General features: G+C 47.2%; 3 protein-coding genes and 1 pseudogene across 6 annotated transcripts; 2 read left to right on the top strand and 2 right to left on the bottom strand.

Annotated features, from left to right (window-relative positions):
• Positions 1 to 17844: 17844 nt before the first annotated feature.
• On the top strand, positions 17845 to 23444 carry LOC311529527 (uncharacterized protein). Of its 3 annotated transcripts, none has more exons than XM_084645499.1 (4): positions 17845 to 18310; positions 20218 to 20444; positions 21187 to 21303; positions 22063 to 23444. In XM_084645499.1, exons 1-4 carry the CDS (start codon positions 18100 to 18102, stop codon positions 22597 to 22599), a joined length of 1092 nt encoding a protein of 363 aa, XP_084501625.1. In that variant the 5' UTR covers positions 17845 to 18099; the 3' UTR covers positions 22600 to 23444. The 3 variants fall into 3 exon arrangements, with proteins under 3 accessions (XP_084501625.1, XP_084501626.1, XP_084501624.1); XM_084645500.1 differs by having other exon boundaries at positions 17849 to 18310; positions 20392 to 20444; XM_084645498.1 differs by lacking the exon at positions 17845 to 18310 and having other exon boundaries at positions 19073 to 20444.
• Positions 23445 to 41898: 18454 nt separating this feature from the next.
• On the bottom strand, positions 41899 to 42860 carry LOC311529982 (olfactory receptor 10C1-like; the record flags this gene model as incomplete). Its single annotated transcript, XM_084646256.1, is given in 4 exon segments — positions 41899 to 41913; positions 41915 to 41937; positions 41940 to 42143; positions 42146 to 42860. Coding segments are annotated over 4 exon segments (957 nt in total).
• A 9290-nt stretch (positions 42861 to 52150) lies between these two features.
• On the bottom strand, positions 52151 to 58996 carry LOC311529343 (olfactory receptor 5AP2-like). The gene is made up of 3 exons (XM_084645291.1): positions 58927 to 58996; positions 58586 to 58711; positions 52151 to 53215 (listed from the first exon to the last, which is right to left on the bottom strand). Exon 3 carries the CDS (start codon positions 53204 to 53206, stop codon positions 52244 to 52246), a length of 963 nt encoding a protein of 320 aa, XP_084501417.1. The 5' UTR covers positions 53207 to 53215; positions 58586 to 58711; positions 58927 to 58996; the 3' UTR covers positions 52151 to 52243.
• Positions 58997 to 64621: 5625 nt separating this feature from the next.
• On the top strand, positions 64622 to 66196 carry LOC311529942 (Ig heavy chain V region 914 pseudogene; annotated as a pseudogene). Its single transcript has 2 exons — positions 64622 to 64652; positions 65874 to 66196. The product of its transcript is annotated as an Ig heavy chain V region 914 pseudogene (transcript).
• Positions 66197 to 71193: the final 4997 nt, after the last annotated feature.

Below are 71193 nucleotides of genomic sequence, written 5' to 3'. Positions count from 1 at the left end.
GCCGAGCCTGGCCCCTTGCGTCTCCTCCGCGGGGGGGCTCCCGGCCTGTGTCCTCCAGGCGGCCGTGGTGGCAGTGGCCAGGGAGCCTGAGAGGAGGGGTGGCCCCTGGGGAAGCGGAGGAGACTCCGAGGTGAAGAGGCTGCTGGCCCTGGCGCGGCCCGAGCGCTGGAGACTGACAGGTACCTGCCCCTCAGCAATAGTGTAAAAAAAAATTGGGCACCGCTTTTTGGCGCCCCCAAATCTTGGCACCCTAGGTGGCCGCCTAGTTCACCTAGTGGTTACACCGGCCCTGGAGGCCCCTCACCGTGGCATCTCCGCCCTTCGCACGCGGTTATTGCCTTTATCCCCCCAACGCTGCCGGGAGGCCGGGGAACGATCACAGCCCCTGGGTCAGAGCAGGGGACTGAGGCAGAGAGAGATGGAGGCCGGGTGTGGAAATGGGCCATTCAGGGTCCGGGCGGGGCTGGGGGGCAGAGATCCCCCGGCGCCGGAATAAACCCCGCTCCGCTGCGCCGGGGGATGTGGCGCCGCCGGGACTTTCCGAAGCGGCTCCTGGGTTGTTTTCACCAACTGCCCTGTGGAAATCCCGGCCCGGACCCTCCGCTGGTGTCAGTGGGTGGAGCTGAGACATCCCAACCCCCAGTAAAGTGCCCCCATGTCACAGAGTCACCATGGAGATAAAAGACCCTGCCCCTCAGCCCCCGATGGCATCACTCAGCCCAGCGCTGGCCCGCAGGGCATTGGGGACAGTCACGTGGCTCAGGGCTGTGGACAGGGACACGGTGGGATTTCATGGGGTCGCTCAGGGGGAGGCGGCTGCCGAGGCAGAAGCAGAGGCCCGTGGGTGGGAGATCAGGGGGGCGCTAGGGTCACAGAGCGCAGCTCCCACTGAATGAGATTTGGCTCCGGACTCTTTGACTGTCAGGCCTCCCATGGCTACAAAACTCTGAACCTGCTTCCCCTTGTCCTCAGAGAGTTTCTCAGATTCTGATCCTGCTGCCAAATACTCTTGTCCCCCACAGTCTAACCCAAAGGCAACGAGGAATAAGGGAAGCTTTCCCCTGACCCAAGAACACACTGTGTCTGGCCAGGGAAGGATGTCTCGGGATTTGACATCATTTTACTTCTTCCTTAGGTAAAAGCGCAAACATGATCCCCCAGCCCAGCCGCCTCACAACACAGGATAAGGGGCCCGCTGAGTCCTCTTCTTCAAGACTGAGGGTAAAGCAAAGGGCAGGAGCTTGTGTCTTATAAGGAAAGGGAAATTCAGATAGGTCAAGAAATTTCCTGTTTAAATCTGTCCCTCTCTCTGCCCAGGGGGCACCCGGAGACGCAGTCCGCAGCCCCCTGGGTCTGTGCAGTGACCGGCCAATCCCCTGAGAACTTTCCCCTCCAGCAGCGGGGAAAATGAGTCTTTGGCTCCATTTGGTTTTCATTCTAGCAGCTTTGGAAGGTATTCACCACTCTTAAATGCATTGCAGAGAAAGGGGAGATATTGTATTCTTGTTCTGAGTACCATTTCTAAACATGTCCTTATTCCAAGGTGCCCGGTCCCATGTCCAGCTGGTGGAGTCCAGAGGGGATGTGAAAAAGCCTGAAGACCCTCTCCGCCTCTTCTGCAAAGCCTCTGGGTTCACCTTCAGTGATTACGACATGAATTGGATCCGTCAGGCTCCTAGAAAGGGCCTGGAGTGAGTTGCCCACATTCAAGTCACCTCCACGTATTACGTTGATTCCGTCAAAGGTTGATTCACCATCTCCAGAGACAATCCCAACAACATGGTTTATTTGCAAATGAGCAACTTGAATACCGAGGACACCTCCCCCTATTACTGTGCAAAGCCCACAGTGAACCAAAACTGACAAATGATACTACAGAAACACCTGCTGTGGATTCCCCCTTATCCCATGGGCTGCAAAGGGCTGCAGATGATAAACAATACCCCACTGGGCACAGGAATAGGAAGGGTCACCAGGCCCTGAGTAAAGTCAGGTTTTATCTATATAATTCCCAGACAATATTCCATCTTCTTGCCCATCGCTCCATAGTGGGTGTGATCTCTGATCAAGTATCAGACAATGTATTAAACTAAAGAAAGACCCTCCCAGCCTTTGCTCGATTTTTCTGGCCACCCACCCGAACCCAGCGCTCCATACACCTACCCAGGCCCCACACACTCCCTGCTTCCTGGCTTAAACCCCTTCAGGTCAATCTAGTATATGCAAAGTTGACAGCTTCCACTTCCTGGTTAAATACTGATAGGAACACCTTAGACAAAAGATCTGACTCATTGGGGACTCCCTTTCCACCCAACCACGATGCTCCTTGGATTATGAAACTTCATTTGACTGACTGGACTCTCACGTCGAGTTTTTAAACAGACAGTTGAACTACACTTTAGAGGTCAGAGTCATCCCTGCTCTAACTCAAGGGACTGGCCCGGGAAGTTGATTTGACACAAATGAAACCCACCTAACACCAAAGGAATGTAAGAGCAAAATGGGTGCAAATCATTCCTCCCTCCACTTTGCACAGCTGGGAATGGCCTCATAAGGTTCACATCAAGGCAGAGTCAGGCCCCAGACCTTTTTAATTTAATTATTCACGATTCATATCACTTTTCATCTATTGCTTTCCTCTCCATGGCGTCTTTTCTGAGATTGTCCTGACCCAATCGGATTCAGCAGTGAAAAAGTCGGACATGCGCTGTAGATGGATGTAAGGTGAACCTTTACATCATGCCTTGGATCCAAAAGGCTTCCACAAAGACGTGGGAGTGGACACTTTACTGCCATACTTCCTATACCAACAGCTACTGGCCTACAACCCTGGGGGAGGGGCTCACAACCTCCAAAGACTGTTCCATCTCCATTTATACATCAGCAGTCTAAAGGACAAGCACACAGAACAGTTAGCTCTCTCTCACACACACACACACACATACAATATTCTTCCTGAAAGGCAGCAACTTTATAGCACTTTATTATTGTTCAGAATCCAGACCCCCTAACACACAAGAACCAAAGACAGAGAGAGAGAAAGCAGGCTGCTCCCGAAGGGAGAGAGGCACAACCCATCCCCATCCTGATCTACCATGGCTCTTCGCAAAGTGACTGTTAAAAATCCAGATCACAAGCTTTCCTATGGAATCCAACAGCCTGCATGGAGGAGAAGGAAACTCCTTTCAGACTCAAAGTGATGGCTTCAAACGTTACAGCAGTTTTCAATAAACCGCAATGGACTATTGACACTTCTGCCTCCAAGGCTACTAAACATTATGTGATTCTATTTATTGTGCTCCATCTCCATTAACATTAACATGTAACTCCTGTCCCCCCCTGCATTAAGGCTACAGTTTAGGGTATAAACTTTAGGGTTGCAGCAAGACTTCAGGCCTCCAGCTAGGATTAAAATTTAGGATTAAGATTAGCTCTAGGTTTTGGGTTAGAGCTCAGGTTTATGGTTACAAATAGGGTTAGGATTTAGAGACAGAGTATAAATTTGAGGATCAGGTTACAGTTAAAGGTTAATGTGACACGTCATGATTAATATTAGGGCCAATTTTAGCATTATGGTCAGTTTATACATTTAAGGTTAGGGTTAGGGTAAATGTTAAATATTAAGGTTATTTGTTACCCTTAGAAATAGGGATAGAGTACAAATTTAGGTTTGTGTTCAGTTAAGTGTTAAATTTTGGGTATGGTTTTATCTTTATCGTTAGGTTTTAGGTCAGGCTTTAGTGTTAGTTTCAAGGCTGTGATGGAGAATGAGGGTGGCTATTAAAAGTCAGGGTAGGAATTTATACTGAGGGTTAGAATTCCCTTCAGGGAAGAAGTCACTGTTTAGGGATAGGTTTCAGAGTAACAGCCGTGTTAGTCTGTATTCGCAAAAAGAAAAGGAGGACTTGTGGCACCTTAGAGACTAACCAATTTATTTGAGCATGAGCTTTCGTGAGCTACAGCTCACTTCATCGGATGCATACCGTGGAAACTGCAGCAGACTTTATATATACACAGAGAATATGAAACAATACCTCCCCCCACCCCACTGTCCTGCTGGTAATAGCTTATCTAAAGTGATCATCAGGGTGGGCCATTTCCAGCACAAATCCAGGTTTTCTCACCCTCCACCCCCCCCACACAAATTCACTCTCCTGCTGGTGATAGCCCATCCAAAGTGACAACTCTTTACACAATGTGCATGATAATCAAGTTGGGCCATTTCCTGCACAAATCCAGGTTCTCTCACCCCCTCACCCCCCTCCCAAAAACCACACACACAAACTCACTATCCTGCTGGTAATAGCTCATCCAAAGTGACCATTCTCCCTACAATGTGCATGATAATTAAGGTGGGCCATTTCCAGCACAAATCCAGGTTTTCTCACATCCCCCCCACCCCCATACACACACAAACTCACTCTCCTGCTGGTAATAGCTCATCCAAACTGACCACTCTCCAAGTTTAAATCCAAGTTAAACCAGAACATCTGGGGGGGGGGGGGTAGGAAAAAACAAGAGGAAATAGGCTACCTTGCATAATGACTTAGCCACTCCCAGTCTCTATTTAATCCTAAATTAATAGTATCCAATTTGCAAATGAATTCCAATTCAGCAGTTTCTCGCTGGAGTCTGGATTTGAAGTTTTTTTGTTTTAAGATAGCGACCTTCATGTCTGTGATTGCGTGACCAGAGAGATTGAAGTGTTCTCCGACTGGTTTATGAATGTTATAATTCTTGACATTTGATTTGTGTCCATTTATTCTTTTACGTAGAGACTGTACAGTTTGACCAATGTACATGGCAGAGGGGCATTGCTGGCACATGATGGCATATATCACATTGGTGGATGTGCAGGTGAACGAGCCTCTGATAGTGTGGCTGATGTTATTAGGCCCTATGATGGTGTCCCCTGAATAGATATGTGGGCACAATTGGCAACAGGCTTTGTTGCAAGGATAGGTTCCTGGGTTAGTGGTTCTGTTGTGTGGTATGTGGTTGTTGGTGAGTATTTGCTTCAGGTTGCGGGTCTGTCTGTAGGCAAGGACTGGCCTGTCTCCCAAGATTTGTGAGAGTGTTGGGTCATAAGAATGATACATTCATACAAATGGGATGACCACACTCCGTAGATCATAAGCTTTGTAATGGTACCTTACAAGCGACCTTTGGCATAAAGAAAATTCCAGTTACATCATATTCATCCTTAAAACATATTTTTGTAAAGCATATGGAGTGCAAAGTCTCAACAGCCCACAGGGGATGCATTGCATCATTTTCTGAAGCAGATGACAATGATTGTGGTCAGAGACAAGTGACTGGGAACAGTCATCATCATCACCACTTCCCCTTTGACCTCAGAGCGCTTTACAGGGAGGTCAGCCCCATTATCCACAGGGTGCAGGTCGCTCATAGAGTCATGGATTCCAAGGCCAGAATGGACCATGCTGAACATCTAATTAGACCTCCACAGGCCAGAGAACTTCCCCAAAAATAATCCCGTGGGCAGATCTTTTAGGGAAAAAACGTACAGTCTTGGTTTAAAAATGGTCAGTGCTGGAGAACACACCACAGCCATTGGTGAGTTGGTCCAATGGCCAGTTACTCTCACTTAGATTTTTGCACAGTATTTCCAGTCTGAATGGGTCTAGCTTCAACTTCCAGCCGTTTGTTCCTGTTATACCTTTTTTCTATCAGATCAAAGAGCCCAGGATTAAATCTTTGCTCCCCGTGGAGGAGTTGATCCGAGGTCAATGGCAGTCAAGGCCACGTCCCTTCTCAGTTCAGGGAGGTTTGGGTCTGAACGTTACGCACTTTCTTCACCCATTCCTCGGAATCGGGGGGCAAGACATTTGATTGCTCAGGGAAGGAGTTTGTGTCTCTTATAAGGAGCAGGATATGCAAATAGGAGTGACACTTTCCTGTTTAAATCTGTCCCTCTCTCTGCCCAGGCTGCACCCAGAGAGACAATCCACAGCCCCCTGGGTCTGTGCACTTACCAGCCAATCCCCTGACAGTTTTTCCCTCCAACTCCAGGGAAAATGAAACTTTGGCTCCATTTAGTGTTCATTGTAGCAGCTGGGAGGTATCCTCTCCCCTGGAAAGCATTGGCAGGGCAAAGGAGCAGTCTATTATCACTATTACGATTGATATGATTGATAATATCTTTCTATCGCCAGGTGCCCAGTCTCAATCTCTGATCCCAGAGTTACAAGTTTACGTGCAAAAGCCCAGAGACTCGCTCTGTATTTCCTGCAAATCCACCGGGTTCACCCTCAGCAGCTACTCCATGAGCTGAGTCAGACAGGCTCCTGGGAAGGGACTGCAGTGGAGTGCAGAGGGGAAATACACCCAACTTCAACTACCATCAATGACGCACAGGGACGCTTCACCATCTCTAGGGACAACCCCAACAACCTGCTGTATCTGCAAATGATCGGCCTGAAATACAGTGAGCAGAAAGCTATTAAGCCCAGAAGAAGAAACAAGCTGCAATGGTACAAACTTTGCCAACACTCTGCAGAGGGCAGCAGTGAATTACCATTAAATACTGTTATAGTAAACTATTTCAAGGACAAATATTAAAGGGCATGTTTGTGCACAAAGCAGCAGGTAAATATTTAGGGATTTTTATGTATATTAATAATATGAGAAAATATTCTTTCAGGTCTTGTACAGGCAATGACACTACGGAGAATAAAATGTAAAGTTAAATCAATGGGACTAAGAATTGTGCTTCAATGTAAAAGGTGTCCTGCACAGAGATGGGGTTAAGCAAATGCCTCAGTGCTTTCCTGAAGCAAGGCCTAAGAAATTGTTCTAGGGTCTAGATGAAAAATACTTGAAAATTATCCACTGAGCTCCTATGTCCATTAAATTATTTGGAATATGCCCAGCTCGGTAGAGGGGCAGGGGGAATCTCCCTCCGCACACTGCTCCTACCTGCAAGCTCCACCCCCGCAGCTCCCATTTGTCGGGAATGGGGAGCTGTGGCCAATGGGAGCTGCAGGGGCAGTGCTTCTAGAGAGGGGCAACATGCGGAGCCATGTGCCGCCCCCCTCACCCCACCCCAGGGGCCACAGGAGTGTGTTTGCCATTTCCAGGAGTAGTGTGGGGCCCAGGTAGGAAGGGAGCCTGCCTTAGCCGCTGGAGGTAAATGCTGCAATACACAATGCTGGTGCTTACCCAGGAGACCTCATGGGGGGCAATTTAATCGTGCCTGGGACATTCCAATGAGGCTATTTTTTGTGACTCTGACACCTTGTCTCCATAAACTTCTAGGAGGAGTTCAAATACCTTTTCGACATCTTTCTTGTCTGCAATTGCCAGGAGCTTAACCATGGCCTTGGCCCTGGCCCTTGAGGTGTTCCTCTATGAAGTTCATATGATGCTCTTCAGGTACTCTTAGCACACACAGAGTTGCCTTCACAGACTTGACTCACTCCTCTACTGTAATGTCTCCTGGTCTTCTTGGGAAGCCACCAAACTCTGGAACTTTCTGCTCCCATAGGACATAAATAGTAGGAGGTTTCTTAGCTTCTGCTGCCTGATGGTCTATAACTGCCTGAGCCAGTGATAAGGCTTCTCTCTGTTCTGTTCTAGCTTGTTGTAATGCCTCAGCTTGGTCTGATCATCTGCGCACAAGTTCAGCAAAGTGGGCCCATAGTTCTTCAGTTCCAGCCATTCTGACGGACCCAGGCAATTCCAGCTCACACAGAGGATGGGACCCCCCTTGCCCAGGTTACAATCTGAGTGTAAATGGGAAGTAGAGTGGGAATGGAAATATAAACAGGAAGATAAATATCAACGGTGCATAATAATCTTCCTTCACTGTAGCCTGAATCCTCCTCGACTGTCCCCTAAAGAAAAACACCCAGACACGCCGCTCTTGGCACACGAATGTCAGGGAGGCTTCACTGCAAAACTTAACTCTGTCCTCAGACTCCCCGCCCTGCCAGCTTCTCCCACCTGCACCCACAGGCGGGCCCTCAGACCTGCTCCAAAGCATGAGCCAGGCTTGCTCAGATCACGTTCTTAGTGTCATGGATCATTTCAATGTAGCCAGTCACTGTGGGGAAGGGAAAGGGGCTTCCCTCCTAAATCCCTCCCAGCACCATGGGAAATCTTCTGCCTCCAGCGGGGGGCCCAGCCCAGTGGATCCCTGAGACTAGACCTCGTGCCTCTCCACACTGGACACTGAGCCCCCTGACTGGACGTTGCATGTCCCTTATATTTGTGGTACCGGGCTCCAGAGCTGAGTCCCCCCAGGCCCCAATATCAGGTCAAAAAAGCCAGACCCTCAGTTCCCATGAGAGGAAATACAGTCCCTGCAGGGAGCTGTTCATTCCTTCCAGGGTCCGAAAGTGTCAGGAGGACCCCAGCGCCCTGTGCCCGGCGCTGCACAGACACAGAGGACGGGACAGTCCGACTCCTGCACCCGGAGCCCTGGGGCGAGTCAATCCGATCACTGGCAGCAGGAGTGTGTGTCTCTTATAAGCAAAGGGGCATGCAAATGAGGAGACAGTTTCCTCTTTAAATCTCTGCCTCCCTCTGGCCAGTCTGCACCCGGAGACACAATCCGCAGCCCCCTGGGTCGGTGCAGTCACCAGCCAGTCCCCTGAGAACTTTCCCCTCCAGCACCCGGGAAAATGGGATTTTTGCTCCTTGTCATTGTCGCTCTAGCAGCTTTGGAAGGTATTTTCCTCCTCTGAAGACCTGGCCGAGTTAGAAGAATATTGTGTTCTCGCTGTTTTTATACCGATATTAATGGCCTGTCTTTATTCCCAGGTGTCCGGTCCCAAACGCTGGTGGAGTCCGGAGGGGGTGTGAAGAAGCCCGGAGACTCTCTCCGCCTCTCCTGCAAAGCCTCCGGGTTCACCTTCAGCAGCTACTCGATGAGCTGGGTCCGCCAGGCTCCTGGCAAGGGACTGGAATGGGTCGCTTACATAAACCCCGGTGGGGGTACTTACTACCTCGATTCAGTGAAAGGGCGATTCACCATCTCCAGGGATAACGCCAAGAGTGAGCTGTATCTGCAAATGACCGGCCTGAAGCCCGAGGACACCGCCCGCTATTACTGTGCGGGAGACACAGTGACACCAAACCGGTTTGTGATCGCACAAAAACCCAGGCTGCGGAATCGCCCTTCTCCCGGCGGCCGCGCGGGGGCAGCAGCGACACCCCCCGCTTCGGGCTCGGGCAGGAGACCCGGCCCCCGGGGGAACGGGACACAAACCTCCCGCCAGTTTAACCCTTCCGTTCCCGGGCAATGTGTCTCCCCTTCCTGCCCAGAGCCCCGCTGGGTGCACAGATCCCTCACTTCGTCTGTGAACTCCAATGCGGAGTGAGTCCTGTTCTGAGTCGCGCCTCTCCCCCGGCACCTTGGTCTCCTAGGGCCCGTCTCTGTGTCAGTGTAAAGAGGACAAGCGCATTGCGGTTTGCATCAGACACAGCAGATGGAGTGAATAGCTCCTGGGGCCAAATCCTCCGCTGTGTAAAGTCACCACAAGCGATTTCACGAGACTCAAGTTACTCCTGATTTACACCAGGGAGCCTCTGGCCCTTTCAGAAAACTGGGATGTTTATCGCATTAATGCAGGGGAAGGTGATTAGTTCATTATAACCTATGTGGAGCCCCTCACCGAGTCATCTCCGCCCTTCGCATGTGGTTATTGCCTTTATCCCCCCAACGCTGCCGGGAGGCCGGGGAACGATCACAGCCCCTGGTTCAGACGGGGGGACTGAGGCAGAGAGAGATGGAGGCCGGGTGTGGAAATGGGCCATGCAGGGTCCGGGCGGGGCTGGGGGGCAGAGATCACCCGGCGCCGGAATAAACCCCGCTCCGCTGCGCCGGGGGATGTGGCCCCGCTGGGACTTTCCGAAGCGGCTCCTGGGTTGTTATCACCAACTGCCCTGTGGAAATCCCGGCCCGGACCCTCCGCTGGTGTCAGTGGGTGGAGCGGAGACATCCCAACCCCCAGTAAAGTGCCCCCATGTCACAGAGTCACCATGGAGATAAAAGGACCCGCCCCTCAGCCCCCGATGACATCACTCAGCCCAGCGCTGGCCCGCAGGGCATTGGGGACAGTCAGGTGGCGAAGGGCTGTGGACAGGGACACGGTGGGTTTTAATGGGGTCGCTCAGGGGGAGGCGGCTGCGAGGGAGAAGCAGAGGCCCGTGGGTGGGGGGCAGGGGGGCCCTAGGGTCACCGAACTGAGCTCCCACTGAATTGGATACGGCCCCGGACTTTCCTAAATCTCCCCTTGTGTTAGTTTCAAGGTAGGGATGAAGGATGAGGCCAGTATTAAAACTCAGGGTTAGAACTGCATCCTGGGTAAAGTCTGGATTTAGGGTTCTAAGTCAGGTAGTCATGTAGTTTTCCGGTTCAGACATATATGAAGGTGGCGTTTATCCTCATGGTCACGGTTAGGTGGGGGAGCTAGAGGAGGGATAAAGAAGATGCCAATTGGTCTCTTTATGGTCGAGTAGGAAGCTCTGACTGAGACGGGGGCGGTGCCACAGAGACAAAGCGCCGCCTCTTCTCTCAGCCCCACACAAAGAAACTGAGTCCGGGCTAGGAAATGGCGGTGTCTCTTATAAGGAGTGGGATATGCAAATGAGGGTGAGAGTTTCCTGTTTAAATCTGTCCCTCTCTCTGCCCAGGCTGCACCCGGAGACAAAATCCGCAGCCCCCCGGGTCTCTGCAGTCACCAGCCAGTCCCCTGAGAACTTTGCCCTCCAGTACCAGGGAAAATGGGGCTTTGGTTGTACCTGGTTCTCATTGCAGCATCTCCGGAAGGTCCATTCTCCCTTTCCATGGGTTGGATGTACTGGGGAGATGCGGGATTATTGCCCGAGGTCCTCATGTTCCCCATAATTAATTGTTATTCCCAGGTGCCCTGTCCCAGGTGCAGCTGGTGGAGTCCGGAGGGGATGTGAAGAAGCCCGGAGACTCTCTCCGCCTCTCCTGCAAAGCCTCCGGCTTCACCTTCAGCAGCGACTGGATGAGCTGGGTCCCCCAGGCTCCCGGGAAGGGGCTGGAGTGGGTCGCCCAGATTCACGGCTGTAGCATATAGGACAGTGACTCGGTAAAAGGGCGATTCGCCATCTCCAGAGATGACCCCAACAACCTGCTGTATCTGCAGATGACCGGCCTGAAGCCCGAGGACACCGCCCGGTCTCACTGAGCGAGAGACCCAGCGAGGGGAATCCCGACCGGGCTCACACAAAAACCCGAGCGGCAGAACCGCCCTTCTCCCGTGCGCCGCGCGGGGGCAGCATTTCCACAGACAGCCCAGCCCTGGGCACAGGAACGGGACCTACAGCCAGAGTGAAAAACAAATCCGCGCTCAGGTTTCAGAGCTCAATATCCACCTATAGAGCCATAGACTCCTGGGACTGGAGGGGACCTCGGGAGCTCATCTCGTCCCGCCCCCTGCACTCATGGCAGGATTCAGTATAATCTAGACCATCCCTGACAGGTGTTTGTCCAATCTGCTCTTAAACATCTTCCCTGATGGAGATTCCACAACCTCCCTGGAAATGGATTCCAGTGCTTAACCACCCTGACAGTTCGGATTTTTTTCCTAATGTCAAACCTCCCTTGATGAAATATAAGCCCATTGCTTCTTGTCCTATCCTCAGAGGTTAAAGAGAATAATTTGTCACCCTCTTCCTTGTACTCCTCCTTTTATGTACCTGCAAACTGTTACCACGTCTCTCCCAGTCCTCTCTTCTCCAGACTAAACAACCTCAAGTTTTTCAATCTTCCCTCATAGGTCATGTTTTCTAGACTTTTAATTATTTTCATTGCTCTTCTCTGGACTTTTTCTAATTTGTCCACCTCTTTTCTGAAACGTGGCATCCAGAACTGGACACAATATTTCAGTTGAGGCCTAATCAGCGTGGAGCAGAGCGGGAGAATTAAGTGGCTTCCTTACAACACTCCTGCTAATACATCCCAGAATGATCTTCCTTTTTTTAACAGTGTTACATTGTTGACTCATATCAAGCTTGTGATCCCCTATGACCCCCAGATCCCTTTCCGCAGTTCTCTTCCTAGGCAGTCATTTCCCATTTTGTATGTGTGCTACTGATTGTTCCTTCCTAAGTGGATTACTTTGCATTTGTCCTTTTGAAATTTCATCTTAATTACTTCGACCATTTCTCCAGTTTCTCCAGATTATTTCACATTTTAATCCTATCCGCCAAAGCACTTGCAACCCCTCCCAGTTTGGTATCATCCGCAAACTTTATATGTGTACTCTCTATGCCATTTTCTAAATCAGTGTTTCCCAAACTTGGGACACCGCTTGTTTAGGGAAAGCCCCTGGCGGGCAGGGCCTGTTTGTTTACCTGCTGCGTCCCCAGGTGTGGCCAATCGCAGCTCCTGCTTGCTGCAGTTCACCGCTGCAGGCCAATGGGGGCTGTGGGAAGCGGTGTGGGCCAAGGGACATATCAGCTTCCACTTCCCGCAGCCCCCATTGGCCTGCAGCGGTGAATCACGGCCAGTGGGAGGCGCAATCAGCTGAACCTGCGGGTGTGGTAGGTAAACAAACCAGCCTGGCCCACCAGGGGCTTTCCCTGCACAAGCATCGCCTCAAGTTTGGGAAACACTGCTCCAAATCATTGATGAAGATATTGAACAGAACCGGACCCAGAACGGATCCCTGCGGGGCCCTTCTCCTTATGCCCTTCCAGCACTACTGTGGACTACTGATAGCTATTCTCTGGGAACGGCTTTACAACCAGTTATGCACCCACCTTATAGTAGTGCCGTCTGGTTGTATATAGGTCTGTTTGTTAGCCTGGGATAGCATTTTGGCTTTTTGATACTCTTCTACTAACACGTGAAAACAAGGGACAAAGACACTGTGATGTTGCTTCTGCCTAGTCAGTTGGATTTGTTAGTACAATGGGAACAGATAAGAGCAGTTAAAGTGAAAGGTTTCAGAGTAGCAGCCATGTTAGTCTGTATTTGCAAAAAGAAAAGGAGGACTTGTGGCACCTTAGAGACTAACCAATTTATTTGAGCATAAGCTTTCGTGAGCTACAGCTCACTTCATCGGATGCATTCAGTAGCTCACGAAAGTTTATGCTCAATAAATTGGTTAGTCTCTAAGGTGCCACAAGTCCTCCTTTTCTTTTAGCAGTTAAAGTGTTACTCAGAGCACAATTTAAGATTGCCTCAACCCCTATCTTAAGACAAAATCAAGCAACCAGTCAGGAGGGGCAACGGGGATTGTGTGTGTGTGTGGGGGGGAGGTATAAAACATGAAAATACCAAAGAAATGCCTGTCCCTGACCGGAGCGCAACCTCACTCCTCACCCCTCCCATGGGGTACAAAAGGGGTGAGATGAAGACACCAGACCCAAAATTGAACATGTCCCTAAACTGTAAGGGGTGGGACTGTGGACGTGCATTGCAGGTATATTTGGGCCTGCTAAGAAGGAGAAGGTGGGAATAGGGGCAATGGGGAACAGGGACACAGGCAAGGGTCAGAGCTGGGAAGGGGGTTATGGGGTAAATGCTCTGCGGTGTCAGAACTGGGAATGGAACACTGACATGTAGAGCTATGGACATATTTGCTTGGAATTAACCCCAATAAACTTTGCATTGTCTACACTTGGACTTCTGGTCTTTTGCTGCTTGCTGTCTGCATGCCAAGAACCAGGGAAGCGGGAGGGTGGAGGGAAATCCCTCTAACATCTTGGTGCCATGACTAGATGCATCACGTCGGCCAGGTGAGTGGTAGCCAGGTAAGTCCCCCACCCCAACAGTCTGCGCAGCTGCTTGCAGGGGGTTATGATGGGCTCTCATGATGATAGTTGCAGGTCCTTGCAAGCTGAGGTAATGGTTGTGACATTCCCCTCTGTGTTATTTGGACCGGTGATCTGCCAGGCCTCTCCAATCCTTGACTCTGGGAGCCAGCCTGACCCTGCTCTGCTGTGAGATCCCCACTCCTGGGCTGTTCATGCTCAGCCTCTGGCATGTCAGCTGTTCCCAGCTACTTGCAACCGAATGACACGAGCCAATATCTCCGGTCCCAGACACAACCCTAGGAACCTCGTTTTGCAGCGTCCAGTTATTCCCGCTGGATGCTGCAAGCTTAAATGAGTTCATCAGTTTAACAAAGAAATTGATATGTACCATGCTTGTTATCCCAAGGGGAGCCTCTGACACACTGGAAACCAAACACACTGCTTCAGGTAGAATAAACAAACAGATTTATTAGCTATAAAGATAGATCTTAAGTGATTATAAGTCAAAGCATAACAAGTCAGATTTGATCAAATGAAATAAAAGCAAAACACATTCTAAGCTGATCTTCACACTTTCAATGTCCTTAAAAACTTAGATGCTTCTTGCCACAGGCTGGCTGGTTACGTTTCAGTCAGGCTCGCCCCTTTGATCCTTTCAGTCGCTTGGTGTGGTGTCTATAGGTGTAGGTGGAAGAGAGAGAGAGACAGCATGGCAAATGTCTCTCCCTTTTATCATGTCCTTTCTTCCCTCATGGCTTTGCCCCCTCCCCCCCCTTCAGAGTCAGGTGGGTATTACTGAGTCTCTCCAAGCAAGGTTGAGCAATTTCCCTGGTGTGACCTCATGCAGGTGAGTCATCACATAGTAGCTCCCTTGCTGGACAATGGCTGTTGATGGGTTGATTGACACCCTGCCCACGTGTTGGCTACTTTCCTTGCTGTTGCCTCTGGAGACCTAATATCTGGCTGATTCCCCAACTTTCAGCATGTTTTAGTGACTACCATACAACACAATTCTCATAACTTCATATGCATTAATGATACACATATATGAATAGAGAAATGACTTTCAGCAGATCATAACCTTTCCCCTGATACCTTACAAGGCATGCTTTATATGTGAGATCACGATTATATGAAAATGAAGAATATGGGGGTTACAATACGCTCCGCCAAGGTATAGAATGTCACACCTCCCCCCTTAGTTCACTGCAAGAGGGTTAGTCACTGACTATCTCAAAGGCAGTTTGTTGTTATGGTTCTCTTGGCATCCAGCCATTAAGGCCATGAGGCAGTGTGCCTCAGTTTCCCCATTCATCCACAGCAAACCTGTTTTTTTATGGTTTTCTTTCCCTCCAGTGTTCCCTTCTGTGTGGGCTCTTAATTGAATCATGTTTCTGGTATTTTGATATCTCAGGGTCTGTCAGGATAAGGTTTCAGGGGGATCCTGCACATTGACTGGCCCTTTGGGGAGTGGTCTCCCAACCCCAGGACTGTACATATGGAGAAAATCCAGGTCCCCTTTTTGGGGCTACCTTGTGTTTCCGCCTCCCAGCACTGAGTCCTTCCCTGCCCCCTAGAGGACTGTGATCTGTGCTCTCTGGACTAGGTGTGTTTACCCTTTGATCAGATGCACCTTTTCCCCGTGGCTTTCCCATAACTGCTCCCTATCTCTCACCAGCCTGGGGGAAATCACCATCTCCCTCCCACCCACCCCCCGAGAGTTGGGACATCTGTATTCTGGCAGACTACCACCTGGTAATTTCCTGGTCCCAATTCCTCTGTTATCCCAGGCATTGGAGCTGCATCTTGATTTAAAGAGACACAGTTACTTTCCAAAAACTTAACAGAAATAGCATCCTGAACAATGGGGACCTGGATTGGGGTACCCTCTGCCACCCCTTTCGCTATCCCTGAGAAGTCAGCTGCGTGACTGCTCCCCTCCAGGAGGTCAGGTACAGAGTTTCTTCTCAAAACCTGGGTCACAGGCTGAGTGCCTGGGTGCACAGATGCTGACCCAGCCATCCTCCTAATGTTGTGGGCATCCTGGCCCAAATGACTAGTGAGGAGACATTCCCGCACCCCCATTATTCCTTCCCCAGTTTCCTCCTCTAGGTCCCCTCCTAAGACACATTTCTCTGAGCTCCATAAGAAGGGATCCATCCCTCGTTCAGCTGCAATACTCTGCCAGCTAACTACAGGGACAGTTTCCTTAATCCCTGACACCTCTCCTGCCCCTGAGGGCATGCTGCCTTCTGCTGGAAAGGAGCGAGTCTCAGCCCCTTCCATACTTGGAAGCACCCTGCTTCCCTGTGTTACAGAGTCAAAGGAACCCTCACCCACCTCAGTGGTTTCTGAGATCCCATGCCCCTTCTCTAGGCTCTCCTCTGGGACACATTTCCCTATGCTTCCTAAAGCCGGTTTTTATCTCTGGTTCTGCTGCAACTTGCTGGCAGCTAACAACCTGGACAGTTCTCTCCCTGGCAGACATCACATCCCATCCCTTCCTGATGTGGTGTTGCTTCCAGCGGCAGTGCAGGAGTTGGTCTCAACCACCCTCCCACCTGGAAACATGTGGCTTCCCCAGCTGCAGAAGAATTAAGGAGACTCTCCCCCATTCTCTCAGCAGTTCCTGAGACCTTACCCTTTCCCTCGGGGGGTCCCAGCATAACACTCCCTCCTGCTGCAGGAAAATACTTTAACCTGAGTTACACACAAAAAAAATCATTACCAAGAAGCAGGTTGAAGAGGAGGTGTTCCATTACCCCCACAGTCAAAACACTTTCCAAACCACATGGATTTTAGCCAGTGGTACGAGGAATTTGCTTTCTGCCACCCCCACTGTGACAGGCTGGATCACAGAAACCCCTTTGGAGCTGCCAACTGATGTGCTAAGACTATTTCTGCCCCTGCCTTCCTTGCCAGCTTGGGACTCCAGCACCCTGCCTGGCTGTGCCAGACACACTTGCTGGCCACAAACACAGACCCAGGTCTGAACCACGTCCCACAAACTGCAAGCTTAATTAAAAGCAACTTAAGAAATGTTCCTGTCTTTAACTCCCAATGGGGTCCAAACCCCAAATAAATCCATTTTACCCTGTATAACGCGTATACAGGGTAAACTCATAAGTTGTTCACCCACTAGAACACTGATAGAGAGATATACACAGCTGTTTCCTGCTCCCCACCCCCAGGTATTAATACATACTCTGAGTTAATTAATAAGTAAAAAGTGATTTTATTAAATACAGAAAGTAGGATTTAAGTGGTTCCAAGTAACAGCAGACAGAACAAAGTGAATTACCAAGTAAAATAAAATAAAACATGCAAGTCTAAGCCTAGTACAGTAAGAAAACTGAATACAGACAAAACCTCACCATCAGAGGTGTTCTAGTAAGGTTCCTTTTACAGACTAGTCTCCTTCTAGTCTGGGTCCAGCAATCACTCACACCCCCTGTAGTTTCTGTCCTTTCTTCCGGTTTCTCTCAGGTATCCTTGGGGGTGGTGAGGTTATCTCTTGAGCCAGCTGAAGCCCTAATGGAGGGGTCTCCCAGGGGTTTAAATAGACTTTCTCTTGTGGGTGGAGACCCCTCCCTTCCCCTGTGTAGAATTCCAGCTACAAGATGGAGTTTTGGAGTCACATGGACAAGTCACATGTCCATGCATGACTCAGAACTTACAGGTAGCAGCCATGGTTCACATGCTACCTTGTACGTCCTCATGTGGACTTCTTATGTGGATTAGAGCCTTCCAAGATCCATTGTCCATCAAGTGCTTCTTGATTGGTCACTTAACTTGCAAATTCCTTTCTAAAGAAGCTGACCAAATGCCTTATTAAGGCTATTTAAAATCAAACAAGTACACAGCCAATATTCACAACTTCAAATACAACAATGACACATGCATACAAATAGGATGAATATATTCAGTAGATCATAACCTTTACATAGATATGTTACATGGCATATGTAGCATAAAACATGTTCCAGTTATGTCATATATACATTCATAAGCATATTTCCATAATGTCTTATGGAGTACATCATCACACCCACAATCTCTGCTATTTTGCCAGGCAACATACTGGTGAAGGGTTAATGTCTAGCTATTCCACCTGGAAGCAGGCGGGGCACACCCTGACTGTTTCCTAGGAGCAATGCACACATTGCTCTATCCAAGGACAAGGGCTAGATATGAACCCTGAGAACTTGATTGCTTGGACAGCAACTGTGGGAGGTTTCTTTAGCCTGGGCTCAAGGCCTGAGAACCAGGATTGTAGTAGATAGAGGATGGTAACTAAGCATATGAATCAACGTCATACATTCCTTTGTGTAGCAGTGTGTAATGCTTAGGGGGAGAAATATAATAAAAGGAGAAGGTGGAAGGCAGGGGGGGCAGAACAGCCCATCTCCGCTGACCAGCCTGTTTGCTTGCATAAAGCTGTGTTCTGTCTCATCACTGAACCGCCACAACTGGCGCCCAACGTGGGGCCCTCAGCACTCACCTCGCCCGGCAAGGGTTTCAGACGCGTCACTCATCCGCTTCGTGGATCCCGGTGAGTATTTTTCATTGTGGTAAGTATGGGAAGCTCCCTCTCTGCTTTGCAAGTGCAACACCGTAATGAGCTGCAGTATTTGCTGCGTAAGGCTCAACATGACTGCCCGGCTCGAGCACTTACTCTCCTGCTACAGGAGGTGCGTGCCAAGTGCCCGTGGTATCCTGAAGCCGGAAGCCTTAAGCTAGCGGACTGGGAGCGATTGGGCCAGACATTGCACAAAGAGCCTCGGGCGCCCGTGCAGGCTTTACATGCCTGGCACCTCTGCCGCGACGTGGTACAGCGTGTCGCCTCGGACAGACCCTCCCTCGCGAGGCTGGTGCTCTCGCCGCCCCCGTCCGCCCCTGCAGCCATCCCCCCTCCTGGCGATGCGACACAGCGTGTCGCCTCGGAAAGGCCCTCTCCAGCCCCAACAGAGGAGCTGCCGATCCTGCCACCCCCGTCCGCTCCTGCAGCCATCCCTCCCCCTGCTTCGCCCCCAGTGCCTCTATTACCACTGCCTCCCTGGCCTTCCCCACCGGAGCCGGTGTGTGATCACCCTCCCCCCGTGGGGCTCCCCGGAGGGTCATCTGCATCTGCTCAGAAGCTTTCGCTGGTGCAACAAATGGTTCACGCAGCGAAAGCTCGATCAGATCTTACAGCAGAGGAGCTGGCTGATCTGGTCTCCGTTTGCCCGGTGACCTGGCAGAATGATGACCAGGGCAACCCCGTGGGCACCTGGACCACTCTGCCATACTCGGTGGTTAGAGAGGTAAAGAAAGCAATTTGTGAATTTGGCCTGACTAGCACCTTTGTGCGTGGTCTCATTGAAGGGATGGGTACTGGGTACTCCCTAATCCCTGAGGATTGGAAAACGCTGCTGCGCATGATGTTGTCACCCAGTCAGTATGTTATTTGGCTTAGTGAGTATCGGCAGATGGCAGAACGCCAAGCCCAGGTATATAGAGAGCAAGGTATCATTTATGAGCATTTGGCAGGGGAGGGCCAGTTTGCTACTACTGAGATGCAGTCTCAACTCCCTCAGGCCGTCTTCCCCATTATTTCCACCTGTGCCCAGCATGCTTTCAAGAAGGTCCCGGATTCAGGCAAGCCTACCAAAAGCTTTGTCAGTATCCGTCAGGGTGCCTTAGAGTCCTTTTTTGGATTTTACCAACAGATTGCAGGAGGCTATCCTCCAACAGGTGGATAACACTGAGGCAGCTCACGAGCTCCTGTTAAAATTGGCAGTTGAAAATGCAAATGAGGATTGCCGCCGTGCTCTCCAGGCAGCACAAGCCTCTGGTATTTTAGAGCTCTCAGACATGCTGCGGGCGTGCCAGAACATTGGCACACAAGCCCACAAGGCTGGAGTTCTGGCTGCCGCCCTCAGAAAAACTGGGAAGGAGGGGAAGCGCTGTTACCGCTGTGGTAAGGAGGGTCATTTTCAGCGGGAGTGCCGCTCATCTAAGGCACCAGCCCGACCCTCAAAGAAGTGCCCCAAGTGTGGGAAAGGTTATCACTGGGCTAATCAGTGTCGTGGCGGGTCGGGAAACCGTGCGACGGGTCCCCCCCGAACCCAGGGCCAAACGGGGGTGTTTCCTACTCAGGCAATCGCTCCTCTGCCTTGGAATCCGTAGACTCTATGAGGGCAGCGACTGCTGGAAGTGCAGGGCTTGATTTGATCATGCAGGAGGACACTGACTTTCAGCTGCCAGGGGAGGTCTGTGCCATACCTACACAGGTGACGGGACCTCTCCCTGCCGGCTTTGTAGGTCTTGTTCTCCCTCGCTCACATGCTGGGAAACAGGGCTTTTTTGTCATTCCAGGGGTCATTGATGCTGATTACACTGGCATTATTAAGGTTCAGGTGTGGACTCATCTTCCACAGTCGCTCCCGCGTGGACGGTCAATTGCACAATTGATTTTAGTCCCCTATCAGGTGCCAGCTGCCGAGGATCGAACTCGGGGCGGAGGCGGCTTTGGATCGACGTTGTCTCACTCGCCGTCTCACAGCGCGTCTTCTCCACTTGTTGCTCTGACAATGTCAGTCCGCCCCTCGAAACCTCAGTTAACATTTCTTTTAAATGATGTTCCTTTTACAGGGCTGGTGGACACTGGAGCTGACGTTACAGTGATTCGTGATCTGGAGTGGCCGGTTAGTTGGCCTACGGTTCCTTCTAAAGAGTTGTGGGGGATTGGGGGTAGCAAACCCGGGCGCCAAAGTTTGTCTTGGGTCACGGTCTCTAAACCAGGAGGCCGTGCCCTTGCTACAATCCGCCCTTTTGTGCTCCCTGTCCACCTCAATATTTGGGGCCGTGATTTACTTACAAAGTTAGACACTACCCTCGATATTAACATCTGATGGCCCAAAACCCTCCCTCACCCACCGTGCCCTCCGCCTTACCCTTGGTATGGCAATCCTTAGAGCCCGTATGGATTGACCAGTGGCCCCTCCCTCTAGAAAAGCTAAAAGCGCTTCATTCACTTGTGCAGCAGCATTTGCAAGCACAGCGATTGGAGAGCTCCACCAGTCCCTGGAACACCCCGGTGTTCATTATTAAGAAAAAATCAGGTGCTTGGCGGCTGTTACATGATTTAAGGGAAATAAATAAACGCATCCAACCTATGGGCCCCTTGCAATTTGGCTTACCAAATCCAAATTTAATTCCTCAAACCGATCAACTTTGTGTGTTAGATTTAAAAGATTGTTTTTTTACCATCCCCCTTTGCCCTTAGAATTAGCTGCTGTTACTTTGGCCTTTCAACTTTTTGCTGATTGTCCCTTTAATTTAATTGTGGATACCCATTATGTTTATCAGGTAATTGATCATTTACCCCTTGCCCTCATTACCCCTCAGGTTGATGCAGACCTCCTTCACCTGTTTTTGTCTTTACAGCATCTTCTTGCCACTCGTCATTTCCCTTACTTTGTTGCTCATATTCGCAGTCATACCCCTCTGCCTGGGCCACTCACTGAGGGCAATGCACACGCCGATCGCACGTTGCGTGGTCAGGTAAATTCCCTTTTTTCTGACCCCATTGAAAGCATCAGTCTGCCTCTGTTTTGGCCCGGCAGTTTCACATTCCTGCTGATTATGCACGTTTCATTGTTCCTTCCTGCCCCCACTGTGCTGCTGCTGCTCCTACTTTTTCTTATGCCGTTAACCCCCGAGGTACCGCAGCAAATCAGCTGTGGCAAATGGATGTTACTCATGTGCCACAATTCTGCCCCTATTCATTTTTACATGTTTCCGTTGATACTTATTCAGGCTTCCTTTGGGCAACCCCACAACGTGGGGAAGCCACTAACAAAGTTATTCACCATTTGCTGGCCTGCTTTTCTGTTATGGGTCGCCCTTGCCAAATTAAAACAGATAATGCCCCAGCCTACTGCTCTGCAGCCCTCTCCACCTTTTGTGCCCGCTGGGACATCCGTCTTAAACACGGAATCCCTTATAATTCCACGGGCCAAGCCATTGTTGAACGTGCCAATCGCACACTCAAAACCTTGCTAGATAAACAATTAAAACAAGGGGAGCTGCGTCTCCGAACCTTAGGAGACATTCAACAACAAATGCATATCCTCTTGTTTACTTTAAATAATTTAACACTGAATGCAGATCAGCAGACCCCTGCGGATCGGCATTTTCACAAATCTGAGGTACTGGAAAGACCGCGTGTCTTTTACCGTCAGCTGCCCGATCCACAGTGGCTGGGCCCAGCACCTCTAATCACTTGGGGTCGGGGATATGCTGCTGTGTCTCTCCCTGCAGGACCGTTGTGGGTTCCAGCCCGGTGTGTGCAACCGGCACTTAAACAACTTGGCATGGCACCAGGGGCTGTCGAATCCCATACCAGAGTTTCAGCTGACCTTGGAGGAGACCGCGTTGCCCCCCGAGTCGACAACGGCGGGACGGAAACGGAGGAGGCGTAGCGTCCCAAGCCAGCCCGTGACATGGAAAGCAGTAAAAGCATTGGTCGCCACGGCTCAACGAAAACTGGCAGCAGATCAGCAGCCAGAAACTCCTAAGACTTTGTTTGTGGCGATTCTCGCCCAAATCACTGCTAATTCTGTGATGATTGTGTGCCTTTTGTGCCTGCTATTTCCTGTAGGGGTTGGCTCGGAAGCGCCTCCCCCGTTACAAGCCCGAAGGAGAATAAGACACTGCTCTTTGCTTATGCTAATCTTTTCTCCCAGTACTCTAGCATGGCTAATTGGGGCCCGGCCAACTATACTCTGCCTCGCACGACTATATCCCTTCACACACCGTACCCGGCCGGGGCTCACAATGTCACCTGTGCGCGTGTAGTTAACTGCACTAGTACAAAGGTGCCATTGGGCTGTCAAAAAATTTCTTAATCCCTTTTAAATTGTTCCCATGCTGTTAATGTTTCATATAATTATGGCCATCTCATCCTACCATCAGGATGGGTTTTTACTTGTGGTTCATGCACCTTTAATTATATTCCTGCAAATTTAAGTGATGGCACCCTTTGCTGTCTTAGTAGAATGACACTTATATTGCCTTTTGCTGGTCACAATTGTAGTAAAAGAAGTGTACCCCTTTTAGATGATTATATTGCAGATGTTAAGCTTTTGGTTATTTTGTGTTTGTAATCATTGGGCTTATTTTTTGTTGCTGCTGTGTACAATGTATTCCTTCCTTGTTAAGACTTTGTAAAATTTTGCCCTGGAAAGCTCCCCAGGTTATGTCCTTGTCTGTCTGGGAGTTAAATAGCATGACAAAACAAATTGACGGCTACCATGAGATGGCCAACTATCAATAAACAAAAAAGGGGAGATGAAGGGTTAATGTCTAGCTATTCCACCTGGAAGCAGGCGGGGCACACCCTGACTGTTTCCTAGGAGCAATGCACACATTGCTCTATCCAAGGACAAGGGCTAGATATGAACCCTGAGAACTTGATTGTTTGGACAGCAACTGTGGGAGGTTTCTTTAGCCTGGGCTCAAGGCCTGAGAACCAGGATTGTAGTAGATAGAGGATGGTAACTAAGCATATGAATCAACGTCATACATTCCTTTGTGTAGCAGTGTGTAATGCTTAGGGGGAGAAATATAATAAAAGGAGAAGGTGGAAGGCAGGGGGGGCAGAACAGCCCATCTCCGCTGACCAGCCTGCTTGCTTGCATAAAGCTGTGTTCTGTCTCATCACTGAACCGCCACATACTGGCCTTTGGAACCACACTCTGCTTAACCAGAGAGATCTGGGCCCCTGTATCCCTCTGCCCCAAATATTCCCTGCTATCAATTTGGACAGCTGTAACATGCTGCATGTCTGGTTCTGCAGAGGCTAACCTCCCAGAGCCAATATGATAGATTTCAGTTGCTTGGGGGTGGAGGTGGGAGTTCTGTGTTGAGGGCAGCAGAACTAACAGGAGCTATTGGTTGCCTGCTTCCTCCTAGCACAGGGAATCTATTCCTCACGTGATCAGTGGAATTACACTGATCGCACCTTCTGGGCTCTTCTGCTTTTACAGCAGATTTGGGAGGAGGATTAGAGGAATGGTTTTGGGCAAGAGAGTGTTTAGGTTCCCAACCCCCTTCTATCTTCCCAGGGGCAAAAAGGGATCCTCCCTTCCCACCAGTTTTAAACTCCTCTTTCTCTGGCCTGCCCTCAGTAGACCCCTGATTCTGTTCAAAGGCATCAGCTACAAAAGCCAGCTCCTCCCCAGACTTCACATCTTTGTCCCACAGATACTGCTTCACCTCAGCCTGACACGTGCCTAGGAAATGCTCTTGAGCAACAAGGTCCAACATTCCCTCAAAACTTGCCACCTCCTTGCCCCTCACCCATTTTCCTGACAAATCTTTCATTTGGTTTACATATTCCCCATTACTCATCCCAATATCCCTCTTAAGATTCCTAAATTTAACTCTATATGCTTCAGGGGTAATCTGAAAACTTTGCAAAAGAGTATCTTTAAATTTACAATAGTCTAAAGTATCTTCACTAGGCATTCCACTGAATATGTTTCGAGCTGTACCAGTTAATTTCACAGCCAGTTAACTCTCTTATCACCAGAGATTTCATGTATCACACACAGCCTGTCGAAGGCCGTCAGATATTCGGCTCTGTTGTCATCCTCACTGTGTGCAGGACATAAGTGTTCCCGTTTGTGGATTTTTGGAGTGATGGGAGTCGTTGGGGTCACGGGGTTCTGGCTCTGCCTCTTTAGCAGGTCCAGCTGGTGTTTTTGCTCTCTCTCTCTCTCTTGCTCTCTCTCTTTTTTTCTTCTCTTCTTTTTCTTTCTTCACATGGACCTTCTGTGAGCAGCCTCCTCTGGCTGTCTCTTTTCCTTTTCCTTTTCTCTCCAGTTCTGTCAGTGGCAGTCATCTCTGGGGCTCACTCTCCTTTTCTGCAGACTGAAGCCTAAAAAGCTCCAACTTCGCAATCACTTCCCTCATTTTCTTGCTTTTCTGTTCCTACTTCCCTTTCCTGAAATAAGCAAACAGAAAATAACAGAAGTGTGACCCCCTCCTGACTGCTCTTAGCCACTGCACTGAAGACTCACTTAAAATCACAAATATCAGGGCTTAAAGTGTGAACTTCACTCGGAGTAACAAGCCGCACATACACCCTGCTCGCTGTGCCACTGAAACCCCCTCCGTTGCTGTCTGGACGGGGGATCTGCTCGGCCTCTTCAATCCCTGACTCTGGGAGCCGGCCTGACCCTGCTCTGCTGTGAGAACCCCCACTCCTGGGCCCTTTACCCACAGCCCCTGGCATGTCAGCTGCTCCCAGCTACGTGCAAGCCAATATCTCCTCTCCCAGAAACAGCCCGAGGAGCCTCCGTCTTGCAGTGTCCAGTTATGCCCACTAGACTCTGCCAGCTTGTATAAATTTGTCAATTTAATAAAGAAATTATTATGTACCAGGCTTGTTCTCTGAAGGGGAGATTCTGACACACTGCAAACCAAACGCACTGCTTCAGGTAGAATAAACAAACAGATTTATTAGCTATAAAGGTAGATTTTTAAGTGATTATAAGTCAAAGCATAACAAGCAGGGAGCTGTTCATTCCTCCCAGGGGTGCAAAAGTATCAGCAGGACCCAAGCGCTCTGTGCCCGGCGCTGCAGAGACACACAGGAAGGGAAGGTCTGACGCCTGCACCCTGAGCCTTGGGGCGAGTCAATCCGACCACTGGCAGCAGGAGTGTGTGTCTCTTATAAAGCGGGGCATGCAAATGCGGGAGACAGTTTCCTCTTTAAATCTCTGCCTCTCTCTGCCCAGGCTGCACCCGGAGACACAATCCGCAGCCCCCTGGGTCGGTGCAGTCACCAGCCAGTCCCCTGAGAACTTTCCCCTCCAGCACCCGGGAAAATGGGATTTTTGCTCCTTGTCATTGTCACTCTAGCAGCTTTGGAAGGTATTTTCCTCCTCTGAAGACCTGGCCGAGTTAGAAGAATATTGTGTTACCGCTGTTTTTATACCGACATTAATGGCCTGTCTTTATTCCCAGGTGTCCGGTCCCAGACGCTGGTGGAGTCCGGAGGGGATCTGAAGAAGCCCGGAGACTCTCTCCGCCTCTCCTGCAAAGCCTCCGGGTTCACCTTCAGCAGCGCCTACATGAGCTGGGTCCGCCAGGCTCCCGGGAAGGGATTAGAATGGGTCGCTGATATAAGCACGGGTGGGAGTCCTGTATACTACCTCGATGCAGTGAAAGGGCGATTCACCATCTCCAGGGATGATGCCAAGAGTGAGCTGTATCTGCAAATGACCGGCCTGAAGCCCGAGGACACCGCCCGCTATTACTGTGCGAGAGACACAGTGACACCAAACCGGTTTGTGATCGCACAAAAACCCAGGCTGCGGAATCGCCCTTCTCCCGGAGGCCGCGCGAGGGCAGCAGCGACACCCCCCGCTTCGGGCTCGGGCAGGAGACCTGGCCCCCGGGGGAACGGGACACAAACCTCCCGCCAGTTTAACCCTTCCGTTCCCGGGCAACGAGTCTCCCCTTCCTGCCCAGAGCCCCGCTGAGTGCAGAGACCCCCCGCTTCATCTGTGAACTCGAATGCGGAGTGAAGTCCTGTTCTGAGTCGCTCTCCCCTCGCAGACCCGGTATGTTGGCTCCCCCGGCCGGTCTCAGTGTCAGACTCACAGGCCAGCGTCTGTCCGTTCAAAGGGGACAAGCTCGTTGGGGTTCGCATCAGACCCAAGGGATGGAGCGAATTGCCCCTGAGGCCAAATCTCCGCTAGTGTAAAGTCACACAACTGCTTTCACTAGACTCGAGTTACTCCTGATTTACACCAGGGAGGCTCTGGCCCTTTCAGGAAACTGGGATGTTTGTAGAAAAGGAGGACTTGTGGTGCCTTAGAGAGGAACCAATTTATCTGAGCATGAGCTTTCCTGAGCTACAGCTCACTTCATCGGACGCATCGGATGCAGTGAGCTGTAGCTCACAAAAGCTTATGCTCAAATAAATGGGTTAGTCTCTAAGGTGCCACAAGTCCTCCTTTTCTTTTTGCGAATACAGACTAACACGGCTGCTACTTTGAAAGGAATCAGTGACATCCAGTCATGGCAAAGTTCGTGGTTCAGGCTTGTAGCAGTGATGGAGTAATCTGCTGTCTTAAGTCAAGTCTCTGGAGAGCACCCACAGCCCGGATGGGTCATTCAGTCCTTTGTTCAGAGCTTCCATTTGTAGCAAGGTCCCTCCAGAGGGAAGAAGCAGGACTGAAGACCAAATGGAGAAGATGCAGCTGCCTTTTATAGTCTTTCCATGCGGCCTGTGCTTCCTTTGTTCCAAACACAAGCCGGCCAGCACATGATTGGGAAGCCTTTAGGGCTTGTCTACATACCCGCTGGATTGGTGGGCAGCGATCCATCCAGCGGGAGGTCTATTTATCGCATCTAGTATAGACGGGATAAATCAACCACTGAGCACTCCAGCAGAAGGAAAAGCACAAGCGGAGTCATCGGGAGAGTCTCAGCTGCCGAGTTACCGCAGTGAAGACACCGCGGTAAGTAGATCTGAGGTGATACAAACATATAAACAAGATCATCATCTGTGGCAAATTCTAACATGTTTGCAGATATCTTACAGGGCATATCTGGCTGTGACCAGTGTCCCAGTGGGGGACAGCTCTGGTCACTCCACTAGGGTGAACTGCAAAGAATGGGGCAGACAATCCCCATAAAGCGGGTGGATATTCCCAGGGCTGGTGTGACCACTAGGTGAACTAGGCGGTCACCTAGGGCGTCAAGATTTGGGGGCACCAAAAAGCGGTGCTCCCCAATTTTTTACAGTGTTTCATCCTGCTGTCCCCCCACCCCCACCGCGCTTCCCCAAAGTGTCCCCCGGCCCCCACTTGCTGCCCCGGCGCGCTTTCCCAGCCCCAGAAGCGTCCCTGCATCTCTCCTACAGCCCCACATTGCCTGGCTCTGCTCTGCTCCTGGCATCAGCTGCTGCCGCAGGGTCCTAGCGCCCCATTTCCACTAGGGCAGGGCAGGTTGCCCTTCCCCCGCCCTTCCCCCTCAGACCTTCCCTTTTCCGGCAGGACCCTCCACCAGCACAGGGCCCCCCCCCACCCGCAGTCACCGCTCCTGCCCCACACTGGGCAAGGGTCACCCCCAGTGAGGGGCAGCAGCAGGGGAGGAGGTGCACATGTGATGGCAGCCCCTCCCTCCCAGCTCCCACCACAGGGGAGGCGAGGGGGCTTCCTGGACCTGAGAGGGACCCTAGGAGCATGTGCGTTGACAGTGGTACAGGGTGAGTGTGCTACTGGGGGGGGGGACATGGGGGGCCCCTCCCACAGAACTCACTGCTGCCAGCAGAGAGAGGGCTGGGGGGAGTCCTCCGCTCTGGCCCCATCCTTGGGGCAGCCTGTCTGCACCCCAAACTCATCCCCAGCCCTGCCCCACCTGAGAGCCTGCACCCCCAGCCAGAGCCCCCACCCCCCCACCCCAACCCTCTGCCCCAGTTCCGAGCCTCTCCCATACCCCAAAGCCCTCATCCCCAACCCCAGCCAGAGCCCTCATCGCCCCACACCCTAACCCTCTGCCCAGCCCTGAGCCTCCTCCCACACCCCTAACCCCTCATCCCCAGCCTCACCCCACAGTCCTCACCCCTCCACCCCCATCCCCTTCCCACACACCCTCTCTGCTGCCAAACTTCCTCCCAGAGCCTGCATCCCAGACCTTCACACGCACTCCCAGAGCCTGCACACCTCACCCCCTCCTGCACTCCCACCCCTTGTCCCAGCCCAGAGCCTACACCCAGCACCCAAACTCCCTCCCAGAGCCTGCACCCCTCACCCTCTCCTGCACCCCCACCGTCTGCCCCAGCCCAGAGCCTGCACCCAGCACCCAAACTCCCTCCCAGAGCCTGCACCCCAATCTCCTGCCCCAACCCAGAGCCTGCACCCCAGACCTCCTCCCCCCATCCAAACTCCCTCCCAGAGCCTTAGGCAGGTGGGGGGCAGAGTTTGGGGGGGCGGGTTCTAGGAACCACCAAAATTTCTACAAACCTGCCACCCCTGCCAGTATCTGGGTTTTAAGCCCTGTTATGCCCACAACAGGCCTAAGCCTGTGAGTGACCCCCATAGCAGCTGCCTGAAGTGCTTGAGGGAATCAAACATGAAAGACAAGTGTCAGATTTGTAAAAACTTTTGTCCGAGATCGCAGAAGGAGCATGCCATTGGTTTGAGGGCTCTCCTCATGGAGGCTGTGCTCTGCCTATTGCAAGGACTGCAGTCTCAGCAGGACTCTAGGCCCAGCACCTTGGCCTCGGTTTGTAGTTCACCCCTGGCACCGGGATCAGTCTGGCACCTCTACCCTTCGCCAGTGTCCAAGAAGCAGTCAAAAAAGTGGCACTCCCTGGCACCAAGCAAAAAGGGTCAAGGGACTTCGGACAAAGGACCTAGTTCAGGCCACCTGCCTGCCACAGAGCCGCATGGGGGTTTCTCTCCGATTGGATCCACTAGTCTCCCCGGGGAGCCACCACTGGCTCCTGGGAGTGGCACGGGATCCACACTCACTATTGTGCAAATATGAGTGGGTAGGTTGTTGAAATTTGTCATATTAATATTGTCAGTTGTTGTTGTAAGATGGAGTATCCACCAGTCTAATGTTATAACTTTTTATCGATAACAATAATTGGATATTCTAACGGCAGAATAAAATACAGTAGATTTGTATATGAAAGAATGAAGGAAGGAAATATACGTGATTAAAAAGGGTGTATTTCTGAAAGTATTTTGAAAGTTTATAATAAGCGATGGCCTGAGGGGAGGGGAGGGAGAAGGGGGGCGCAAGGTGTAAGTTTCGCCTAGGGCGCAAAATGTCCTTGCACCGGCCCTGGATATTCCAACACTTATAACTTCACATACAAAAATGATACATGCACATAGACAGCATAATCATCATCAGCAAATCATAACCTTTTCATAGACACCTCACTCAACAACCTTTGTACAGTATGTGCTGCAAATATATAACAGTGGTTGCAACAATGATCTATAGGGTCATATTTTAATCACACCAAACAATTCATTACACACATTGATATGGGTTCAAAGGAATTATTATCTGCCAGACAGAAGCCCAAATAGTTCCATGTTCACCTCTCAGTTCCCATGTGGGGATAGAAAGCAGGAGAGGTGAAAACACAAACCCTGGCAGCTATCAAAGGGCCCACGGCTGCTGCTCAAATCCCTGTTGGTCAACGTCATAGGGCTGGGTAGTGTCTGTTTAAAGATTTATTCAGCTCCCTGCCCTGTACATTGTCTCACTTGAAATTCTGTGGCCTGCATTGTGCAGGAGGTCAGACTAGATGATCATAATGGTCCCTTCTGACCTAAATGTCTATGAATCTATGAATCTTATCATCTGAGTATCATTCAGAGTAACTGTCTTTCCAACATTCCCTTAGAAATTCTCTCTCTCTCTCTCTCTCTCTCTCCCTCTCTCCCATGTGTGTGAATGAGTTTGGGGATATGAAAGGGAACATGAGTGACAGTGGTAATGGGAATGGTAATCTGTGTTTCAGCGTGAATGGTTATAGTGTCTGAATGGAAGTGGGAATGGAAATATTGTTGTTGTTTTTGTTGTTATCCCTCAATATTACATCGTGGGGATGGTGTGAAACACGTAGCGTTCCTATCATACAAGTTTTTTAAACACAGCCAGAAGAAAGAGTCTGTCTACACTTTATAGCCTATTAATAATTAACTTAGTAAATGATCTTGAGGATGATGCTCAGCGGTGATAGATTTGATGCTGGCTGTGGGCCTAGTGCCCTGGGTCTCCAGAAGCCGGGAATGGGCGACAGGGGTTGGATCACTCCGTGATTCCCTGTTCTGTTCGTTCCCTCTGGGGCACCTGGCGTTGGCCACTGTCAGGAGACAGGATACTGGGCTAGATGGACCTTTGGTCTGACCCAGTCTGGCCGTTCTTATGTTCTTAATTATAGTCTAGGCTCCCATAGTCCTAGGCACGGTACAAACACAGACCATAAAACCTCTTTCAGTCCCACCAAGTTTACAATCTGAGTGTACACGGGAAATGGAGTGTGATTGGGAATAGAAATATAAACATGAATATAAATATCAGCCGGGCATCAGAATCTTCCTTCACTGTAGCCTGAATCCTCCCCACTCCCCACTAAAGAAAAACTCCCGGACACGCTGCTTTCGGCCCCCTAATGTCAGGGAGGCTCCACTGCAAAACCTTAACTGATGAAACAAAGAAGTTGTACTTACGTGCCTGTGCTTAATTTGTGTTTTCAATGATTTACCTTCTAGGAAAATCTGGCATGTCTTGCACCCCCAGAAGGGGCATCTTGCACCCCCAGGGGGTGCGTGCACCCCAGATTAAGAACCACTGATTTAGACCATTCCTGACAGGTGTTTGTCCAGCCTGCTCTTAAAAATCTTCAGTGATGGAGATTCCACAACCTCCCTGGGAAATTTATTCCAGTGCTTAACAACCCTGACAGGAAGTTTTTCCTAATGTCAAACCTCCCTTGATGGAATTTAAGCCCATTGCTTCTTGTCTTATCCTCAGAGGTTAAAGAGAATAATTTGTCACCCTCCTGCTTTTATGTACTTGCAAACTGTTATCACATCCCCCTCAGTCTTCTCTTCTCCGGACTAAACAAACTAATTTTTTTCAAAAGAAAAGGGATACTTGTGGCACCTTAGAGACTAACAAATTTATTTGAGCATAAGCTTTCGTGAGCTACAGCTCACTTCATCAGATACATTCAGTGGAAAATACAGTGTGGAGATTTATATACATAGAGAACATGAAACAATGGGTGTTACCATACACACTGTAACCAGAGTGATCACTTAAGGTGAGCTATTACCAGCAGGAGAGCGGGAGTGGGGAGAACCTTTTGCAGTGATAATCAAGGTGGGCCATTTCCAGCAGTTGACAAGAACGTCTGAGGAACAGTGGGGGGTGGTGGAGGGGAATAGTTTTACTTTGTTTAATGACCCATCCACTACCAGTCTCTATTCAAGCCTAAGTTAATTGTATCCAGTTTGCAAATTAATTCCAATTCAGCAGTCTCTCGTTGGAGTCTGTTTTTGAAGTTTTTTTGTTGAAGAATTGCAACTTTTAGGTCTGTAATTGAGTGACCAAAGAGATTGAGGTGTTCTCCAACTGGTTTTTGAATGTTATAATTTTTGACATCTGATTTGTGTCCATTTATTCTTTTAGGTAGAGACTGTCCAGTTTGACCAATGTACATGGCAGAGGGGCATTGCTGGCACATGATGGGCATATATCACATTGGTAGATGTGCAGGTGAACGAGCCTCTCATACTGTGGCTGATGTGATTAGGCCCTATGATGGTGTCCCCTGAATAGATATGTGGACACAATTGGCAACGGGTTTTGTTGCAAGGATAGGATCCTGGGTTAGTGGTTCTGTTGTGTGGTGTGTGGTTGCTGGTGAGTATTTGCTTTAGGTTGGGGGGCTGTCTGTAAGCAAGGACTGGCCTGTCTCCCAAGATCTGTGAGAGTGATGGGTCGTCCTTCAGGATAGGTTGTAGATCCTTGATGATGCGTTGGAGAGGTTTTAGTTGGGGACTGAAGGTGATGGCTAGTGGCGTTCTGTTATTTTCTTTGTTGGGCCTGTCCTGTAGTAGGTGACTTCTGGGTTCTCTTCTGGCTCTGTCAATCTGTTTCTTCACTTCAGCAGGTGGGTATTGTAGTTGTAAGAATGCTTGATAGAGATCTTGTAGGTGTTTGCCTCTGTCTGAGGGGTTGGAGCAAATGTGGTTGTATCGTAGAGCTTGGCTGTAGACAATGGATCGTGTGGTGTGATCTGGATGAAAGCTGGAGGCATGTAGGTAAGTATAGCAGTCAGTAGGTTTCCGGTATAGGGTGGTATTTATGTGACCATCGTTTATTAGCACCATAGTGTCCAGGAAGTGGATCTCTTGTGTGGACTGGTCCAGGCTGAGGTTGGTGGTGGGATGGAAATTGTTGAAATCATAGTGGAATTCCTCCAGGGCTTCTTTTCCATGGGTCCAGATGACGAAGATGTCATCAATGTAGTGCAAGTAGAGTAGGGGCATTAGGGGACGAGAGCTGAGGAAATGTTGTTCTAAGTCAACCACTGTGGATGTAGAAGCCCTCTACACCAACACTCCACACAAAGATGGACTACAAGCCATCAGGAACACTATCCCCGATAATGTCACAGCAAACCTGGTGGCTGCACTTTGTGACTTTGTCCTCACCCATAACTTTTTCACATTTGCGGACAATGTATACCTTCAGATCAGCAGCACTGCTATGGGTACCCACATGGCCCCACAGTATGCCAACATTTTTATGGCTGATTTAGAAGAACGCTTCCTCAGCTCTCATCGGTTTTCTGGCCCAAGGAGCATTTTCCAAGGAGACAAAAATCCTGGGTTAAATGGGTAAATAAATAACCCTCCACAATATTCATGTCTGGTTGCAATAACAATACAAAAACCGGGGTCGGTGAGAGAAAGAGACAGGGGCTGCAGAGTCCACTTCTCCCATCCGCCACCAGGGGCAGCAATGAGCAAACAGCACCGCACAGCTTTGGGGACAAGACTGAAAGCGGGCACTGGAGGTTGGAAAACATCATTTTCCAACTCTGCACCTACAGAAACTGCTCCTTTGGACATAGGACCCGCCGGTGCCCTTTGACTCCGCCTCACCTGTAAAGTCTCCGGGTTCAACTTCCGCGCTGGGTCCGTCAGGCTCCTGGGTAGTGTCTGCAATGGGTCTCCAGGGTGGAGTACCAAGGAAAGGGTTCTCATGACACCGATTCACCGAAAGGGCGATTCATTGCCGCCGGAGAGAATCCCAACAACCGGCTGTATTTACAAACAAGCAGCCAGAGACCCGAGGATACAGCCTGGTATCACTGCGTGAGAGACTGGATCACAGTGACAAAACCCATCACCAAAACAAACAGTGGGTTCACGCCGTGTTGGGCTCTAAAAATGGCCACATTAAAGAAAAGACGGGAATTAACCCCAATAGTCAACGTTATGTCAAAAGCACTGATTTATGCTTGGTTTTATTTTACAGAATGGAGCAGATGAAATTGTTAGAATTTGATTGTATAAAATCGTTTCATGTTCCCTATTCCATTATTACTTGCAGGAATCATTGGTCTGACACTACCATGGAAGGAAATATGAACAGTGATGAATCACATAAAGTTGTGTGCCAAATGCCTCTGAAGAATGTTATCATTGGTGGAGATATCTAGCTATTTTGTTTTCTTAACACTGTATCTGTTGTCATTGTAGTTTGTTCATTCAAATTATTTATTTTATTCAGTTTTTCAAATCATTTTACTATTTTCCATTTCACTTTTTAAGGTGTTCTTTAAAAATTCCATGTATGTCGGGGGGAGGGATAACTCGGTGGTTTGAGCATTGGCCTGCCAAACCCAGGATTGTGAGTTCAGTCCTTGAGGGGGCCATTTCGGGATTGGTCCTGCTTTGAGCAGGGGGTTGGACTAGAGGAGGTCCCTTCCAACCCTGATATTCTTTGAACCTAACATGTTTGGACTATTTCAGCCAAAACTCACTATGTGGAGAAAGCAAAATTCCCATCAGTAATGCCTATCAATAATATTCTTTAAAGCATGAAACTGACTAAGGAACTCAAGCTCCATTTTCAGCAATGACTTAGGAATTCTGAAGTCTAAGGTCTTGTCTACATGGTCCTGCAGTTCGGACTACAGGGGCATGACTAGCAATGTGCACCAAAGTGCTACACGGTAACTTCCCTGTGTGTGTGCTGCAGGTGTGAACTAAAGATTCCTAGTGAGCAATAGCATAGCCTTCTTCAAGCAGGAATACATTAGTGTGAAGGAGGAACCTTGTAGACTGCACCCACAGCATCCAAAGGGGGAGTTTCAGCACAGACTTTGGTGTGCCCTGTTATTCACAGTCTCCTAGTCCAAACCGAGGGATAGTGTACACATGCCCTTAATCTCAGTGAAAGTCAGTGGGATGTAGGCATCTAAGAGTCAGATTTTCAAAGGTATTTAGGTGCTTAAAATGGCAGCTAGACACCTAGTGAGAGTTTCAGAAGCATCTAAGTGCCTAGCTCCTATTGATTTCAATGGCACTTGGATGCCTAGGCATGTCTGTAAAGCCCATTAGGAACCTATCCACATCTTTAGAGGCCTAAATATCTTGAACATTTTGAGCTTATATCACTTTTGAAAGGGGAATTTAGAATGAAAATTTCAAAAGGGCCAAAGTGAGCTAGATTCTGGGAGTTGGGCTTCTGTCTCCCTTAGGCGCCTTCAAAATCCCAGCATTACTCGCCTATGTCACATAGCTGTTTTTGAGAATTTTACTCTGTGTATCACAGAATCATAGAATCATAGAAGATTAGGGTTGGAAGAACCCTCAGAAACTCATCTAGTCTAAGCCCCTGTGTGACGTTGCACTCCATATGTTTTATTGAAATATGCTAATGAGTCTGAATATAATGTAACTAGAACATGCTTTATGCAAAAGGTCTCTTTTAAGGTATCGTTACAAAGCTTATAACCTACTGAGTGTGTTCATTCTATTTGTATGTATGTATAATTCTTGTATCTGAAGCTAGAAATATAAAGTATAACTCTGAAGTACTATTGTAATTATGCGCAGTGTGGGCCATTAATGGTGGTTTGGAATCTTGCTGGCTCTCATTAACTAGGACAATTGGTTGTAAATGGCTCTGTTTACTTGAAAGCCTTCCTGTGTTCCAGTGACTCAGGCCAGAAAGAATGGAGGCTTGGGGTCTCACAGGATATGTGACCATGTCACCTGGGACTGGAATCCATCTTAAACCTGGTGCTTTTCCATTTCGAAGGAGGGGTGGGGACCCAGAGAGACAAAAGATTCCCACCTTGTGCCGAAGCTATGAAAGTGGGTGAAACAGAACAAAGGGGGCTGCCAGTCATGAGAAATCTCCTAGTTACCACCTGAGCTGGAACTAACAAAAACTGTACCAGGGGAAAGGGGCCCAGTCTAGGAAGGAGTCTAGTCTGTGAAAGAAGCTTATTGGAACAGCTCTGAGGGTGAGATTTACCTGTATTCAGTTTCTTAATGTATTAGGCTTAGACTTGTGTGCTTTATTTTGCTTTATTTTATTTGCTTACTTTGTTCTGTCTGTTATTACTTGAAACAACTTAAATCCTACTTTTTATACTTAATAAAATCACTTTTGTTTATTAGTAAACGCAGAGTAAGTGATTAATACCCGAGGGAGCAAATAGCTGTGCATATCTGTCTATCAGTGTTATAGAGGATGGACAATTTATGGGTTTACCCTGTATAAGCTTGATACAGAGTAAATCGGATTTATTTGGGTTTGGATTGCATTGAGAACTGAGTGTCCGGGTGCTGGAGATAGGTGAGTTACTGAGAAATTTTTGGTTAAATTCTGCAGCTTTGGGGGCGTGGATCAGACCTTGGTGTGTGTTGCAGGTGACTAGCGTGTCTGGCTCAACAAGGCAGGGTTCTGGAGTCCCAAACTGGCAGTGGAAAATGGGCTCAGAGGTAGTTTCAGCACATCAGGTGACAGTCACAAGGGGATGTCTGTGATCGAACCCGTCACACCCTGGTCAAAGCAGGACCAACCCCAACTAAATCATCCCAGCGAAGGCTTTGCCAACCTGGGCCTTAAAAACCTCTAAGGATGGAGATTCCACCATCTCCCTGGGTAACCTATTCCAGTGCTTCACCACCCTCCTAATAAAATAGTTTTTCCGAATATCCAACCTAGGTCTCCCCCACTGCAACTTGAGACCATTGCTCCTTGTTCTGTTATCTGCCACTACTGAGAACAGCCGAACTTCATCCTCTTTGGAATCCCCCCTCAGGTAGCTGAAGGCTGCTATCAAATCCTCCCTCACTCTTCTCTTCTGCAGACTAAATAACCCCAGTTCCCTCAACCTCTCCTCCTAAGTCATGTGCCCCAGCCCCTGAAGCATTTTCATTGCCCTCCGCTGGACTCTCTCCAATTTGTCCACATCCTTTCTGTAGTGGGGGGCCCAAAACTAGATGCAGTACTCCAGATGTGACCTCACCAGTGCTGAATAGAGGGGAATACTCACTTCCCACGATCTGCTGGCAATGCTTCTACTAATGCAATCTAATATGCCGTTAGCCTTCTTGGCAACAAGGTAACACTGTTGACTCATATCCAGCTTCTCGTCCACTGTAATCCCCAGGTCCTTTTTTGCAAAAGTGCCACTTAGCCAGTCGATCCCCAACCTGTAGCAGTGCATGGGATTCTTCCGTCCTAAGTGCAGGACTCTGCACTTGTCCTTGTTGAACCTTATCAGATTTCTTTTGACCCAATCCTCCAATTTGTCTAGCTCACTCTGGACCCTATTCCTACCCTCCAGAATATTTACCTCTGCCCCAAGGTTAGTGTCATCCATGAACTTGCTGAGGGTGCAATCCACCCCATCATCAATATCATTAATGAAGATATTGAACAAAACCAGCCCCAGGACCGACTGCTGGGACACTCCACTTGATACCATCTGCCAGCTAGATATCGAACTGTTGATAACTACCCATTGACCCCAACAATCTAGCCAGCTTTCTATACACCTTATAGTCCATTCATCTAATCCAGTGGTGGGCAAACTTTTTGGCCCGAGGGCCACATCTGGGTGGGGAAATTGCATGCAGGAGTGGGGCAGGGGTTGAGGTGCGGGATGTGTGAGGAGGTGCAGTGTGCATGAAGGGGCTCTGGGCAAGAGGTTGGTGCAGAGGAGGGGTGTGGGGTGTATGAGGGGTCTTAGGGCAGGCAGTTGGGGTGCAGGAGGAGTGGGAGATGTAGCAGGGGGCTCAGGGCAGGAGGTTGGTGGCTCAGGGCAGGAGGTTGGGGTGCAGGGGGGAGTGTGACTGGAGGCTCAAGGCAGGGGTTTGGGGTCCAGGCTTTGGCCCGGCACTGCTTACCTCGAGTGGCACTGGGGTGGAAGCGGTGCGCAAAGTGCCTAAGGTAGGCTCCCTGCCTGCCCTGGCCTCGCGCCGCTCCCGGAAGTGACCAGCATGTCCAGCAGTGGCTCCTGGGGTGGGGTGGGGAGGGTGGCTCTGCTGCACGCTGCCCTCGCCTGTGGGTACCATACTAGAAGCTCCCATTGGCTTCGGTTCCCCCTTCCCGGGAAATGGGAGCTGCGGGGGGTGGTGCCTTCAGGCAAGGTCAGCACACAGAGCCCTCTGCCCCTCTTCCTCAGGAGCCACAGGGACATGGTGCCAGCCCTTCCCCCCACTTAGCCCAGCAGCACCATGGCGGTGGCAATCCCTCAGGCTGGATCCAAAGCCCTGAGGGGCCGGATCCTGCCCACGGGCAATAGTTTGCCCATCCCTGATCTAATCCATACTTCTTTAATTTGCTGGCAAGAATACTGTGGGAGATTGTATCAAAAGCTTTGCTGAAGTTAAGGCATATCACGTCCGTGTTTTCCCCATATCCACAGAGCCAGTTATCTCGTGATAGAAGGCAATCAGGTCGGTCAGGCATGACTTGCCCTTGGTGAATACATGTTGACTGTTCCTGATCACCTTCGTCTCCTCCAAGTGCTTCAAACTGGATTCCTTGAGGACCTGCTCCATGATTTTTCCAGGGACTGAGGTGAGGCTGACTGATCTATCATTCCCTGGATTCTCCTTCTTCCCTTTTTTAAAGATGGTCACTATATTTCCCTTTTACTGCCACTGCGCTGGTTGTGGGCATCCAAAACTTCTGGGTGGTTCTGAAATCTCTGCCTTAGCTCCCCTAGTGCAGTTTTCACTCATTGTTTGAAAAGCACCTGACAAAGGAAGAGAAGCAAGGTTTATCTACCTTTTTCAGCTAGGGGAAAATTAGGTGCCTTTAAAAATTACCCCCACAGATCCTGCCCTCATCCAAGATTTGGTGGGATTTTCAAAGGGGCTGAGAGGATTGGACAAGCCGAGGCTATATCGTTTCCTTTGATACATTGGTGTTTATGTCATGTGAGGCAGTGGCCAGGACTCAGGAGACTTGTGTTCTCTTCCCATTCATATCACTGGTCTCCTGGGTGCTCATGGACAAGATCCATCACCTCTCCATATCCGGCAAAGTTTTCATCCACCTATGTACCTATCTCCCATTGGCTTTCCTGATGCCCAACTCCTGTCTGTGTCTTTGAAACCCCTCCTCCAGTGTCTATGACAATGACAGTGCTGAAAAATATCAAACAAATGAAATTTTAAAAATGAAGGGAAAAAAAAAACAAAATGAGAAAAAATCCCATTTCCCCACATCTTTTTCCAGCCAGCTCTCAGTTATGTTCTCAGTTAGATAAAAACATAAAACAGTATTGCTTGAAGGTTGCAATGTAACATTACTTTATTTCTTAGAATGCAGACCCATAAGATGCAAGAACACAAAAACGGAGGGACAAAGCAGGCTCCTCCCCACAACAGAGAGGCATAACTCTATGGTGATGGGCTGAAGAATGACTCATAATAACCAGAGCATATATTTCCATACAAAGGTCCCCGTCTGCAAGCGGGACCTGAAAAAAAAACCTTACACTCAGCGCGATATCTTGTAATTTTAACACAGCTTTCAACACACCTCACTCTGGCTAAGGATGAATTAGTTTGTGACAAAGTTTCTGACCTATAGGCAGTATGTGGCTGATCTAGGAAAAGAAGTGAAGAGTCGTGACTCTCACACCTATTTCTTAACCACAAGATACCCAACCCTTGCTGGAAAACCCATTCAGCATGTATTTCTGTCCTGCCTGCTGTATTGTGGCAGAAGATGACAGTTAGATCTCAGTGAACCACTGATTTTTCATTTCTCTGGCAGTTCTGGAAAATAAAAGCCTTACTACCAGGGTATGAAGGCATTCACACTTGCTTTTCCTAGCCCAATGATTACTCATTGTCATTCATGATGAAAATGAATAGTCATTGGGCCAGAAAATAAGTCCAAGGATGACTCTGTGGTCTGGTAGTTAAGAAGCACACTTTGGCTGTGTGAGATTGAAGTTCAACTCCCTGTAACAAGGGCTATTTAATTATTTATACCAGATGGAACCACGTTAAAACACGTTAAAACGAGAGAGAGAGAGGGAGCTTGTGCAGAGAGTATTATATAGGCTAGTGCACTTGTTTCCAATGCGGGAGATTGAAGACTTCTCCCCTGTCAGGCAGGGGGGATATTGAGCGTGGGTCTTACACACACACACACACACATGAGTGCTCTAACCCCAAGGTTAAAGATTATAAAGGGCAGGTTGGTGTCCAGCATCTAAGTCCAGAAAGATTTTGATTGACTTTTGCTGAAAATATTCAGCTAATTTGAGTTAAATGAATTCATGAATTAGAGCTACATACCTCCAGCTTTCATCCAGACCACATCACATGATCTATTGTCTACAGCCAAGCTCTATGATACAACCACATTTGCTCCAATCCCTCAGACGGACGCAAACAGGATCTCTATCAAGCATTCTTAAAACTACAATACAAACCTGGTGAAGGGAAGAAATAGATTGACAGAGCCAGAAGGGTACCCAGAAGTCACCTACTACAGGACAGGCCCAACAAAGGAAGTAACAGAACACCACTAGCTGTCACCTACAGCCCCCAACTAAAACCTCTCTAGTGCATCATCAAGGATCTATAACCTATCCTGAAGGACGATCCCTCACTCTCACAGACCTTGGGAGACAGGCCAATCCTCGCTTACAGACAGCCCTCAAGCCTAAAGCAAAGACTCACCAGCAACTACACACCACACAACAAAAACACCAACCCAGGAACCAAACATTGCAACAAACCCCGGTGCCAACTCTGTCCACATATCTATTCAAGGGACACCATCATAGGACCTAACCACATCAGCCACACCATCAGGGGCTCATTCACCTGCACATCTACCAATGTGATATATGCCACCATGTGCCAGCAACGCCCCTCTGCCATGTACATTGGCCAAACTGGACAGTCTCTACGCAAAAGAATAAATGGACACAAATCTGACATCAGGAATTATGACGTTCAGAAACCAGTAGGAGAACACTTCAATCTCCCTGGTCACTCACTAACAGACCTAAAAGTGGCAATTCTTCAACAAAAAAACTTCAAAAACAGACTTCAACAAGAAACTGCAGAACTGGAATTAATTTGCAAACTGGACACCAAATTAGGCCTGAATAAAGACTGGGAGTGGATGGGTCACTACAAAAACTAATTTTCCCTCAGTTGATATTCACACCTTCTTGTCAACTGTTGGAAATGGGTGACGTCCACCTTGATTGCATTGGCCTGGTTAGTACTACAGAAGTAATCAACCACTGAAAATAGGCCACTTCCACCTTAACTGAATTGGCCTCGTTAGCACTGACCCTCCACTCAGTAAGGCAACTTCCATCTTTTTATATATATACCGCTGACTGTATTTTCCACTCCATGCTTCTGTTGAAGTGGGTTTTAGCCCATGAAAGCTTATGCCCAAATAAATGTGTTAGTCTCTAAGGTGCCACAAGGACTCCTCTTTGTTTTTGCTGATACAGTCTAACACGGCTACCACTCTGAAAATTGACAACAGAGGATCCTAATCAGTGGAGAATGAAAGTCATTGGTTTTAGTGGGAGTGGAAGAGACCCAGAGCCACTCAAAAGATGTTAAGCTCCTTGCAGAATCTGGGCACTAGTGTTCATGTACAGATGAATGTATGGATGCATGAAGCAGAGTGCTTTACTGAAATGTGTGTCTGCAAAAGAAAACATTTTTCTTAAAGAATGTCTCTTACAGTATCAAGATATCATCACATCCAATGAAGTGAGCTGTAGCTCACGAAAGCTTATGCTCAAATAAATTGGTTAGTCTCTAAGGTGCCACAAGTACTCCTTTTCTTTTTACAGTATCAAGTTTTGTATAAAGAAATGTGTATTAAATGTATGAAAGATTAATACTGAAAAAGTATCCGAGTAAAAGAAAGAAAGAAAGAAAGAAAGAAAGAAAGAAAAAGGATGAAGTAAGGTCAATGAGGGGTTCTCAAGGACTCTCCTATTCTCAAGGACTCCAATGGGCCATGTCTAAGAAACTATTTCAGTTCATCTCTGTTTTACTATGTGCTAAAATTTGTCCTTTAAGGTTCCATGCCTGTTTCTGAAAGCAACTAGTTGAAAATAGCTTTCCCCAGGGACTCAGTGACCTCCTTGTTTCTCAGGCTGTAGATGACAGGGTTGATCATGGGAGTCAGGACTGTGTAGAAGACAGAGAAGAGTTTGTGTAGGACCTTGGGAGTGTTAGCTGTTGGAGCCACATAGACAGTAATCAGTGTCCCATAGTAAACTATAACCACAATGAGGTGAGAGGAGCAGGTGGAAAAGTCTTTTGCCTCCCCGTGGTGGAAGGGATTCTCAGGATGGTGGTGATGATACGAATGTAGGATGTCAGGACCAGTAGACATGGCACAAATGTCCCTATGGCAGAGACAATAAATGTCAGCACTTGCACAGCCTGGGTATCGCCACAGGACAGCTTTATCACGGGTGAAAAATCACAAAAGAAATGGTCAATTCCTTTTGAATCACAAAACTTTGATTTGAACAAGAAAATATTTATTGTGGTGCAGCCTAGAAAGCTACTTATCCAGGATCCTGCCACAAGCTGGCAACAAACCCTGCCATTCATCAGAGCAGCATAACGGAGTGGATTGCATATCGCTAAGTACCGATCATAAGACATTGCCGCAAGCAGCAGAGATTCTGTAGCTGACAGAATACCAAAGAAATATGTTTGCAAAATGCAGCCCTTAACAGAAATGGTTCTGTCCCCAGTCAGGAGACTGGCCAGCAGCCTGGGTAGCAAGGTGGAGGTGTAGCAGATCTCCAGGCAGGACAAGTTCCCCAGGAAGAAGTACATGGGGGTGTGAAGGTGGCAATCAGCCACAACTAGTGCAACAATGAGAATGTTCCCTGCCACAGTCACAATGAAGATGACTAGAAACACGAGGAAGAGAAGGGACTGCAGTTTAGGGAAATTCCCAAATCCTAAAAGGATGAATTCCACGATGGGTGTTTGATTTCTTCCTTCCGCTTTCTCCATAATCTGTATCTAGAAAAAGAAAACCATTAAATATTGATGGAGTGCATGCCGTCAGTTTGTGCTGTTGGATACACTAGCAGAAACCTGCAGTAGGTAACCTCATACCACTGCATCTCTCCACTAGAAGAATGAAGTTGTTAATAAACAGAGGAAGCCTAATATAATTAAGAGGTTGAGCTTCCAATGCAGGTGAATCAAGAGCATAGAACCCTACTGATTACAGAAATGTCCCCTCTAACTCCCTTAATCTCTCTTGAACTTTAAAGAAAGACCTTTAGGCTGGGATGTTGAAATCTTTATCCCATCAGTGTCATATCAAGAAACCTAGAAGACATAACAAAAAATCAATAGATTGGAAATGAAAAATATTGAGAGTTCAACCACGGGTACGTCTCCCCTGCAGCTGGGAGGTGTAATTCCCAGTGTGGGTAGAGGTACATGCACTCGCTTGGATCAAGATAGCAGGATAAAATTAGCAGAGAGAACACGGAAGCACACGCAGCCCTTTGGATTGGCCGCCTGTGGATGTACCTAGGATCTCAGACTGATTGTGCTCCGGCAGCTAGTCTGTGCTGCCCAGGCTACACTGCTCTTTTTAGCACAGTAGCTCCATAGCTCAAAGATAGAGTGTGTAGGTCACCAGAGCAGGGAATTACACTTGCCACATGCACTATAAACACACCCCATAGGCACACACCGAAACACCAAAGAGGCTGAGGTTTGCATGAAGGTTTATCCAGCTGTCTTCTATCAGAGCAGATTCAAAGACAAATTTGCACCATTTGATAGATGTAGCTGAGAAACAGACACAGACACACAACCAACAAACACACAAACAAAAACAAATCGCTCCTAAAAACACACCACGTGCAGTTTCCTGTTCACAATTACCCCAGGTTAAATTGCATCAGCTTCGTGTGAATTTACACAAGTGCAACTGAGATTGGAATCCAACCGCATATAAAGAAATGTAAGTGAAATAAAAATGAAAACTCATGAAGAGAGAAATAAGAGAGTCATTTTTATCCAGAAGGGAGAATGTGCTTGGAGAAAAATGAAAAACCGGAGAAAAAGAAAGAGTTATATAGACAGAATGAGATAAAAATACACAGAGAGAGAAAGAGATTGTTTATTTCTCCAAATGTTATGAGCAATAAAATATAGACATGTTTAAAGAGAAGTAGCAGATCCTTGCTGTTAAAGCAAAGATATTCGAGCTAATAAGTGCGAAACCTCTTCCTTGCTTTTCCCCTACACATTTCCTGATCATACCTTCTGATCTCTTCATCCACTGACTTAGGTTGCGCCCCTATAAACTATGTCTATACCAGGCGTGGCAATGGTACATTGAAAGAAAAATGGAAATCCAGAAAAGCACACACACACACACATGCAAAGAAGAGAGACTATTTTGTTTCAAAATTTTTAGGAGCAATAAAACTCACTTGGTAAAAAATAAAATACACATTCAAGCAGCCAATAAACTTTTGCGAATACAGACTAACACGGCTGTTACTCTGAAACCGTTCACCCACTTTGGTTCCTTACCAAATATATTCAAGAGACCAGATAACCAGTCAGTCAAGTTTATTTCTATAAACCAGTAATAATATGGTACATTCAAAAGGTAATGGGTTACAGGGAATGGATCACTTGATGATTCCCTGTTCTGTTCATTCCCTCTGAAGCATCTGGCACTGACCACTGTCGGAAAGCAGGATACTGGGCTAGATGGACCTTTGGTCAGACCCAGTTTGGCTGTTCTTATGTTCTAAATCTGAGAACCATTCATTGCTCTGTCTTAGGCATGTTTTGCTATAACTCATCGGTGATTGGTTCCCCCCAGCATGCTACCTGGAATTAGGATTCCACTGAGCCCTCTGACCCACCAGTCTGGGCTCCTTCTCACACTTCCTCCGGCATTCACTCAGATAGAGCCACACTCAGCTACAGTTACATGCCGGCTCTCTGATCAGCCACTGCATGAACCAACAATAGAGAAGCTACAGTGAAGATAATCAGCAGCTTCACAGCCTGGGACTCCAGAGCTGCACCACCCTGCCCTGGTCAAAACACCGACCAGTAAGAATTTCTTACCTGGTTCATCTCTTCCTGAATGTGGGGGGGAATATGCACACTTGGGCTAACCAAGCTGAGATTTTCCCCCAGACACTTCAGTTAAAGGCACACTGGTTTAAGTTAAACTGCAAACAAGTTTATTAACAACAAAAGTGATTATAAGGGATAGGGAACAGATCAAAGCAGAATACCAGCAAATAAACAAAAATTCAAACTCATCTTAACACACAAGTTAGATTGACTATGAATGAACAGTTTCTCACCCTGACTGGTGATACCAGCAGTCTGGCAGATTCTCAAGGCACAAGATGCATTTGCTTTGCAGCTTGGGTTTCTCAGGTTTCCATACACAGGCTAGAAACCTCTTTAACCTGGGTCCAGCACTTCCCCCAGTTCACTCTTTGTTCCTCAGGTCTCTCCAGGAATCCTCTTCTGTGGCGTGATATCACTCCAGGTCTTATATAGCTTTAGCATAGGGTGGGAATCCTTTGTTTCAAAACTCGGTTCCCAGACCAGTTTGTGGAAAAATACAGACATCCCAAGATGGAGTCCAGAGTCATGTGGTCTGGTCACCTGCCCTGGCAGAGTCATGGCTACCATTACTTACAGGCTCTCTGGAGTGTTCTCAGGAAGGCTCACCAGGTGGGAGATAAGCTTCTGCTAAGGCCAATTGTTTTCCCTAATAGCTCATTACCCTGAATTGGCCCTTCCCAACCACCTATGGAGACTGAAAGCATCTTCACTAGTGGATATTACCCAGATGTAACTACATTTGAAATACAGATACATAGTCAATATTCATAACTTCAGATACAAAAATGAGACATGCATACAAACAGGATAATCATATTGAGCAAATCATAGCTTTTCCAATGACACCTTCAATGACCCGTCTTGCACAAAATGCATCATAATTATGCTATAATCATATCATAATAATAACCCTACGAAGCCTATGGGGTGCAGTGTCACAACATCTACCTTCATTTACTTTCCCACTGGATTGAACAAGCAATCCTATTCTTTCTGACATGGGTGGATGCCTGGGCAGGAATTTTTCATTTCTAAATCAGATTATTTCATTTTAACTGTATTGCTTTCCCTTTCACACAGAAGATCTATTCCCAGCCATACCCTAACCGTTCCATCACCTTTTCTGAGACAAGATTATAGTCTTTGCACAGCATTTTCCATTCTCTTCTACTATTCATAGTCTTCAATGATCTCTGTAAACTGAGCTTTGGGTTCCTTCCTGGATTTCTCGATCATGCTGCGCTTCTTGGTGTATTTTGTTGTTATCCCCTTTCCAGAAATTACCATCTCTCCTGCTTGGTAATTTTTCCTTCATATGAAATGATGTAATCTCCCTTGATATTCTGCTGGTGGGAATTTGAAACTATTGCATAAGGAAAGTGAATATTTATTTTTAGAAAGGAAAAACAACAGTACAAGGGCAGTCTTATTACTAACCTCAAAGGGGAAGTCATAGAAAACAACTGATTCCAAAGGGAAAATAATGGAGACAGGAAAACCCTTGACACAAATTGTTTTCTTTTTTTTAAGTTCTGCTCTTGTTCAAAAGGAATTATTTTGGGGAAACTTTTCTGGCCTGTGTTCTACACAAAATCCGACCAGATAATCACAACGGTCCCTTCTGGCCCTGGAATCTATGAATTATCTCTGGGAACACCTTCCAGAGAGATGGGATATTTCTCTGAAAGGTATCCTCATGTTCAGGTGAACTTGCTGGGTTTCATTCAGGAAACACCAGCTGAGATTCTATGGATGGAATTATGCTAAAGGCCTCTAGTGACCTTAAGTTCTTTGATTCTCTCAAGTCAACAGTCCAGATTCCCCTCTCACTTAAACCAATGTAAAACAAAAGTCATTCAGCTGAGGTAAATAAATTCAAGCTCAGGTAAACCTCATCTCGGTAAGAAATGCCAAGCATTTTATCACTTATGTATATCATATGATTGCTGAAGTTTTGATGTATCTTGAAGTGTCATACATTGGGATTGTAAACTCATTTGTTATGTTAACTTTCTGTTAAGATTTTAGCATACCTGTGTGTGCTATAAAATAATAAATAATGCTACCCAGAAAACAATAACTCTAGAAGACCTTACATTGTTCTTGTTATCCAGAGGTACTCTGTGAATAAACATAACATGATGTTTACCCATCAAACCGCCTTGGATTTTAAAGGGACCCATGGGAGTTAGAAGCCCAATTCTGAGTAATTTTTATGACAATTTGGCACCTAATTCTCCTTGTTTTCTTTGAAAATCTCAGCCATAAAGAATCATGAATTTCTGAGTGTCTTCTGAAAGAAAATGGCCTGGTCATTAATTAATATGCTTGAGTGTTTAAGTAGTACCTTTTTTTGGGTGGTGTTAATTAACTGATTAGTCACTCAGTACACTTAAATTTCTATAACTACTCCTCAGATAGTCACTCCTACCAAATCTAAGAGTATAGAGTGATAAACAAACTAATGATGAGGAATGGGTCAAACTCCACCAGAAATCATCAACGCTCCACCAACTGGCTTCACACAGGTCCTAGGCCTGGAGCTGTAGCTATGCTTTTGACATGTGTCCACTAGGAAATGGGCCAAAGCTATGAAATTGTCATCATGTTTTACCAGCATTTAGACAGGAGCAAAAGCACTTGGATTCATATCAGTGAAAAGCCCAGCTGACTGTTCCAAGTGCCTTGTCCTAGCCTGTTTGCAACTGAGGAATTTGGGATTTAAATAACTGAAGTATAAACACAACACAAGAATCCCTCGATGGACTCTAAACTGTGTCTTCACTAATATATCCCACTGGTGATGGAGGGTTTGTAATTAGGGCCTTTGGGTATTAATTAACACCAACATTGGTTGCATCATGTCCTCTGAAATATTGCTAGTAAGTTGCAGTGAGTTTTCAATAGCATGGTCCAAACTGTTCCCTGGTGTACCTCCTCTCTTTTCACTGTGGTTACCCCAGGGGCACATCTGAACCAGTGTGTTTTTATCACTGAGATACTGAGCTGGGTCCTGATAACAGACACACCACTGGAGTAAGGGGAATTACTCTGTATTTACACCAGCATAACTGAGATGAGAATCTGGGCCATTGTGCACATTCTAAGTTCTCCAGCATCTCACAATAATGTGGGATAAAAACTACTGCTATCGAAAGGAGAACACAGAAGCATGGCTACGTGTTGTGCTTCCATTGTAACCAGTCCGTGCTGCCCATGGAGGCGAGGCACAGTTACAACCCAGGCTGTGAAAACACGCACAGAGCTGGAGAGCTGGGATTAGAGCCCTGGTCCTTTATTTCCAAACACTCAGGGCCAGAGTGTCAATGGAATTTGTTTTCCTAAAGATGCAGATAGGAACCTAGTGAGATTTTCAAAAGCAGCAGGGGGGAACATACAAAAAATGGACTTTAGCTCCTAACCACTCTAGGTGCCCAAATCCCAGAATCAGGCCCCGGTAGGATTCTCTAAACCTTCACTCAGCTTCTCCCAAACTCTGTAGGCATCTAAACTCAACTTGGGGCCTACTTTTTGCAGTGAAATGCCCTAGAGTGCCTAGGTTTCTGTCTCTCGGCATGTGCACTGGAGCCTGAGACCAGGCATCTGGAGACATACATCCCTGAGTTCCTCCCCCTAACTCACCTAAGGGGCCCAATCTGGTAGGTGAGCTCACACAAAAAGTTGGGGTGGAAGGAGGGATTCCCTTGTCACTTTTAGCACAGTGGTTAGGGTACTGAGCTGGGATATCAGAGATCCCAGTTCAAGTTCTCCCTCTGTTGGAAGGGGAAAAGGGAGGATTTGAACAGGCTATGTTACTTCTCAAGCGAGTGTCATCACCACTGGGCAGTGAGATATTATGGTATGTGGGACGTCCTCTGTCGCTTCAGTTGAAGCTGTTTCATGCTGGGTAACTAATAGAAGAGTCATTGGGTCAGCAAGAAAGATAACAAATATAAGAGTGACTCTAAAGCCTGCTGGTTAGAGGACTCCACTTCTTTCTGGGGAGACTGTAGAAAAAAACCCCAAAAGTCCTAAATAAAAAACACCATTTCATGACTGGCTTTGTTCATCACTCCCAGATTTGCCCTGAAGAACTGAGAGATGTGAATGTAGAGTTTTGCCCTCCTTACTTATAAATACGAGTATGCTGAGTCTATGCTGAAGCGGTAGAATCAAGTGTTCCTAGAAAGATTTTCAATCCTGGAGTCATGATATTTAGGTTCCTACATTAGTATTTGACTGTGGAAATTAACTTGAAAAACCCATATTCAAAAATGTTCCACCTGAATTCATGATGCTGCTTTTTATTGGTTCACATTGATTTTCTCAGCTACCTCTGATAGTCCCAGAGGTGGAGATATGAACACTGTAGCTTGTTACGTATTGAAGGATCTTCATGAGGCAAACCAATCAGGTCATCCTCATTTTCTACCACCACAGCCTGACTAAACAAGCGGGGAAACAACAAAGAAGGTAGAAACCACTAAGCTATACCCCTCTGACTCATTAAACCAGCAGAACGTATCCCCCTTTCTTTTGAATAAAAAAAATACATTCACTTGGATTCTCTGAATTCGTGTGCATGGCACAAGTTTACCCACAGAATTACTCAGGACCTCCTTTACCTTTGTATTTCGCAGGCTGTAGAAGAGGGGACTGAACAGGGGAGTCAGGACTGTTTCGAAGAGATGGAACCCTTTGTTCAGGTCTCTCGGTGAGTTGGACTTTGATAACATGTAGACAATAATCAGAGTCCCATAGAACAGGTGGGAGGTGGGAGGAGCAGGTGGAAAAGGCCTTTTGCCTCCAGGGATTAGGAGGACGGTGGAGATGTAGGATATTAAAGTTAAGAGAAAAGGGGGCAGAGTGAAAAGTATAGGCAAATGTTCATTTATTTCTTACAATTCAGACCTATACGATGCAAGAACACCAAAACTGAGGGACAAAGCAGGCTGCTCCCTAAAATAGAGAGGCCTAATGCTAGCCTGGCTGGATGCAGAATGACTCACAACAACCAGAGCATTTATTTCTGTATAGAGATCCCCAGTCTGCAATTGGGACCAGAAAATCCCCTTACACTCAGAGTTACAGCTTGTAATTTAAACACAGTTCTCAACACCCCACACCCTGCATAAGGATGAATTAGGTTGTGACAAAGTTTCTGGCCTATAGGGAGTAGGTGGCTGATCTAGGAAGAGAAATGAAGAGTCGTGATTCTCAGACCTATGTCTTAACCAAAAGACACCCAACCCTTGATGAATAACCCACTCAGTGTGTATTTCGGTCCCGCCAGATGTTCTGTGGCAGAAGATGTCAATTAGAGCTCAGTGAACCACTGATTTTTTATTTCTCTGCCAGTTCTGGAAAACAAAAGCTTCAGAACCAGGCTATGAGTTATTCTCACTTACTTTTCATATCCCAATGACTCATTCATGATGAGAATCAATAGTCATTGGGCCAAAAGGCAAATCCAAGGATGACTCTGTAGCTTGGTAGTTAAGACGCACACTTTGGCTGCAGGAGATGGAAGTTCTACTCCCTCTTTCAATGACTATTTAATTATTTATACCCAATGGAACCACTTTTAAAGGAGAGAAAGAGAGCGAGCTTCTGCAGAGAGTATTCCACAGGCCAGTACACTTCTTTGCAATGTGGGAGACTGAAGACTTCCCCCCCTCCCCACCCCCATCAGGCATGGGGGATATTGAACGTGGGTCTTACACACACATGAGTGCTCTAACCACAAGTTAAATGTTATAACAGGGGCGCGTTGCTCCCCCGCATCTACGTCCTGAAAGATTTTGGTTGCTTGTTGCTGAAAATATCCAGCTAATTTGAGTTAAATTCATGAATCACTTTGGGCTGACCAAATAAACTATTCATTCAAACAAAGCCTGATACTGTATATACCTCCATCTATGAACCGCATACGGCCCTGCATCAGGGGAGAGCAGGAGGGTGGGGTGGGTGGTCAGGTTTATTTTGTGTCTTTGTCTGTTTCTCAGCTGCATCTATCAAATGGTGCAATTTTTTCTTTGACTCCTCTGTGATAGAGGACAGCTTTGGATAGACCTTCATACAAACCACAGCCCCTTTGGTGTTTCCTTCTGTGTCATATGGGGTATGTCTATGCTGCATCTGGACAGTGTAATTCCCTTCTCTGGCAGAGCTACACAAACCATCTTTGATTGAGCTACTTTGCTGAAAGCAGAAGTGTACCCTGGGAAGCACAGACTAGCTGCCTGTGCCCCGTCCCAACTGAGATCCTGTACACACGTGGCTATCCAAACCTGCAGCCTGTGCTGCCATGTTCTTACTTCTAGCTTTGTGCTGCTAGCTGTACAAAACTTTTCCTTTTGGAAAATCTTTGAAAACCAAGCCTAGGGTTTAATATTAAGTTCTGGTTATCTAACCGTCTTCATTAGGGTTCATGTGTGTCTACCCAAGCTGGGAATTACGCCTCCCAGCTGCAGGGTAAACGTACCTGTGGTTGGACTCTAAATATCTTTCATTTCCAATCTCTTGATTTTTTGTTATGTCTTCTAGATTTGTTGCTATGACACTGATAGGATAAAGATATGTCAAAACCCAGCCCCAAAGTCTTTATTTAGGGTTCTAGAGAGCTTAAGGGAGTCAGACGGGACATTTCTGTAATTCAGTAGGGTTCCATACTCTTGGTTCGCCTAAATTGGAAGTTCAACCTCTTAATTATATGAGTCTTCCTCTGTTTATTGACAACTTCATTTTTCCAGTGGAGAGATGAAGTGGTATGTGGTCACAGGTTTCCACCAGTGTACAGGTTTCCAACAGTATAACCAACAGCACAACCTGACTGCATGTCTTCCATCAATATTTAATGGTTTTCTATTTCTAGATACATATTACGGAGAAAGTTGCAGGAAGAAATCAAACAGCCATTGTAAAATTCATCCTTGGACACTCAATAACAGACTTGCATCCACTTCATGTGGATTTATACAAGTACCACTTTTCATAAAGAATGTCTCTTACAGTATCAAGTTTTATATAAAGAAATGTCTAATAAATGTATGAAAGATAAATCCTCAAAAAGTAGCAGAGTAACAGAAAGAAAGAAAGAAAGAAAGAAAGAAAGAAAGAAAGAAAGAAAGAAAGAAAGAAAGAAAGAAAGAAAGAAAGAAAGATGAAGTCAGGTCAATAAGGGGTAACCCTGTTCTCAAGGACTCAGATGGGCCATGTCTAAAAAACTGTATCTGTTCATCTCTATTTTACTATATGCTAAAACTTGTCCTTTAAGGTTCTATGCCTTTTCTGGAAGCAATCAGTTTAAGAATAGCTTTCCCCAGGGACTCATTGACCTCCTTGTTTCTCAGGCTGTAGATGACAGGGTTGACCATGGGAGTCAGGACTGTGTAGAAGACAGAGAAGAGTTTGTGTAGGACCGTGGGAGTGTTAGCTGTTGGAGCCACGTAGACAGTAATCAGTGTCCCATAGAAAACTGAAACCACAATGAGGTGAGAGGAGCAGGTGGAAAAGGCCTTTTGCCTCCCCGTGGTGGACGGGATTCTCAGGATGGTGGCGATGATACAAATGTAGGATGTCAGGGTCAGTAGACAGGGCACAAGTGTCCCTATGGCAGAGATAGTAAATGTTACCAGTTGAAGCGTCTGGGTGTCATCACAGGACAGCTTAATCATGGGTGAAAAATCACAAAAGAAATGATCAATTTCTTTGGAATTACAGAACGTTAATCGGAAAAAGAAAATATGTACTATGGCGCAGCCCACAAAGCTACTTATCCAGGACCCTGCCACGAGCTGGAAACAAACCCTGCCATTCATCAGAGCAGCATAACGGAGTGGATTGCATATCGCTACATACCGATCATAAGACATTGCCATGAGCAGCAGACATTCTGTAGATGACATGACACCAAATAAGTATAATTGCAGAATGCAGCCCTTAACAGAAATGGATCTGTCCCCAGTCAGGAGACTGGCCAGCAGCCTAGGCAGGATGGTGGAGGTGTAGCAGGTCTCCAAGCAGGACAAGTTCCCCAGGAAGAAGTACATGGGGATGTGAAGGTGCTGATCAGTCACAACTAGCGCAATAATGAGGATGTTCCCTGCCACAGTCACAATGTAGATCACTAGAAACACGAGGAAGAGAAGGGGCTGCAGCTCAGGGACATTCCCAAATCCTAAAAGGATGAATTCCACGATGGGTGTTTGATTTCTTCCTTCCACTTTCTCCATAATCTGTATCTAGAAAAAGAAAACCATTAAATATTGGTGGGGTGCACCAGGCTGAGGTTGATGGTTGATGGTGGGATGGAAATTGTTGAATTGTTGATTTCAACAATTTCCATCCCACCATCAACCTCAGCCTGGTCCAGTCCACACAAGAGATCCACTTTCTGGACACTACAGTGCTAATAAACGATGGTCACAAAAACACCACCATATACCGGAAACCTACTGACCACTATTCCTACCTACATGCCTCCAGCTTTCACCCTGACCACACCACACGATCCACTGTCTACAGCCAAGCTCTGCGATACAACCGCATTTGCTCCAACCCCTCAGACAGAGACAAACACCAACAAGATCTCTATCAAGCATTCTTACAACTACAATACCCACCTGCGGAAGTGAAGAAACAGATTGATAGAGCCAGAAGAGTTCCCAGAAGTCACCTACTACAGGACAGGCCGAACAAAGAACATAACAGAACGCCACTAGCCGTCACCTTCAGCCCCCAACTAAAACCTCTCCAAAGCATTATTAAGGATTTACAACCTATCCTGAAGCATGACCCAACACTCTCACAAATCTTGGGAGACAGGCCAGTCCTTGCCTACAGACAGCCCCGCAACCTGAAGCAAATACTCACCAGCAACCACATACCACACAACAGAACCACTAACCCAGGAACCTATCCTTGCAACAAAGCCCGTTGCCAACTGTGCCCACATATCTATTCAGGGGACACCATCACAGGGCCTAATAACTTCAGCCACACTAGCAGAGGCTCGTTCACCTGCACATCCACCAATGTGATCTATGCCATCATGTGCCAGCAATGCCCCTCTGCCATGTACATTGGTCAAACTAGACAGTCTCTACGTAAAAGAATCAATGGACACAAATCAGATGTCAAGAATTATAACATTCATAAACCAGTCGGAGAACACTTCAACCTCTCTGGTCACGCGATTACAGACATGAAAGTTGCGATATTACAACAGAAAAACTTCAAAACCAGACTCCATCGAGAAACTGTTGAATTGGAATTCATTTGCAAATTGGATACTATTAACTTAGGCTTGAATAGAGACTGGGAGTGGCTAAGTCATTATGCAAGGTGACCTATTTCCTTTGTTTTTTCCTACCCCCCACCCCAAGACGTTCTTGTTAAACCCTGGATTTGTGCTGGAGATGGCCCACCTTGATTATCATACACATTGTAAGGAGAGTGATCACTTTAGATAAGCTGTTACCAGCAGGAGAGTGGGGTGGGGGGAGAGAAAACCTTTTGCAGTGGTAAACCATTTTTTCATGGTTTGTGTGTATAAAAAGATCTTCTGTACTTTCCACAGTATGCATCCGATGAAGTGAGCTGTAGCTCACGAAAGCTTATGCTCAAATAAATTGGTTAGTCTCTAAGGTGCCACAAGTCCTCCTTTTCTTTTAGGATAAAAAATAGCAGTGAGAACAGGACAGCACATACAGGGGCTTGGGAGGGCCACCTGTGGATGTACCTAGGATCTCAGATGGGATTGTGCTCGGGCAGCTCCTCTGTGCTGCCAAGGCTACATTGCTATTCTTAGCACAATAGCTCCATCACAGATAATGTGTGTAGGTCACAGGAGCAGGGAATTACACTGCCCAGGTGCAGCATAGACATAACCCAGGAGACACACACCGAACACCAAAGAGGCTGCGGTTCGTATGAAGGTCTGTCCAGCTGTCCTCTATCACAGCAGATTCAAAGAAGTTGCACCATTTAATAGATACAGCTGAGAAACAGACAAAAACAAAAATTAACCTAAACACAGACCATGGGCTCAATTACATCTCAATTGATCTCAATTACGCCAGGGTAAATTGCATCCGCTTTATGTGGATTTACACAAGAGCAACTGAGACTGGAATCCAACCCCATTTAAAGAAATGTAAGTGAAATAGAAACGAAAATTTATCAAGATAGAAATAAGAGAGTCGTTTTTATTCAGAAGGGAGAATGTTCCTGGAGAAAAATTTTAAAAATGGAGAAAACGAAAGAGATAAATAAACAGAATAAGATAAAAATACAGTGTGAGAGAGAGAAAGAGGAGAGAGACTGAGTTTATTTCTCCAAATTTTTGAGCAATAAAATCTGTTTAAAGAGAAGTAGCATATCCTTTCTGTTAAAGCAAAGGTATCAGAACTAATAAATTTGAAATCTCTTCAGTAGTTGTCCCCTCAATAGCATTCATCACCATAAACTTTTCTGAGACATTTACATGCCCCATTTCAGGTTTATGTCCCACCTTCCACTCCTGTTTTTGGTTGTGTACAGGTTTGGCACTGTTAGTCATTTTGAAAAAAAATATTTGTTTTTATTGTTTGGACCGAGGAAGGCTGTATGCTTGTGTTTTGATAAATTTGGATGATTTCTTAGAAAAAAGGGAAGGGTTAGTTTGAAAGAATAGAAAGAGAGAGCTTAAAGAAAAGGAGTTTTTAGAAAAAGAAAGATTGGTTAGGTTTAGTAAGGAGAGCAGTTTTCAAAGAGTAAAGATTGGTTATTAAAGAAAGGACAGATTTTTTGTTTAGGTTTATTAAGGAGAGAGGGTTTTAAAGAAAAAAAATGGAAGAACAGAAAGAAAGACCTTAATGAAAAGCAGTTTAAAAAATAAAAGATTGGTTAGGGTGGATTTAGTAAGGAGAGTGGTTGGTTATTAAGGAAAGGAAAGATTTTTGGTTAGGTTTACTAAGGAGAGAAGGTTTTAAAGACAAAAGTTTGAAAGAAAGGTTATTATAAAATACAAAAAAATGTAATAAACGAGGAAAATATCAAGGTGGCTTGAGATAGGAGCATTTAAAAAGAGTTATTTTGAAAAAAAAAAGGAAAATATAAAGGGAAAAAGAATTAGGCTGAAAGAGAGCACATGCCAGAAAAAAGGGAATTTTAAAAATTAGGAAGAAAATCTGTATTCAGTGACAAAGGGCTGTGTGAAAGAGATAAAGTATAGAAGACGAAAGAGAGAGAGAGAGAGAGATGCTTTTCTGTTCATGAGCAGAACACAGGGCTGTGTGAAAGAGGTAAAGTTTAGAAAACAGCAAGAGAGAGAAAGATCTTTTTTTGTTCATCAGCAGAACACATGGCTAGTGAGAGAGGTAAATTATAGAAAGCGGTAGCAAGAGCTAAGCAGCAAGCTTACCCAGCGGCTGTCCCCAGGGAAATGATAACGATACCAGAGGCTGTGAGCCTTGGGAGGAAACCCTGCTGGACCAATCAGAAGCTGTTCTACAGCCCATCTCCTCCTCCTTCCTCCCTCCCTCTCCTCCCCTCCCCATCCCTCCTGAGATAAGCCCTTCATGAAAGATATCTCCACAACCTTTCCATATAGTTAAAGTTTTACCGAAAATTGACTTTTAATTTAAGTTTTGTAAAGGAATATACACTTAAAAGATAAGCGTGTTTGAAGAAACATTTCCCCAACACAAAAATAATGAGGAATCCCTGTGGCACCTTAGAGATGAACAAATGTATTTGGGCATAAGCTTTTATGGGCTAACACCCACTTCATCAGATGCATGGAGCTGACAAGAAGGTGTGAGTATCAGCAGAGGGAAAATTACTTTTTGTAGAGACCCATCCATGCCCAGTCGTTTTTAGGCCTAATTTGATGGTATCCAGCTTGCAAATTAATTCCAGTTCTGCAGTTTCTCTTTGGAGTCTGTTTTTGAAGGTTTTTTGTTAAAGAATTGCCACTTTTCAGTCTGTTATTGAGTGTCCAGGGAGGTTGAAGTGTTCTCCTACTGGTTTTTGAATGTTAGAATTCTTGATGCCTGATTTATGTCCATTTTGCATAGAGACAGTCTGGTTTGGCCAATGTACATGGCAGAGGGGCATCTCTGGCACATGATGCATATGTCACATTGGTAGATGTGCAGGTGAATGAGACACTTTAGCTCTGTCACACAGCCCTTTGTCATTCAACACAGGCTTTCCAGCTACTTTTTAAAATCCCTTATTTTTCTATCTTATGCTTTCTTTCAACCTTATTTTTTTTACCTTGATATGTTCTTTTTTTTAAAAAAAATCTCTCTTTTTAAATGCTCCTCCTTCAATCCACCTTTATATTTTCCTCTTTTATTTCAATTTTGTTTAGTTCTATAATAACCTTTCTTTCAAACTTTTGTCTTTAAAACTCTCTCTCCTTAATAAACCTAACCAAAAATCTTTCCTCTCTTTCATAACCAACCTCTCTCCTTACTGAAGTGAACCAATTCTTATTGTTTTAAATCTCCTTTTACTTAAGTCATCTCTTTCGATTCTTTCCGATTAACCCTTACTTTTTCTAAAAAAAAATCAGCCAAACGTGTCAAACCACACGCACAAAACATTCCCCTGTCCAAACATAAAAAATACATATATTTCAAAATAGCCAAAGGTGTCAAACTGTACACAACTGAAAGCGGGAATGGAGGGCAGTACATTCACCTGAAATGAGGCCTGGAAACAGGGCAGAAAAATATATAGTGGTAAATTCTATCAGGGGTTAACTCCTCTCTTCCTTGCTTTTCCCTTACGCACTTTTTATCTCCTCATTCACAAGTTTATGATGCACCCATAGGAACTATGTCTACACCGGGAATGTTAATGGTACATTGACAATGGTGTAACATAAATGTATGACAGAAAAATGGAAATCCAGAAAAACACAGAGAGAGAGAGAGACGAGAGAGACTCTTTGTTTTATTTCAAAAATTTTACAAGCAATAAATATCACATTTGAGGAAAAGAAACAGAGTCTTGTGGTGAAAAAGAAAATACACCCACAAGGAGTCAATAAACTAGATACATTCATGGAGGACAGGTCCATCAATGTCTATTAGCCAGAATGGGCAGGGATGGTGCCCCTAGCCTCTGTTTGCCAGAAGTTGGGAATGGGCAATAGGGTATGGATCAGTAGATGATTACCTGTTCTGTTCATTCCCTCTGAAGCACCTGGCATTCACCACTATCAGAAAACAGGATACTGGACTAGATGGACCTTTGGTCTGACCCACTATGGCCGTTCTTATGTTCTTATGTTTTAAATCTGAAAGCCATTCAGATTTCTCTTTCTTAGGCATGCTTTTCTATAACTCATCTACCTTCATTTCCTTCCCCCCTGGATTGAATAAGCAATCATACTCTTTCTGACATGGTGGATGCCTGAGCAGGTATTTCTATTTGATAATCAGATTATTTCATTTTAACTGGGCTTCTTTACCTTTCTCACTGATGATCTATTGCCCCTAACCCCAATCTTTCCTTCAGATTTCCCTAGTTAAAATTATAATCTTTGCACTACATTTTCAATTCTCTTCTACTATTGATAGTCTTCAATAATCTCAGTAAAATGACCTTTGGGTTCCTACCTGGATGTCTGGATCCTACGGCACTTCTGGGTGTATTTTGCTGTTCTTCCCTTTCACAGAAATGTATGTCTCTCTCGGTTGGTAATTTCTCCTTCACAATAGATGATGTAATCTCCCTTCATATTTCTGCAGGTGGGAATTTGAAATTATTGCATAGAGGAAAGATAATATTTATTTTTAGAAAGGAAAAACAACGGTGCAAGAACAGTCTTATTACTAACCTCAAAGGGGAAGTCATGGAAAACAACTGATTCAAAGAGGGAAAATAACGGAGATAGCAGAATTGTTGACCCAAAAAACAAAGCAAATGGGAAAAAGGGAATGTCTCATTTATGACTCACCAGTCTGGGCTCCCTCTCACACTGTGCTGCTGTGGCAAGATGCAAAACTGCTCCCAGTCCTACACTTCCTTCAGCATTGCCACAGGCAGGGATGCACCCAGCTGCAGTTACATGCAAGCTCTGGACAGCCACTGCATGAACCAAAAAGAGAGAAGCTGCAGTCAAGATACCAACCAGCTCCCCAGCCTAGGATCCCAGAGCTGGACCGTCCTGCCCTCCTCAAAACACTGACCAGTATGAATGCATTACCTGGTTCGTCTCTCCCTCAACGTGGAGAGGAATACGCACACTTGTGGTAATGAAGCTGAGATTTTCCCCAGATACTTCACTGAAAAGCACACTGGTTTAGGTTCAAATATATACAAGGCTTTTAATGACAAAAGTTAGATTTTAAATGATTAGAAGGGATACCAAACAGATCAAAGCAGATTATCTAGCAAATAAACAGAAATGCAACCTAAGCTTAACGCACTAGTTAGATTGACTATGAATGAGCAGTTTCTCACCCTGACCAATGATATCAGCAGTCTGACAGATTCTCAAGGCACAAGATGCATTTGCCTTGCAGCTTGGGTTTCTCAGGTTTCCATACACAGGCTAGAAATCTCTTTAACCTGGCTCCAGCACTTCCCCCAGTTCAGTCTTTGTTCCTTAGGTCTCTCCAGGAATCCTCTTGTGTGGCATGATATCGCTCCCTAACTTATATAGCTTTAGCATAGGGTGGGAACCCTTTGTTTCAAAACTCGGTTCCCAGACCAGTTTGAGGAAAAATACAGATGTCCCAAGATGGAGCCCAGGGTCATGTGGTCTGGTCACCTGCCCTGGTAGATTCATATCACCCATTACTTACAGACTCTCTGGAAAGTTCTCAGGAAGGCTCATTAGGTGGGAGATAAGCTTCTCCTAAGATCTATTCTTTTCCCTAACGGCTCATTACCCTGAATGTCAAAGGGAGTTGGACACCTAACCTTTCTGTGCTCCTTTGAAAATCCACACTTTGTTGCCTGATGGCCTAACTTGCACCTATCCTTTTGGTCTTTGCTGAAAGAGCGAGGGACTCCTTCTCCTAAAGTGTGAGGGAAGATGCTATGTATGTGGGATGGGAAAGGTGGAGGTGGATAGCTGTAGTGTAAAACAGGAATGTAATCTGTGACTGTTTATTTTGAGAGTGGGCAGGGGAGACACAGATACTAGTCCATATTAGCCATGGGGAAAATAACTCTTGCCTTTGCCTTGTACAGGGCCTGATACAAAACCCCTTGTTGTCAATGATTGAGAGTCTTTTCCTGAACTACAAAGGGCTTTGGATCTGGCTCATTATTAAAAGATGCAAGACGTTGGAGCATACGAGCCATAGTGAGATAAAGAATGGTTTCGCATCTAATTTGTATCTACTAACATGATGAAAACTAGTACAGTAGGGGACTGGGTGGCGATGGGAAGTTGACTTGTGGGGAAGTCTTGATCTGATGACGTGCACAAACTGGTCCAACAGATATCATTCTCTCTTTAATTATATTGCAACCAATACAATGCAATTCAGTGCTGTATAATAAATCGCTTCACCCACTTTGGTTCATTATCAAATATATTCAAGAGACCAAATAACCAATGTCATTCCAGTTTATTGCTATTAACCAGTAATAATATAGTTCAGGGAAAAGGTTCTGTATGATACCAATCTCCAGGAAGACATCTCATACAGTCATGTTACATTCACCTGACACAGAAGGTGTACTCCCAAAGTTATACTCCTAAAGCTATCTTTCTATACTCTTTACTTTAGGAGTATAAAACCTTCTGTTTTACTGGCTGGCTGAGAGTCACATCTGACTGCAGAATTGGGGTGCGGGTCCACTGGCTTCCCCACTCCCGCACTGCGGACTCGCTGCGGGAAGCGCACGGTGTGAGAAGGGGATGCTGAATGCTCCAAGGTCAGCCCCAGGAAGGTCGAAGCGGTGGAAGCTTCTTGCCCTGGAGACAGTCTGCTCACAGAGAGGAGGTTCCCCCAGAGTCCTGAATGGCTTTGTATGGAGTCGTTCCAGAGCATCGCATCCAGAGCAACTGGTGGTTGAGGTGGGATGGACTGCACCCCATGGATGGAGCATCTGGCAGTAAGGGACAGGGGAGCAGTAAAACAGTAGGTTTATTAGATGACAGGAACATGGTCTAAAACAGAGTTTGTAGGTACAGAGAACAGAACCCCTCAGTCAGGTCCATCTTGGGGGGCAGGGAGGCTAGAGCCCCATCTGGGCCTCCCTCCATTTCCCCAGCCAGCTCCAAAACTGAAACTCGCTCACCCCTCCTCTCACCTTTTTCTCTTTCCCAGGCCAGGAGGCCACCTGATCTCTTTGTTCTCCAGCACCTTCAGTTGGCACCTTTGCAGAGGAGGGGCCCAGGCCATCAGTTGCCAGGAGACAGGGTGTCGGCCATTCTCTGTGCAGACAGCATCGCACTGGCCCTCTAAGGCTCTGCAACAATCACACACCCTTATCCCACAACCTAGATACTTAAGAAATGCCTAGGGGAAACTGAGGCACACACACAGTATTCAGAGAAAACATTAAGAACATTCCCACTTTGTAGCAATCCTCCAAAACACTTGCAACCACTCCCAGCTTGGTATGGTCTGCAAACTTTATAAATGTACTCTCTATGCCATGATCTAAATCATTGATGAAGATATTGAAAAGAACCGGACCCAGAACTGATCCCTGTGGGACCCCACTCTTTAAGCCCTTCCAGCATGACTGTGACCATTGAAAACTACTCTCTGGGAATAATTTTCCAACCAGATATGCACCCACCATACAGTAACTCCATCTAGATTGTATTTCCCTAGTTTCTTAATGAGAAGTGCATGCGAGACTGTATCAAAAGCCTTACTAAAGTCAAGATATACCACATCTACCACTTCCCCCCATCCACAAGGCTTGTTACCCTGTCAAAGAAAGCTATCAGGTTGGTTTACACAATTTGTACTTGGCAAATCCATGCTGACTGTTATGTATCACCTTATTATCTTCTAGGTGTTTGTAAATTGATTGCTTAATTATTTGCTCCATTGTCTTTCTGGGTACAGAAGTTAAGCTGACTGGTCTGTAATTCCCCAGATTGTCTTTATTTCCCTTTTTATAGATGGGCACTAGATTTGCCCTTTTCCAGTCTTCTGGGATGTCTCCCGTCTTCCATGACTTTTCAAAGACAATAGTCAATGACTCAGACTATCTCCTCAGTCAGTTTGCCTCTTACCCCTTCTCCCCCAGGGGCCTACTTGAAGGTGATTCAGACCCACTTGGGACCAGGGCTGAAGAGGCCTGGAGAGTCCCATAAATTGCAATGTGCCACCAGCAGGTTTGATCTTAGCAGTAACTGGATGGCCTGGATCAGACAGGAGGCAGGGAAGGGGTGAAATACCCAGTGAGGGGGATCCCGATAGGGAAAATACAAAAACCAAAACTGCAGAAACTTCCTTCTGCCATATGTTGCATGGGGGCAGAAATTCCACAAACAATCCAGCACTAGGCACAGCAATGGGATCTGCAACCAGAGTCAAATCAAAATATCTGTCATCAGGTTTCAAATCTCTGTATCCATCTATGATCGTGTGTCCATAAAAACTGGGGCTTCTGGAATATTAAGATGTCCTGGGATAAGAAGGAAGGTACTCTCATGGACTGGTAACTGGTTAAAAGATAGGAAACAAAGGGCAGGAATAAACGGTCAGTTTTCAGAATGGAGAGAGGTAAATAGTCGTGTCCCCCAGGGGTCTGTACTGGGCCCAGTCCTATTCAACATATTCAGAAATGATCTGGAAAAGAGGGTAAACAGTGAGGTGGCAACATTTGCAGATGATACAAAATTACTAAAGATAGTTAAGACCCAGGCAGACTGTGAAGAGCTACAAAAGGATTTCACAAAACTGGGTGACTGGGCAACAAAATGGCAAAAGAAATTAAATGTTGATAAATGCAAAGTAGTGCACATGGGACAATATCATCCCAACTATACATAGAAAATAATGGGGTCTAAATTGCCACTCAAGAAAGCTTATGCCCAAATAAATTTGTTTGTCTTTAAGGTGCCACAGGACTCCGCATTGTTTTGTTTTGTTTTAATTAAGGAAGTGTTATTTACTCCTTCTCATAAGCCAAGAACTAGGGGTCACCAAATGAAAGTAATAGGCAGCAGTTTTCAAACAAAAAAGGGAAGTATTTCTTCACACAATGCACCGTCAACCTGTGAAACTCTTTGCCAGAGGATGTTGTGAAGGCCAAGACTATAATAGGGTTCAAGAAAGAACTGGATAAGTTCATGGAGGATAGGTCCATCATTAATGGCTATTAGTCAGGATGGGCAGGGATGGTGTCCCTAGCATCTGTTTGCCACAAGATGGGAATGGGAGACAGAGAAGGAAAACTTAATGATTACTTGTTCTGTTCATTCCCTCTGAGGCACCTGGCACTGGCCATTGTCAGAAGACAGGATACTGGGCTAGATGGACCTTTGGTCTGATACAATATGGCCATTCTTACGTTCTTATATTGTCATATTTGAATGTGGCCCTTCTCAGAAACCAAAGTAAAAATGCACACAACCTCCCAGATAGTTACAGATTCATAGAATTAAAGGCCAGAAAGGAGCAGTATGATACTCTAGTCTGATCTCCTGCATAATATATGCCATAAATCCTCAACCTGATTAATTGGAGTTCAGTCTAGCACCCTCTTTACTTCAGCATGCTGTGATTCCACTTTCTTTCACCACTGTCAGAGAGACATTCCAGCAGAAGGGCCCTGATCTCTCAGCTTTTAGCACTAGAACCCACCAAGTCTGTCTGTTTTGCTTTTCTTTTTCGTTTGTTTGCTTTTCTGGTTAGTTGAATAATTTTCCAGCAAAAGCTGGCTTTTCTGGCACAAGAAGCATTTCCCAAGGAGCAAAAAATCTTGGATAAAAAGAAAAAGTAACCCCCCAAATATTTATTTTCTGCTTTAAATGATAATACAAAAGGGGGGTCAGTGAGAGAAGGGGGGGTGCAGAATCCCCTTCTCCATTCCGCACTGGGGGGAGCAGTGAGAAAACAGCACAGCCTTGGGGACAAGACTGAAGAGGGGCTTTGGGGGTTGGAAAACATATTTTTTTTCAACTCTGTACCTACATAAATGGCTCGTTTGCACATCGAACTTGCAGGTGCCCTTTGACTTCGCCTCTCTTCTAAAGTCTCCGGGTTCCACTTCAGCGCTGGGCCCCTCAGGCTCCTGGGAAGCATCTGGAGTCTGTCTCCAGGGCACAGAATACAAGAAATTGTTCTCATTACACCTATTCAGCGAAAGGGCGAGTCATTGTGTCACGAGACAATCCCAACAACCCTCTGTGTTTACAAAGGAGCAGCAGGAGACAGGAAGACACCGCCCGGTATCACTGTGTGAGAGACTAGACCACAGTGACAAAGCCCATCACCAAAACCAACAATGGGTTAACATCGTGTTTGGTTCTTAACCTGGCCAAATTTAAGAAAAGACAGGAATCAACTGCAATTGCCAACACAAAGGCACTGATCTGTGCTCACTTCTTGTTTACAGAATAGAGTAGATGAAATATATAGATTTAGACTGAACCGCCGGAGTATTTTACAACATTGTTTTATGTTGCATGTTCCGTTATTACTTGCAGGAGCCATTGGTCTGACGCTACCATGTCAGAAAATATAAGCAGTAAGGAAGCACGTAAAGTTGAGTGACAAACGCCCCTGAGGAATGTTATCATTGTTGAAGACAACTAATCTAATCTACCTGACTAGCGGTCTGTCATTTTAAGGGACTGAGATCTCTTTTTATTCTTATTGCTCTAACAGCGGGTCTTCCTCCTTGTCCTGGATCCCCAGAGGCAGCAAGTGGGATCTTTTGGTGAAGGAGTTCCTGGGCCTGGCTACACTTGCAGATGTCGAGCGCTTTGAGTTAAACCCGCCTTCGGAGAGCGTAGGAGGGAAAGCGCTGCCGTGTGTTCACACTGTCACCTGCAAGCACGCTGGCGTGGCCACATTTGCGGCACTTGCAGTGGCATTGGGCCTGGTGCATTATGGGCAGCTATCCCAGCATGCAAGTGACTGCAACGTGCTTTTCAAATGGGGAGGGTGGGGTGGAGTGTGACAGGGACTGTGTTGTATGTATGTGGGGGGAGAGAGAGTGGGTTTTTTGGGGGGCAGAGAGCAAGTCAGCATGCTGTCTTGTAAATTCAGACAGCAGCAGACCCTGCCTCTCTCTCTCACACAGCATTCCATACTAATGGTTGCTTTGTCTCGGAGCAGATAAACAGCCAGCTGTCAGAAACGGAGTTTTCAAAGGGCACATCTGCATTCCTACAGCTGATTCCAAACAATGACCAGAGTGGCCACTTGACTTAAGGGGATTATGGGATGTTTCCAGAGTCTGATCAGAGCCCAGGAAGCAACACCTCATTCACACTGATGCCCAGGCATTTCAGCCAAGGCACAGCAGGAGTTAATCTTCTCGTGGAGGTGGAGAACCAGGAGCGCTGTAGCCTTGGAGTCAGAGCACTCTATAAGCCTTGCCAAGTGTGGACAAGCTGGGGCGCCGGGGGCTGCTTTAATGCGCTCTAACCCCCAAGTGTAGCCAAGCCCACCTGTTCCTTATAAAGAGGGGGATATGCTAATGGGGTGACCATTTACTATTTATATCTGTCTTTCTCTTTGCCCAGGCTGCAGCTGGATTCACAATCAGCAGCCCCCTGGATCTGTGCAGTGACCAGCCAATCCCCTGAGAACTTTCCCCTTCAACACCTGGGAAAATGAAACTTTGGCTCCATTCGTTTCTTTTGTAGCAGTCTCGAAAGATATTTTCTTTTACTAGTTTCTCTATAGATAGATGGGGATATAGTATTCTTTCCAAACTATTTTGATATGATTCTTAACATGACTTTATTCCCAGGTGCCCGGTCCCAGGTCCAGCTAGTGGAGTCCGGAGCGGATGTGAAAACACCAGGGGACTCTCTCCGCCTCTCCTGCAAAGCCTTCGGGTTCACCTTCAGCAGTTATCTCATGGACTGGATCCGTCTGGCCCCCAGGAGGGGGCGGGACTTGCTGGCTAGAGCTGCTGCCCAGGGCAGCGCCAACTATGCTGATTCCATGAAAGGGCGATTCTCCATCTCCAGAGACAACGCCAACAGCCTGGTGCATTTGCAAATGAGCAGCCTGAGAGTGGAGGACACCGGCCTGTATCCCTGTGTCAGAGACACACAGCCAGGGACCTAGGACAAAACCGAGCGCTGTAGCCACGGTCTGGAGTTGGCTGGTTGGGGAGCTCAGGGTTTGCAAAACTGTGAAAATCTGAGGAAAGACTTAGATGACATTTAAGCACCAGACCCGCCCCACTGGGGGCACTGGCTTTGTCAATAAAGTAGGGAGCCCGGTGGCTTTGAGTCACATAAGGGTCTAAGGGTCGTTATTATAACACCAGCCTAGAGGTGCCTGGCTCCCAATGGAATTTACAGCCTCGAATTAGGCACCCTGACTCTCAGCCCCACTGTGCCTGAGCCAGAAACTGGACTTCAACAAAGTCCATCTTCTACCTCCCAGGGGAGGGCCCAGCCACTGGGCTTGAAGGTTTCCTGGGGGACTCCTCTCCAAAGAGCTGCGGTTGAAGTTCTTCTACTTGCTTCAGAATGCAAAGAGTCTTTGTGAGGAGAGAGCAAGACAGAGTGTGAATAAGAATGACTGTATAGCCCGGTGACCAGGGCGCTCTTCTGGGATCAAGGGAGGCCCATCTTCAGGTCTCTGTGCTCTAAGGGTTATTTGAATGCTCGATTAGCAGGTTTCAGGCCAGTGTGGTTATTAGAACACTGGGCGGGCTGGGCCTCGGGGAACCTGGCTTTTCTTCTAACAGCCAACAGACCTCGGGCAAATCAGTTTCCTTCTCTCTGCCTCAGTTTATCCACCTCGAAAAAGGGGACACGAAAGCTCGCCGTCCGTTCCCAAATCTCCGTTACAGAGCTGAGTATTTCTGTCACCCAAGGGTGTAATCACTTCTGGGCTGTATTTCACAGACTGGATACATTCAGTGCTTCAGATTACTTTGAACATGCTTCTATTCCCTCAAGGTCTCACACCGTATCATGGCATCTCCCAAAGCCCGGGACAAGGGACCTCAGCGAGAAATGCAATCCCAGCCCCTGGGACTCCATTGTAAGAGCACGGATATGCAAGTCGAGTAATTGTATTCCCTGCTTAAAGCCCTTTGGGTTGGGAACCTGCAGCTCCCGGTGTCTGCAGCGATCGGCCCAACCCTCTAGAGAACTTTTCCCAGCAAACACATTTGATGTTTTGGCTGCATTTCCTTTTCACTGTGGCAGCTTTCCGAGGTGTGTATTTCTTCGGGGGGAAATGGAGATACCCTTGTTTTGAAATAACGTATGGCAATATTGGAATCAGAGCTGTGATCAGTAGCAATCTTAAGAGAAGTATCAATCAGGTTAGCAGCAGCACAGTCATCTGGATTCCCCATGTGCTTTTACATCTCCGGGGCTGAGGCTCAGGATCCGCTGTTGGAGTCCGGAGATGGAGACATTAAGAAGCCCGGACAATCTCTGCGCTCACCTGTACAGGCTCCGGCTTTGATTTCAGCCAGGCCGGGATGCACTGGGTCCGACAAGCTCCCGGGAAGGGAGTGGAGTAGGTCTCCATGATTTTCTTCGATGGGGTAAGGAATATCACGCCACTTCTGTCAAAGGATGATTCACCACCTCCAGGGACAACTCCCCAAATCTGGCCGATTTAGACATGAGCAGCCTGAAACCAGAGGACACGACCTGGTTACTGTGCAGCGTCCCAGTGAGTGAAACCCGGTCTGAGCTGAGACAAAAACCCATCCCCTGCAATGCCATGAGGCTCTTGCTCTCGGTGGCACTGAAGGTCTGCAAGTTACAATGAGCCCAGCGAGGACAAAGGGAAGTAAACAAAGAAATCAGGGGGTTCATGTCATGTTCTTTCCCACAGGGAGTTGCCCAGCAGGCCAGATAAGAATCCAGATGTTTAATCACAGATGTTAATAGGTTTATAAAGACTCCTTCCACCTCCCCTCCCCCTCCCCAAAATACATTGTCTTTGCCCTCCTCTCCAAAAAAGGACAAATCCTGTGATGTTCTGGCTCTGTGTAGCATCCTCCCTCCTATGACCTACAGACACGGCGCCCTCCTTTGTGTAACCTTTGCAGTGACTGACAGCACCGCTGGGGGGACAGTCAGACAGAGAGACCTGACTCTGTTGGGTCTTAGAATGAAGTCAGGGCCAAATGCTCCGACTCGCATTTGTGCAAAAGGAATGGGAATGGGAGTGTGAATCGGAATGGAAGAGGAATATCCATGGGAACAGAAATGGGACGGTGAGCATGAAAGAGAATAGGAAGGTGAGTGTGACTGGAAGTGGAAATGGGAGTGTGTGAGTGAACAGGAAGGGGATGTAAAAAGGAATGGGAGTGTTCATGGGAATGGGAATAGAAATACCTGTTTCAGCGTGAATGGTTACAGGGATCTGAATGTAAGTGGGAACGGAAATATTTTACTATTAAGTAGTAGCAGTAGTCGAATGTCTGAATATTACATCATACAAAATCTAAGACATAAAAAGGAGAAGGCTTCTGCCTGCACTTCATTGCTTATTAATAATTAACTAAGTAGATGATTATGCTGATGATGATTAGGGGGGAGGGAGTTGGTGGTGGTTGCGATCCTAGCGCCTGGGGTCTCCAATCATAGTCTAGGATCCCCTATTCCTAGGCACAGTACGAACACAGACCATAACACCTCTCTCTACCCCGCGGAGTTTACAATTCGAGCATAAATGGGAAGTGGAGTGTGAATGGGAGTGGGAGTGTGAACACGGATATAAATATCAGCCGGGCATAATAATCTTCCTCCATTGTCTACTGAATCCTCCCTCTACTCCCTCCCTAAAGCAAAACTCCCAGACACGCCTCTCTAGGCACACAAATGTCAGGGAGGCTCCTCTGCAAAACCTTAACTCTGTCTTCAGACCCCCACCCCCAGCTTCTCCCACCCGCACACACAGCCGGGCCCCCAGACCTGGTCCAAAGTGCATCATTTCAATGCAGCCGGTCACTGCTGGGAAGGGAAAGGGGCTTCCCTCCCAAATCCCTCCCAGTGGCAGGGGAAATCTTCTGTCTCCAGGGGGTGGCCCAGCCCTATGGATCCCCCAGACACTGACTCCCCAGACCGGACATTGCATGGCCCCTTTGCGTGTGCAACGGGGCTCCAGAGCTGAGTCCCCCCAATCCCCAATATCACCTCAGAATAGCCAGACCCTCAGTTCCCGTGTGAGGAAATACAGTCCCTGCAGGGAGCTGTTCATTCCTCTCAGGGGTCCGAAAGTCTAATGAGGATCCCAGCGCCCTGCGCCCGGCGCTGCACAGACACAGAGGACTGGACAGTCTGACCCCTGCAGCAGGAGCCCAAGGGCGAGTCAATCCGATCACTGACAGCAGGAGTGTGTGTCTCTTATAAAGCGGGGCATGCAAATGAGGGAGACAGTTTCCTGCTTAAATCTGAGCCTCCCTCTGCCCAGGCTGCACCCGGAGACACAATCCGCAGCCCCCTGGGTCTGTGCAGTGACCAGCCAGTCCCCTGAGAACTTTCCCCTCCAGCACCCGGGAAAATGGGATTTTTGCTCCTTGTCATTGTCGCTGTAGCAGCTCTGGAAGGTATTTTCCTCCTCTGAAGACCTGGCCGAGTTAGAAGAATATTGTGTTACCGCTGTTCTTATACCGACATTAATGGCCTGTCTTTATTCCCAGGTGTCCGGTCCCAGACGCTGGTGGAGTCCGGAGGGGGTGTGAAGAAGCCCGGAGACTCTCTCCGCCTCTCCTGCAAAGCCTCCGGGTTCACCTTCAGCAGCTACGGGATGAGCTGGGTCCGCCAGGCTCCCGGGAAGGGATTAGAATGGGTCGCTTATATAAGATACGATGGGAGTAGTATATACTACCTCGATGCAGTGAAAGGGCGATTCACCATCTCCAGGGATAACGCCAAGAGTGAGCTGTATCTGCAAATGACCGGCCTGAAGCCCGAGGACACCGCCCGCTATTACTGTGCGGGAGACACACAGTGACACCAAACCGGTTTGTGATCGTACAAAAACCCAGGCTGCGGAATCGCCCTTCTCCCGGCGGCCGCGCGGGGGCAGCAGCGACACCCCCCGCTTCGGGCTCGGGCAGGAGACCCGGCACCCGGGGGAAGGGAACACAAACCTCCCGCCAGTTTAAACCTTCCTTTCCCGGGCAATGTCTCTCCCCTTCCTGCCCAGAGCCCCGCTGGTCCTGGGGTTCAGAGATCCCTCTCTTAATCTGTGAACCCCAATCCGGAGTGAGTCCTGTTCTGAATCACTCTCCCCTCGCAGACCTGGCACCTTGGCTCTCCCTGGCCCACCTCGGTGTCAGACTCACAGGCCAGCGTCGGTCAGTGTAAAGGGGACAAGCGCGTTGGGGTTCGCATCAGACCCAAGGGATGGAACGAATTGTCCCTGGGGACAAATCCTCCCCTAGTGTAAAGTCACACAACTGCTTTCACTAGACTGGAGTTACTCCTGATTTACACCAGGGAGGATCTGGCCCTTTCAGGAAACTGGGATGTTTGTAGAAAAGGAGGACTTGTGGCACCTTAGAGACTAACCAATTTATTTGAGCATAAGCTTTCCTGAGCTTCAGCTCACTTCATCGGATGCTCACGAAAGCTCATGCTCAAATAAATTTGTTAGTCTCTAAGGTGCCACAAGTACTCCTTTTCTTTTTGCAGATACAGACTAACACGGCTGCTGCTCTGAAACCTGGGATGTTTATGGCATTAATGCAGCGGAAGGTGATTAGTTCATTATCACTGATGTGAGGCTCCTCACCGTGGCATCTCCGCCCTTCAGGTGTGGCCTTTATCCCCACAACGCCGCCGGGAGGCCGGGGAACTCTCACAGCCCCTGGTTCAAAGAGCGGGACTGAGAAAGTCTCCCAGGCTATAGATAGTTGCAGACTGGTGTAGTTTCATAATCGCTTTAACTCACTCCCCCTGGAACTCCTCTCAGCATCTGACACTGTGTGGGAAATATTCCCCCCCACCCCACCCCACCCCCCTTTTTTTTTTCTATTCCAGACACACAAACAAAACAGTGATGCATACAGAAAAATACACAAACACACATAAACACATACAGGCAATCACTGCTGCACAAAACCACACAAGTACACACAC

The sequence above is a fragment of the Lepidochelys olivacea genome (assembly GCF_965140295.1).
Source record: "Lepidochelys olivacea isolate rLepOli2 genome assembly, chromosome: 13".
Lineage (NCBI taxonomy): Eukaryota > Metazoa > Chordata > Testudines > Cheloniidae > Lepidochelys > Lepidochelys olivacea.
This window is presented reverse-complemented; position numbering and strand designations above follow the sequence as displayed.

Bases quoted from the DNA above. Each gene is read 5' to 3' on its own strand.
- LOC311529527 (XM_084645498.1), top strand. From the start codon at position 19,932: ATGAGGGCAGCGACTGCTGGAAGTGCAGGGCTTGATTTGATCATGCAG. The intron at 20,445-21,186 runs GTTAGTTGGCCT...TTGTCTTTACAG, and splicing joins TTCGTGATCTGGAGTGGCCG to CATCTTCTTGCCACTCGTCA. The intron at 21,304-22,062 runs GTAAATTCCCTT...CTCTCCCTGCAG, and splicing joins ATCGCACGTTGCGTGGTCAG to GACCGTTGTGGGTTCCAGCC.
- LOC311529343 (XM_084645291.1), bottom strand. From the start codon at position 53,206: ATGGAGAAAGTGGAAGGAAGAAATCAAACACCCATCGTGGAATTCATC.